This window comes from Aphis gossypii, unplaced genomic scaffold, assembly GCF_020184175.1.
Source record: "Aphis gossypii isolate Hap1 unplaced genomic scaffold, ASM2018417v2 Contig00341, whole genome shotgun sequence".
Taxonomy (NCBI): domain Eukaryota; kingdom Metazoa; phylum Arthropoda; class Insecta; order Hemiptera; family Aphididae; genus Aphis; species Aphis gossypii.
Window position 1 is genome coordinate 77,202 of NW_026083073.1, and position 72,089 is coordinate 149,290.

Here is a 72,089-nt window from a genome sequence, read left to right on the forward strand (position 1 = left end):
ACAATATATTATATACTGTTATAGCCATAAGGGCTTTGATTTATTATTTAGATTAAATTTTCAATTTTGTATACCTTGGTGTTGCTATGATTTTTATATATTTGTAAAAAATATTATTATTGATATTGTGTATTATACAGCAACTCATTTATTTAATTTTAATTTAATTATTGTATACACACCCACATGTATACACACATAACACACAGATAATACACATAATTACACTACACTAACACATTAAGTAGCTCAACAGTTTTTGCCCGGCGATCCCGACCACTGCTGTTTGAGCTATTACACCAAGCTAGTCCTCGCACATTCAAGACCTAGGTGTAAGTGGTGAGTTATTATTAGGTGTCCGGGGTGCGCGTATTATCGTCATAAGCTCCTGGCCCGTACAGATTCCATTAACTGAAAAGGAAGAAAAACAATATCAGAAAACAAAGGTCTGTGAAAAATGTTCCTTATCTTTTAAAAAAAAATAATTTATTAAAAGTTAGAGATCACTGTCATTTTACTGGTAAATATAGACAATGCCTTTGTGTTAAATGTAATTTTTTAATAACTAACTCATCATTTTTTCCAATTTTTTTTTCATAACTTATCATTTAAATTAGATTAAAATTTTAGATCAATTAAATTTAATGAAATCAACAACATATTTATTTACGTTTTTTTCTGCTATAAGTTTTAACTCATACACAAATTACAATGAAAATTATTCAGAAATTAAGATTAGAATAATGTGCAACAATCAACTTAATTATTAGGGATAACAATATCAAACTTAAATAATCGTTGAATAATTATTTTTAAAGTTACGGTCAAAAAACTGTAAATTGTGTGTTTTGCCATAAATTGGTCAATTTTAGACTTAGAAAGTTGGTTTGACTACCAAAATTCATTAAAAATTAGTAGAAAAATAATTGGTGGTTTAAATAGGTGGTTACCATTTAAGAAAAAAAAGTTGTACTGCGCATGCGCAAGCCTAATTAAGTTAAAAAAAATTCAAAGACCGGAAAAATGTGTATTTTTATGTTATAACAACCCACCAAAACACAGAATTTAAATCGCAATACTCTATGCAAATTTATTGAGTGTTCTCAGATAGCGTTTACACACTGTTATATCGATAGTTGGAGTAAATTAAATGAAACTCGTTTGCCATCAAAATCTGCATTTTATAATTCTTTAAAAGGTGAAGGAACTAATGATTATGATTATTTTCATGCTAAAAAAATATGCAAAGTATTTGAATTAAAATCTTTAGGCGAATGTATATAGTGACCTTTACTTGAAAACTAATGTTACTATATTAACGGATGTGTTTGACAATTTTAGAGATTTATGTTTATCTACTCTTAAACTGGATCCTGCTCATTATATGACTGCTCCAGGAAAAAAAAAATATGGTGAGGAAATTATAGTTCTTATACTATTAGTTCTTTATACTTGGATACAGATTCTATGATATATGCTATTCAATCACAACATTTTTTTGATGATATAAAATATAATTTATCACCCTTTTTTGATACATCAAATTATCCTAAAGATCATTATTGTTTTAGAGAAATTCATAAAAATCAGCCAGGTTATTTCAAAGATGAAATGGGACTATGGGAGGGGAAATTTTGAAAGAATTTGTTTAATTAAGACCGAAATTATACGCTTACAGAACTGTAGACGACGTTGAGGTAAAAAAAGTTAAAGGCATGAAAAAATATGTAATTAAAAAACATATACAATTTGATAATTATATAGAAATATTAAATGCATACATAAACCATATAAATGTTTATGATAATCAAACGCGTAGAGACATGAATTTTATTCAATCGAATAAACATGTCGTTCGTTCTAAGTGAATAAACTTGAGACAATATTAAAATATGTATTATTTGAGTTATTTAGTGATGATAAATAATAAATTTAAATTTTATTTATTTTCAAAATGTTTATTTAAAAATATCTGCTGATGATATCCATGAATTATGACTTGCATCGAAACCCATCCATTTAACAAGTATTTTGTCTTTACTTTTTTTTATAATACGCTCAATTAGAAAGGTCTTTGGAAAGACGGTTGATTTAATTTCTTGTTCTTAAAAACCACCTAGAATTATATTATTTGATTTATCCTTTAGTTGATAAGTTATCGTGTTTGCATGTAAAACTGTTGAAACTGTGAAAATTTCCGTTGTCCAATTACGTGTATATCCTTTACTAAATATATGTTTATATTTTGATATTCTTACCTTATCATTAGTTTTAAATTTTGGTTTATAAAATGTTTTATTATCTATTTGTTCATTTGATTTAATTTTACTTGTATTCATTCGAGCTTCGTAAGGTGTAAACCTAATTGTTCTATGTTTTGTATGATTATAATTATAAATAATTTTTGGTACCTATTGTATTATACTAATCCCATGTACCTGTTGCAGTAAAATGTTTATATATGTTATTTTTAAGCGTTCGTATAACACGTTCACCAATTGAACACTTGATAACGCTATACGTACTGTAATGTTTAATTTTATATTCCCTCATTAAATTTTGAAATTGATTATTATAAAATTCTGTTCCATTATCTATTTGTAACAATTTTGGATTAGCTTGTTTCAATATACTAAACATACCTTTTGTACATTCTTTATCTGTTTTATTTTTCAATGATTCTACCCATTCATATTTTTTGTATGTATCTATAACAACTAAAATATACTTACAACCAAGATTTTGTTTAGAATGAGATTGCATGTCCATTAAATCAGCTTGCCAAAGGTCGTCTTTAAATCGTGTTATTATACTACGTCTGGGGAATACTATTCATACAGGTCGATGTAGCTATGACATTAAACTATAATATTCCTTGTAGGCGCCCTCACTCGGGACTACCCGAAGGACCACTCGACATATCGAGAATAATATACAAATTGGGGGCATTAGCCATAACGTTTAAACGCCGTAAATGGCAATAGATAGGCAACCCTATGCCTTCGCCTGAATATTGGCAAGTCGGCAACCTAATGTCCACTGACCGAACGAACGGGAGAGAACGGGAGGGAATTTAGGAAAAGGGCAAGTTGATTATGGGGAGGGGGCTCGGTGGTCGGATCGATATGGTGCAATGATCACCGAGCTTACACAATTAGGGACAAGACTTAAATTACTGAAGTCTTGAGATGCTGACGAAGAGGTTGCTGATCTGGACGACCTGGGCGGCCTCCCACACACCACGGCGAGTGCTGGCGGTCTTACGCAGGAGATGAACAGCACGATGACCAGACGAAGGGATCGTAATCGACGAGTATGCGATGTATAGTGTACTAACCTTCAGTAGGAATCGAGGTAATGACATTCACACACGACAAATCGGTTGATGAAGAAGATCGCAACAAATAAAAAACTCCAATAATTTTACGCCTGAATGGCGAGACAAGTATAATGAAATTCGTGTCGCATTGACAACGAATGTAAATAATAAATACAACAATGTAATAGCAATAATTGCTGTTATGATTGCGCTTAATGCGACTTACAATACAAAAAAGCTCAGCAAAACTATGAGAGAAAAAAAACAATAGTAATAATAATAATAATTAGGGCGTTGGCCGCATAATAATAAAAACAATGATAAGAATAAATAATGATATAAAACAACAAATAATGATAATGGACAGCAACATCTGACCAATAACTTACATAGATAACATAATATACGACAACGATAATAAATGAACAAAACAATTATAATAATTCAACAAGTAACTATGGAGAGATGGATGAAAGAGAAGGGAAACGATTAAAAGGAAGAAGATAAGGAGACTGGTCGTCGTCGGGCATGGACACTTGGTTGCGCTAATTTATTGTTTGGCGCGAACACCTCTTCTAAAATAGAAATGATTTCATTATTTACACCAGTATTACCAGCAATTTGAGATGATGTTATAAGATTCAATCTAGTAACTAGTTGCGTTATGCACACCGAACTAGCAACACGTATGTTTCGCTTTCGCAGTTCGCGAAATAGTGCTGACTAAGTTATTACATATTTTTTGTTAATGTTTACAATGCAAACCACGGCCTGTCGGACGGATGGTAAGTTTTTTAAAAAACAAATATATTTTAAGTGGGTCACACTCAAACTGACCGAATTACACAATGCATGAAAATATGGACGTCGGTTCAAATACGCCGCAAAATATAATAGTTGATGCTAGTATTTGGACACAAATACAAAACGACAGCGTGACCTTGAAACATATAGTGACGGAATTGCGATTAAACAATGAGAAATTAAAACTTCAGATTTCTGAAATAAACGCTGGGAGCTCCAAAGAAATTTTAAGCCCGTCAAAAAAACCAATCAAAGTGACGAAAGAAGTAGCGAAAACTTCTGTAAAAATCCATGAACCGCCTCCAATAACAGTATGTGATGTAAATGATTTTAAACAATTAATGATTAATTTAAAACTCGAAGAAGCTGAAGGACACGAGCAACAAATGAAAACCTTGGCTAATGGTTAAATTAAGACACTAACAGGCGACGAACACCAGTTTCGACGAACTATAAAAGTATTAGAAGAGCAAAAAGTTGAGTATCACAGATACCAACCTAAAACAGAAAAAAAGTTTAGGGTGTTAATTCGTGGATGACATCCTGAAACTGACCCATGTGACATTAAAAGCAAATTATCCTATCCGAGCTAGGACATTTTGTACATAATGTTACAAACATTCAAATTAAAAAAAAAGTCGAACCTAACAAGTTTAATGATCGAACTATTGTGAGGATTCCATTATTCTTCGTAGATTTGGAGCCACAAGCAAACAACAAAGACATTTATGATATTAAAAATGTGTGCTATCATATAATAAAAGTGGAACCTCCAAGGAAAAATAAAGAAGTTCCACAATGCAAAAATTGCCAAACATTTGGTCACACTCAAAACTACTGTTTCAAAACATCAAAGTGTGTAAAATGTAGTGAAGGACACTCTTCACTAAATTGCTCTAAGTCTAAGAAATCAAAGGTGAATTGCGCAAACTGTGATGAAGGACATACTGCTATCTAGAAAGGATGCATCACTTATAAAAATGCAATAGAAAAAGCTCACCCTAAAAAAACTACAGCTATACAAAGAATACAACAAAAGCCTGCTAAACCAGTCACTCAAGAAGTTTCATTCACACAGATGCCTAGTTCTTCAAATGAAAATCAAAAGGTACCACTGATTCAAACCCTTACACAACAAAAAAAAAATGTACCATCGCTATCTGATGTTATGGCAGCATTAACAAAATTAAATGAGAGATTGGACAGTCTTGAAAATAGCCAGCCAAAAATCAAAACGTAAAAGAAAAAGAAATGAGTAGAACGCTTCGAATCATAACATGGAACGCTAACGGGCTTGTTCAACGAAAACAAGAACTCGAACATCTTATGAATGACGAAAAAATTGGCATACCTTTAATTTCAGAAACCCACTTCACAAGGTGGACCACTCTAAAATTACGTGGCTATCGAATATATACAACAGAACATCTAAGCAATCGCGCTGATGGAGAAACTGCAGTAATAATAAAAGAAACAATTAAACATTATGAACTAGATAAACATCCTCAAGAACATTTACAGGCAACTAGTGTCCATATAAATTACAGAAACTACGATCTAACTATCTTTGCTATTTATTGTCCACCAAGACATAAGGTAGATGATAAAAAGTTCTTCCAGACACTCGGTTGCAGATTCATTGCTGGAGGAGATTATTATGCAAAACACACCTTTTGGGGATCGAGATTGATTACCACCAAAGGGCTGGAATTGTTTAAAGCAGCGAATACAATTAAAGTACAATTAATTTCAACTAGAAAACCAACATACTGGCCGACTGACCCAAATAAATTACCTGATCTTATTGACTTTTACATAATGAAAGGAATTTCATCAAATTATACGGAAGTTGAAGGACTATTAGAACTTACATTAGATCACATACCTGTGCTTCTCTCACAAAATTCTGATGTGATAGCGAAACAAAAAAAAATGTCTGTAACAAACAAAAAACAAAATGAGACCTATTCAGAAATACCGTGAAGAAAACATAATGCTTTCAACTCAATTAAGAACAATAGCAGATATTAAAATTGCAGTAAAAAAAATAACCAACGACATTGTTAGTGCGGCGAAAATAGCAACTCCGATAGCTATTAATGGTAATTATAAGTTTACTTACCCACTAGAAATAAGAAAACTAGTCCACCGAAAACGTCGAGCGAGACGAACATGGCATAGTACACGAAACCCAACTGATAAAATGGAATGGATTCGAGTTAGCAAAATTCTTCATGACAAAATCAATGAAATGAAAAATGAAACGTTCAAATCATACTTGAGTGGTCTCACTGTGACGGATAATACCGATTATTCATTATGGAAAGCCACAAGACTAATGAAGAGGCCCCGTGTACAGATACCCCCCCTCTGTAAGGAAGACGGCACCTGAGCACGCAGTGAACAAGAAAAAGCCGAAATATACGCTTGGCATCTTGAACATGTATTTATGCCAAACACGATTGATTCTGAGCACAACATTTTTCAATGCCAACCACTTAATACAGAACGTGAAAAAATCAAATATTTCTCGCCGTTGGAAATTGCTAAAGAAATAGATAACAACTTAAACCCAAAAAAATCACCAGGCTATGATGAAATTAGTCCAAAAATACTGAAAGAACTTCCAAAGAAGGCTATCATTCATCTTACACACATATACAACGCCATTTTGAGTACGAAATACATTCCAGAACAATGGAAACGGGCACAAGTTATCATGTTGCTCAAACCAGGAAAACCACCTGAAAATGTCGCATCATACCGACCGATATCACTCCTTCAAAACTAATCTAAACTTTTAGAAAAACTTCTGCTTAAACGCCTAAAACCGATTATAGAGGGAAAAAATCGTATACCAGAACATCAGTTTGGATTTCGCAACAAACATTCAACAATCGATCAAATACATCGAGTTACTAATGTAATTAGTAAAGCTCTCGAAGAAAAAAAATACTGCTGTGGAGTATTCCTTGATGTGGCCCAGGCTTTTGACAAAGTCTGGAACAAAGGATTCTTTATCAAACTGCGTGAGCAGCTGCCACATACCCAGTGTGCACTTCTTGAATCATACTTGACCGATCATCAATTTCGAGTCATACACGAAGAAGCGATAACCGAATGGAAAGATATATCAGCTGGAGTACCACAAGGTAGTGTTTTAGAACCTATCCTGTACCTACTCTATACAACATGTAATAGTCTGCTCACTGCAACTGATGTCTTACAGAGGTCAATCGACAATATCTTTGCCTGGACAAGACGTTGGAAAATTAAGATCAATGGCGATAAATCGGTGCACGTTAGCTTTACGTTACACAAAACCGAAAATATCCAAATAGTACTGAATCAATCACCAATCCCACAAAAAGATTCAGCAAAATATCTTGGAATGAACCTTGACTCTCGTCTAAACTGGAAACACCACGTCCGTCAGAAAAAAATTCAGATTAAAAAAAAAATGCAAAAACTTTATTAATTAGTCGGACCTCACTCCGATTTAACCATCGAAAACAAACATCTACTGTATGTAGCAATTATAAAACCGATCTGGATGTATGGCATTCAATTGTAGGGTTGTGCCAGTAAGTCTAACATCGATGTAATACATCGCTGTCAAAACATTGCCCTTCAGACCATCACTGTAGCTTACCGGTTCGAAAGAAACAACGCAATTCACCGTGATATGATGGTGCCTACAGGTTTGCTCGCAAACACGAGACGAGGCTAGATCACCATGTCAATCCATTGACCATTCAACTATTAGATAACTCCAAGGATATCCGACGTTTTAAGTGTCTGAAACCATACGACTTAGATTAAGGCAGGAGGCACTTCATTGGAAGTGACTCCATCAACGTGTAATATATATATATATAATTTATATACCTATAGTATGTAAAATATGTATATTATAGTGTATATAGTGTATAAAATTTGGCGGGTGAGAAATTAAAAATATTTAACTTTCCTTACCCCCTATTATATAAGGGCCACCCTAGTGTATATATTGTATATATTTTATACATTGTATAATTGTCAAACATATTTATAAAGACCTTTGGGTCGTTTAAATAATAAAGCCCTAGGGCATTAATAATAATAATAAAAAAAAAATCTAGTAGGTAACTACTTCATTTGGATCATCATAATACACTTACTGTGTTTGAGGTATTACATCTTTATATAAACCTATTAATCTTAGTTGTTGGTGATAAACCAAATTTAAATAGCTCAGAAACTCAGAACTATTCATTGAAAAAGAAAAATCAAATGAATCATCAATAACGTTTCTTCGTTTAGCGCTTGAACTAGATAAAAAGTTATCAAATTGTTTTAAATTTAACTCGGAAGGAGTTTTAACTTTCGTACTATTAATTTTTAATATTTCTGCGTTTAATTGCTTTTCCTCAGCTTTTATTCGTTCATAAAGAGGTTTTACAATGTTCATCCATTTGAAATAACCTGAGGTTTTTAGTTTCCCATCTGCTTTTAAATAAACTTTAGTTACTTTTAATATATTATAATATGATGCAATATATTCCATAGTCATATTTTTTGGGACTTTTTCACATAATTAAGACCAAAGTCCTTTAGTGCAAGGATAGTAATTATCAAGCAAGTGTAAGTTACCATGATTGAAAGTAACAGGGATATTTGATATTTTAAGTTGATCGTTAACCACATCGTAATGCATGCCATAGGATTTATCATAAATTCATAACGTTGTGATTTAGGAGTTGAAATTAAAAAAATTGTTGAGCGATGAACTAAGTACACTATCGCTATCTTCATCACTAGTGTACAGTGGTACACGGTTTCTTTTTTATTAGTATTGTTGGAAATATGGGAAGTGTTTTTTTCTGACAGTGTACTCAATGGTTCGAGTAAAGGTTTAAATGTTTCTCGAAAATAGTTATCAGAATCTATATCACCGCGCTTCATATCCATTATTTTACGTTAGATATATTTTTTTTTTTTTGATGTCACCAAATTGTCTAACAAAACATTATCTTTATTCATTGTAAATAATAAACTTATTATAACTGTTTCGTTTGACTTTAAACAATACTATGTAGATGACATCAGTTCTACAACTGTATTTATATCATTATTTTATTTTAATGAATGTATGAAAACCACATCTATAACTACCTTCATTCATTTTACGTGTTTTATCGATAACCATAAATCCATAATCATTATGACTCCAACATAAATGAGAAATTGTCCGAATTTCTAAAAAATCCATATCTGCTGATGAATGGTCATTAAATAAATGACGTAAATTCTTATCATCTTGTTTCAAAATTATTAAAAAGTTTGAGTTATCTCTTATTAACTGTTTTGGTATTTAAGAATATATTTATGCTAAATAAAATACAGAACTAGCACCTGAATGTCTACAAATTGAGAATTATTCCCTGATTACAGATTGCGGATCACAAATCACGTCATCAAATATTATAATAGAATTTTTCTTAGTTAAGTTTGATTTTATAACTTGATCAGCACTTGTAAAAATGAATAAATTTGCACCTTTTACATCATCTATTATTTCTTTTAATAAAACATATTTTTCTTGATTTGAAGTCTTAGAGTATAAATATTTATTCTCAAATCTTAATCCATTTTTATGAATGATTAAGTTATACATTATATTTGTTTTACCTGAACCACTAAGACCAACTATAATTGCACGTATAGTATCAGGTAATAATGGACCGTGTCATGAAGGTTTTTTTATAATTTGAACATCTACGTTTAAAATATCTAATTTATCTTTCTGTTTAATAAAATCCATTTTCTTATACATACTCTAGAATTTTAAAATTGTTATCATTTATAGATGACGTGTACAACCTACAAGTGGAAATCAAATAAGACTGGTAAAGGTTTAGTGAACTTCCTTATAAATAGTCTTCCATTTGAAGCCCATGTTCCGAAATATCAATATTGAGCACCTGGTACGAAATTAAAGAGAGGTTAGATCAGAGAGGATAGACAAAAAGCTGATGAATTGTTAGAACTTCGTGCTTGGGAAAGATTTAAAGCAAAAGATACACCTAGAAAAGAGAAAATTGTTACGTACGCAGTAACAAACATAATGAAAGCTAAAAATAAAATAGGTACGGGTTGTAAAAGTAAACGAGAACGTATTCTAAAAAATGGGATACGAGCTGCGATAAAAAAAAAAAGGTTAAGAAAATGTATAGAGGTAAAAAACTGATTTTAACATAGGGTCAGTCAGGAGTTGCGATTCCCTTAATACTTATTTTGCATGATTATCGGCACTTGATAGTTTAATGTCAGGTAGAGTTAGTGTATATAATGCAATTCAAATTTCAAAAAGAAAGAAAGGTGGTGGATTAGATTTAAAAAAGTAGGCAAGTGAGTACCGCTCTGCTGTACATTAGGTGCCGTATGGATCATTATTATATATTATAGGAGTGTTAAATTTGAATCCAATGATAGTTATCATTGTATACGAAAAACGATTCTGAACGAAGATGATTTGTCAGCCTAGGATATAATTTCTAGTGGTTGGTAAAAAAGGTGGTTTAAAAAAACCAGCTTATATTAAAAAATATTTTGAAAATTAAATCACGTAAAGAAAACGCGAATCTTAATAACTGGTAAAATTTTCAAGTATCTACGACTTATACTTTTTGAATAATAACAAATATTTAAAATCGTTTGAGGATAAATCGTTATCGTTACGCTATTTCGTTAAAATTTAAAATTCAAACGCACTTAAAATTTTTCCTATAATGATGCTTCGAGTTTTCTCTATAGATACTTGAAGGTAAACTTATGGAAAACTTAGTGTTGTATTTTTAATCCTTAGTTATAAACACAAAAAATTTTATGATTTTTCAACTTCAAATATTTCGCAAATATTCATAATTTTGACGAATTTTCGTCAAAATTTGAACTTCAAATGCTAATAAAAAAAAATTGTGCCTATGTATTCTTATAATTCTTTAATCACTATAAGAATAACATATGAGGAACTTTGTATTAAATTTTCAAGTATTTTGATAGGGCCAAAAAAATTTTATCGACACTTCAAAAATATTTTTTCAGAAAAATTGAAAATTTCAGTTGTCTATAAATAGCTCAAAAAAAGTCAAAATATTTTGAAAATTAAATCACGTAAAGAAAACGCGAATCTTAATAACTGGTAAAATTTTCAAGTATCTACGACTTATACTTTTTGAATAATAACAAATATCAAAAATCGTTTGAGGCTAAACTGTTATTTAACGCGGTTTTTGTAAAAATTTAAATTTCAAACACTCATAAAAATTTTTTGTCTGAATCCGGTAGAGTTTTTTTTACAGATATTTGAAGAAAAATGTATGGAGAACCTTGTACCAAATTTTCAAAACTTAATTATAAAAGAAAAAAATTTTATGATTTTTCAACTTCAAAATTACTTGCAAATTTTCGCGTTTTCGACAGATTTCGTAAAAATTTGAACTAAAAACGCTTATAAAAAAAAATTGTGACTAACGATTTTTAATTTTTTTTAGCTACATTAAAAACAACTCATAAGGAACCTTGTATTAAATTTTCAAAACTTTTTGGTCATCCAAAAATTTTTTATCGACACTTTAAAAAAAATTTCTCAAAAAATTCGAAAATTTCAGTGGTCTATAAATAACTCAAAAAAAGTCAAAATTTTTTGAAAATTTAACTATATACGGATACCACTGACATTAACATTTGGTGAAAATTTCAAGTATTTTCAGTGATTAGTTTTTGAATTACAACCATAAAAAAAATCGATTTGGTCGAAAACTGGTTTTGCGTAAAAATTCCCGTTTTTCCGTCATTTTTTTTTGGTTTTTCTCGATTTTTTTGAAAACTGTTGGAAAATGTTAGCTTTTTACCTCTATAATGCACCAAGGATATTCACTTTTACATCGGAAACCACCCCCATTGTTTGAAATTGGAGCATTATTTCGACTAGTTATGCTGTACACAGACACAAAAAAAAAAAAAAAAAAAAAAAAAAAAAAACATACATCATTGTAAAATCAATACATTCTTCACTCCGTTCAGAATCTAAAATAAAGGATCAAGAAAAAAACTGATGAAAACGCAATCTAACATACCACTTACATCTAGAGACATTATAAAATACGTTGTAAAGTTTAATATCAGTCATTTCCGAGGAGTCTTTTCGCGTAACGACTTACCTAAAAAACCACCAACAATTGAATGTGGTATTTTAAACTTAGACGTATCTTCAGGTGACGGAAGTCATTGGGTAGCGTTTTATAAAATTAAAGATAAAGTTGTATAATTTGATAGCTCCGGTGATTTACCTCCGCCGATTGAATTATAAAAATATTTTAAGGCCCGGTTTTTCAATCACCAAACTATTCGTTAAATAACTATTCGTTGAATAAACCTATTCAGCAAATAAACTTCCAAATAAAACAAAAAAATTATGACAACTGTTTTTCAATTTAAATTTATTATCCGAATAGTTATTCGGAGAATAAAACTAATCAGTAGATAATAATGATAATATGTATTAGGAGTTGTGCATTGTGGAACAAGTTGAAGAGTTCTGATCCATTGTAATTGGTTGAAATATCTCATCAGTGATAAGACAATATTATCAAAGAAAAATCTGTATATTTTTATTATAAACAATAAACTCATTATGTCGTCAAATAAAAGAAATAGGGCAACTAACTTTTCCTTTGAGGAAAAAGAACTATTATTAAAATATGCAATTGAAAATAAATCTGTACTGGAAAATAAAGTGTCCAACTCTGTGTCCTGGAAGGACAAAAACCAGTGCTGGTTAAAAATTAGTGAAGCATACAATTCAACCACATCAGGCTGTGTAAGTTCTAAATAAAAATTTAATAATCTTCAATAAATATTAATTAGATATACATTTTTTTTATAAATAACAGCCCAGAGATGCTACAAGCTTGAGATTAAAATATGAAGGATTGAAAAGATTATTGAGAGGAAGTAAAAGTAATTTATTTAAGACTGGAGGTGGCCCTCATGAAAATGATTATACTTGCTCAAGTGAATTAGAAAAACAATTATACAACATAATACAATTGTCGGTTGAAGGGTTGCCTTCAAAATTCGATAGTGATGCTGGTCAGTCACTTTTTATTGCCAAAATATTTTTATAATATGTATTATATAATTTAATAATTATTAAATTGACTTTTAAGTAGTTAACATAAGTAATATTGATGAAGAACATGAAGTTGAAAATGAAATAATAGATGAATCTGCTGTTGATATGTTTGCTCAATATGATTTTGTTTTTGATAACAATAATGAAGATCTTTCAACTATTATAGTTGACCAGTCAGATAAAGGTATTTTAATTTCTTATAAAGTTAACTATATTAAATGTTAAACAATATTAAATGTTACTTATTAAAATCTCATCTGATTTGAGGTATGGAAAAAGAACCAACTGTTGAAAAGAATTGGGCTCCAATTGATTCTACAAAATTATTAAAATCAACTGGAAAGCATCAAAAACTTAATACGAGTAAATACTAAAGCTTTAAAATGAAAAAAAAAATTAGTTTTTAATATAGCATTATTAACCTATATTGTTGTAATGAATAATTTAAACTTTCAGCTGGTAATTTAAAAAGAAAAAACCATTCACAAGCTTCAGTGAGTGAAAAGTTTACATTGTTGGCAGAAAAAAAAATGGAATTAATTGAAATGCAAAAATCAATGTTGACAATAGAATTAGAATTTCTAAAAAACAAACATGCTCTTGAATTACAATTATTGGAATTGGACGTATCATTAAAAAAGCAAAAGTTGGATAATGACAGGAAATAATAGAAATAGTTTATTGTTGTTTATTTAAATTTAAATGTAAATATTGTTTAAAATCCTGATGAGATTACCAGGTAAAAGTGATAAATTTATTTTAAAACATAAAAGTTACTACTAATACTAAGTACCTATTAGTTGTAAGTTGTTATAAATATATGTTCTTCATTTATTATTTTGTTTTATTATATATGTTTATTTTAATTTTGTTTTAAATTTAAAAATTATAACACATATATTAAAGATAAAAATATTGTTAAGAACTATTAATTTTTAAATTATACATTGTTAATTTGGTTTTTACTGAATACAATTTTACACAGTGAAGTTACATTTTTAACAGTAACTACAAATGTGCAAAGTAATCAACCACTAATTGTTGTCTTGCATTTCCTTCTTCGATCACTTCTTCTATTATATTTATATTTTCATTTTCTGGTAAAAATAAATCTAACAATTCTGGTGGATCTAGATCATTGTTGTCACAAGCAATGTTGTGTAAAACACAGCAAGCAACAATAACTGCCTGAGTTGTTTCTAACTTTAACCGTAATCCTAAAGATAATACTGGAAATCTGCGTTTTAGAACTCCATATGACCTTTCTACAGGATTTCTAGTTCTTATAATTGATTCGTTGTACAGCTGTTCAATGCGATTTTGAGGATTAATGAAAGGTGTGACAATGTGACGAGAATTAGCATAACCACTGTCTGCTACAATCAAACCATTTCCCCATTTGCCACTGATTAATTGGGTATATACCTTTGATTTTTTAAATATTGTTTGATCATGGCAAGACCCGGGCCAACGAGCTACAATATCCATAATTTTTAAGTTAGGACAAGCAATAGTTTGGACATTTAATGAAAAATATCCTTTTCTATTTCTGAAGTATTCAGCATTATCTCCACCTATATAAACATTTCATTTTTATTTATTTATTATTTATATATTTTATATTTATTTATATACTTATTTTTAAATACCTATATACATTCAGTTCCACATTATTTTAAATTGCTTATTACTTATTAGGTAATAGAAGGGGAAAATATCAATTAATTTACAACACTCCCAAAACATATTATAAAAGATTGCCCTTATAATATACTAATATTTTATTACCTGGATTTTGTATTTTTACATGAGTGCAATCAATAGCACCAATAACTCTAGGGAATTTAGCGATATCATAAAAACGGTTCTGTAATGTATTTATTTCTAATTCTGTGTCTGGCATTTTTATGAACCGTGGCAGCAGTCTTGCTAATGCAACACTGACATCACGAACAATTAATGATGATGTAGTTTTGCTTACTCCCAAAAAATCTCCAGCAGTTATTAGAAAATTTCCAGTAGCATAAAATCGTAGAGTTAAAAGCAGTTTGTTTATGGATGTTACGGCATGATTTCTAAAATAATTTTAACATTTACAAATTACAGAATACAACATTTGATATACCAATTATTTTATTATTGTATAGATAATCACCTATATGATTGTGAAGATATTTGCTCATTTATATATCCTAAAACTTCAATAACTACTTCTTTGGAGATTCTAAATCTAACTTTAAAGTCTTGATCATCCCAAAACTCCATATGGTTAATTCGTACACGAATTGTGTACGTACGTCGTTGATAATTTAAAAACTCAACAATTTCAACATCGTCATCTTCGATAATGTCTAATACCGGCAATACCAATAATTCCATCATCGTAATTAGGTATAAAGAATTTTAACGAACACGGGACAAAAGAAAAGACACAACGAATTTAAATAATATTATTGAATACTCAAATATATTCTTTCTTGATATTAGATATCAATTTTTGGTAGTTATTAGTCAAATAAGTTCTTATTCGGTAGAAAAAGTACCAAATAAATTATTGGTGATTTATTCTCCAAATAAGACTTATTTCAATATTGAAAAACCGGAAAAATACAAATTTTTGTTATTCGGCAAATAACTTGAGTTATTCGACGAATAAATCAGATTGAAAAACCGGGCCTAAAGGAAACAAAATTATATATAACTATTCAAACTATCAAGATTTTAATTCATTTAATTGTGGTCATTTATGTCTTGATTTTTTACAATGTATGAATCAATCACATTAAGTTTAACTAGGAATGAGACCATATTATCTTAAAATTATTTCCCATCCGTAAACGTTTATGATGACTCTCAAATAGCTTTGTTATGTTTACAGACGTTCAATTCATTTCCAAATATAAATTCATCTAATAACAAATTTGCGATACAAGTAATAGATGATAATAATAATGAAGAAAATATATGTTTTATTACACTAAAAACGGGGTATTATGAAATTAAAGATATCAATCGTGAAGTTATGGAACAAGTAAAATCCTATAACGAAGAAAATGATACAAATTTAACATTTGATATTTCAGTTGATCCTAATGATTTTGGATCGTACATAAAATGTAATGGTAAAATTATGTTTAAGATTATTAATGGAATAGCGCCTTTATTAGGGTTTGAAATGTGGACCACAATTTTTTTTTAACCAACATAATATTATTTATTTTTATTATAAATTATAAGTTTATTATTACATATTATTAGCTATTTATAATAGTTAATAATATTTATTTATTTTTATAACAATAATTATCTTATCCGAGGCAAATTAAATAATTTCCCTATCTACATCATTAACATACCTTGTTATTATGAGTTCCTCTCATAATAATCCAATAAGTCCAAAGTATAAAAGCAACAATGAAAAGAAAACGGTATCCCCGTTAAAAATATCTATAAAATCTAAACCAAAATTAAATCAAACGAGTATTAACTCCCCAATCGAATCTTCAGACAATGAAAACGAATGGCAAATATCTTCTCATCCAAAACGTCCTTCTCAATCTCCTGGATTGTCACCCAACCCAAAAATATCAAATCAGCAAAATAATTCTCAAAATATATACGAACAACACGAAAACAAGATTAAACAATACTTCAAATGATAACAAAATGGCGGTCGATAACGACGTTATCAATATAAAAGCTCCGCCACCAATTTTTATTAAATCAATTATTAATAACTAACAAGCTTTTTGCGAAGAAATTAGTAACCTACAAGCTCCACCCTTGGAATTCTCGTGTAAAACTACATCAAACAGCTTAAAACTCAACACATCAAATCCCAACTCTTATAGAACGGTAATAAAGTACCTCAAACAAAAAAATGTAAATTTCTATACATTCCAACTTCATGATGATAAACCTTATCGTGTAGTTATAAGAAATCTCCACCCCACCACAGCAGTTGACTTTATCAAAGAAGATTTGAGGAACCATGGGTTCTTAACTCGGAATATAACAAATGTACTTCATTACCAATCCAAAGCTCTTTTACCACTATTTTTTGTCAACCTCGAACCAGCCATCAACAATAAAGATATTTTTGAATTACAATATATTTGTTACACAAAAATCAAAGTCGAAGCTCCTAAACCAAAAAAGCAAATACCTCAATGTATGAACTGCCAAGATTATGACCATACGCGTTCTTACTGTCACAGCACACCTAGATGCGTTCGTTGTGGTAATCATCACAGTTCAACCACTTGTACGAAAAGCAAGGACTTTCCAGCAAAATGCGCTCTTTGCTTCGGCGATCATCCAGCAAACTATCGGGGATTTCCAGCTCTCAAAAATATTCAAACCCATTGCAACTATCACTCCAAAGTAAACATTAATCACCGTCTCAACAACAACAACAAATTCTACGAAAATAACACTAATGTAAATACCCACCCCAGTCCAAACAGTGCCTCAGAAAATAAAAGCATCCCTATTACTACTAATTTATCCTATGCTCAGGCAACTCAAAATAAAAACCATTCTGCAAATAATAATCAACCGCAATAAGATCCTACTACCTCACTAACTGCCCAACTTACATCATTTATAAATTACATAAAAACATTAATCACCCCTCTCATAACACTTCTTACAAAAGTAATTGACACAGTATTAGAAAAAAAATGACTTCAAACTCAACAAATCATGCCTCTTCCTTATCAATTTTCCTATGGAACGTCAATGGATTATAACAACATTCCAATGAACTTTTTTACCTTCTTCACCATAAAAACATTGATATTGCCCTTATAACTGAGACCCACCTATCCACTACTTCCAATATTAGCTTCAATGGTTACTCAATTATTAGGGCTGATCACCCTGATAGAACTTCCCATGGTGGTGCTGCAATAATTATAACATCCTCACTTTTTTATAACGAAATGCCTAGCACAAATGAATCATACCTACAAGCTGCTAATATCAAAATTAAAATAAATAACTTCAATATCACAATATCTTCAGCCTACTTCCCTCCAAACCAACCCATTTCCGAACCTAAAATTCTTTCTTTTTTCCATAGCCTAGGTAACTTTCTTATAATAGGTGGTGATTTTAATGCCAAACATTCTCAATGGGGCAGTAGATACACTAATACAAGAGGCAGGCTATTCCATACATCAATTCTAAAACATAAATTATCATTCATCTCCCCTGATGAACCAACTTACTGGCCATCACATGCAAATAGATCCCCTGACATTCTTGACTTTTTTATCACACGGTTACCAAATAGTTTAAGCAAATTTATAACAAACCTCAACCACCTATCAAGCGATCATTCTCCTGTTTTATAAACTTTAGACGCCAAAATTGCCTCTACCACTACAAACCCGTTTCTCTCATCCGGCCCTGTAGACTGGAATCTTTTTCAAGTTAAATTAGACGAATCTTAATCTTCATCCCTAAACACTCCTTTAAAATGCCCTCTCGATATCGACCTAGCAATCTCCAAATTAACAAAAACTATCCATAATGCAGTTTCTCATTCTTCCTTGACCACCCAAAAAAAAAAACCAATCTAAATCCCACATCTCGCTCCCCTCATACTTAGTCAACCTTATTAAAGCCAAACGTCGTGCTCGATCCTTGTGGCAACGATCGAAATACCCAGAACACAAAACTGCCTACAATCATCTATCAAACGATCTTAAAACTCAATTAGCGAAATATAGATCTGAACAATTTAGTCAATACCTAAGCACTCTGTCTCCTAATAACGGCTCCCTCTAGAAAATAACAAAAAAGCTAATGAATCAAAGTGAAAATATTTCTCCTCTAGAACGTCCCGACAAATCATTAGCCATCACTGATTTAGAGGAAGAAAATCTCTTTGGAGCCCACTTATTTTCAACTTTCTCTCCTCATCCTGAAATAATCCCTAGCCCTGACCACACTGACCTAGTAAACTCATTCTTGTCTTCTCCCTTACCCATGTCCCTTCCTGCCAATCCGATTTCTCCATCCGAAATCGTAACAGTCATTCAAAAGCTTCGGCCTAACAAAGCTCCTGGTCATGACCAAATCACAAATAAAATAGCAAAGTATTTATCTAAAAAGTCAATTTTGTTCCTTACCCATATATATAATTCTATGCTACGCTTGTCGTACTTCCCCACAACCTGGAAGCACTCAGTTATTATCATGATCTCAAAACCAAACAAGCCTAAACACCTCACAAGTTCTTATCGCCCAATCAGCTTACTACCTACATTTGCCAAACTTTTCGAAAAACTAATTTTACATAGAATCTCGCCACTAATTGACCAACAAAATATTTTACCTAAATCTCAGTTTGGAGTTCGTCGTAAACATAATACAACTCAACAAATCCACAGAATCTTAGATAAAATTTCATCCTCTTTCGAGTCAAAAAAATTTTGCCCTGCGGTTTCCTCGAGATATCACAGGCCTTTGATCGCGTTTGGCATGATGGTCTCCTTTTCAAACTTAAGCACTTTCTCCCTTCACTTTACTTTCTTTTAATTTAATCCTATCTTGATAACCGATCCTTTTCAGTACGCCACAAAAGTAAACTTTCTACTATCCAAAAAATTAAGGCAGGTGTTCCTCAGGGTAGTGATCTCTCTCTTATACTTTATAATATCTACACCTCTGATATGCCCACTTCCAATCAAACCCCCCTCGCCACATTTGCTGACGACACAGCTATATTTGCTTCAAATAATGACTCAGACACCGCTTCACACAACTTACAATTGCACTTAAATTTAATTGAGTCTTGGGCTAATAACTGGAAAATTAAAATTAATGACAAAAAATCCGCTCAGGTAAATTTTTCCCTTAAGAAAAAAGAATGTCCCTCACTCAAATTTAATAACAAACAAATTCCTCTTCATCAATCAACTAAATACCTAGGTATCACTCTAGACAAAAGGCTAACCTGGGCAAATCATACAAAAAATAAACATTAACAACTTAACTCCCGCCTCCATTTACTCCGACCTCTTCTAAAATCAAAAATAAATCTCAAAAATAAAATATTAATTTACAAATCTATCATAAGACCAATTTGGACCTATGGTATTCAAATATGGGGCCCAGCGAAACCAACTAACATCCGTCCCATCCAAGCCTTTCAATCCATCTCATTAAGATTCTTAACCGGTGCTCCATGGTATATCACAAATTCAGCTCTCCATAACGACTTAAAACTTCCATCAGTTAATGAACTTGCTAAAAGCTACTATAAAAAATTTCATTCCAAATTAATTAACCATTCTAACCCCTTTATCAAAAACATGTCTTCCCTCACACTACCTCTTAATATTCCTCGAAGGTAAAAAAGAAATTGGGCTAGAGACCTTCTAATCTAAATATATAAAAAAAAAAAAAAAAGTAAAATAATAAAATAATTCAATGCCCGAACTCAAATTTTCTGAGGTTCTGTCACTGGACAGTCTCCTCTTCATGTGCTACATGTCTTTTTAAATCACTCATCATTGTTACTTATTGTTTTATGTGTAAACAGATTGTAATATATTTTAAATAAAAAAATAAAATGGTTAACTGCTATATTTCCTTTGATTTTTGGTACTGCAGAAACACGAGTAAGTTAATTTATTGATTTTATTATTTTAATATCGTCTACTGTTGTGTGTACCCGAGCTTTGCATTCATTTTTATTTCGGCAACGCCAAAAATGACGTTTCCATCACTACTTAATGCATAAAATAAATACATATAACCATTGTTCACTAAAACATCTCGTTCTTTCGTGGATTCAATTAATTTTGGCATTATAAATAAATATTAATTAATTAAATACATAATTTAATAAAACTCACTACTTGTATAAAAAAATTAAATATATATAAAAACTCACTATTTGTGTGAAATATGTATGCTGTCTATACGGCAGACAAGAAACGACAATGGGTATAAATCATTCAAAACGTCAACTGGTTAATTTTAACTTAAGTTAAAACCCATAGGGCACGAGAACAGCATACTAGCATAGTAATATAAACTTATCATTAAATTCCAACAATACGTATACAATAAATACTATTAAAAAATAAAAATATATTTATAATGGTAAATTAATTAATATAATAACCTGAGACATTTACACCAAAACGGCTTCACGCCAAAATGTTCCATTTCGGATCTAGGTCTATGAATTAAGATCTTATTTATAAAATACAATTAATAAGATCATATAATTATAATTATTCTAATAGTCGGACATAGGTAACATCTTCTTCGTCAAATTGAAGTTTGCTTAAAAGTATAATGCTGTTATTCCCAGTTAAGATTTTGTCAAATCTCCACATACCTACACTGTATATTCATGAACACAATAGCATAAATTCAATATTTCAATAAATAGTATTTTAAAACATAAAACTCAAAATAATTAGGCATTTAATGTAGTGGCTAGTGGAAATTGCATATGAATTAGTTACAGCAGCAATGTTTCTCAAATTTGAACATACACTATTATTTACATTTGTAATTAAAGTAAACAATGTTTTAAATTGCACGCTCAATTTTTAATTTATACTCTGTTCCATGAGAGATTGTACTCGTTTCGCGCAGCGCTGAACCCCAATTACTCCCACTCTTTACCGTCCGGCGGCGCACAACATCGGTTATACACATCAATAATATTAATCACATCGTATATACAGCGTACTGTTGTATTTATCATTACGCAAAAAGTTAAATTTTTTTGTTATAGTTATACAGATATTTTTTTTATATAAATTAATAATAAACAAATACCATCAAAACGAATTTACGTGTGTATTTTAAAGAAATAAATGCAATACAATATAATATTTAAAGAATCAATTATTATTTATGATATTGATTTTAATTCTTAAATATTAATTATTTTTAATTTCAATCTGAGGAATCAGTACTTGTTTCTCCTGTGATGGTTAGAACATGTTGAGATGTTGGAGCTAGTTCATCAAGCATTTCATCGGTAATGGACTCAATATCCCACATTTTATCCTCTTCGCTAATTGTATGTTTTGTAAAATTGGCCCACATTTCCGGAGTAACTCGTTGAACTCCATCGATCAGCAATTGACGTTTATCGTTTAATTTGAATGTAATATTATTCTGCTTCACATGATTTTTACCACCGACCATGCTAATTCAATAGGGTTCAACTCACAATGGTACGGTGGCAAACGCAGAACAATTTTATTACTTTCCATTGCTTTTTCGTCAATGACGTACTTTTCAGTGGTTCGAATCTCTTTGACCTTTTGCATTAATTCTAGTTTCACCATTTTCGTGTCAACTACAACATTTTTATCCTCCAACCATTGAATGATTTTATGTTTCTGCCAAGCCATTGTTGGCGCGGGATCCAGCTTGACCGAATGGTACGACGCATTATCCATTTCAATTATGGAATTATCGTCCAACAGAGGTAAAATTCCACAAAACCATTCATAAAAGGAATCGCCGTTCATTTCGTCGTAGTAGTTTGCTGTATTTTTTTTGATTCAAAACACAGTAGACCACCCTCGACGAAATCGTTTGATGAACCTATGTGTACCACAATCAATCGTTTCCCTTTACCTGTTGGATTTTTGGGTCCTGTAGTCAGTCCTTTCAAAAAAGCATCTCGACTCGATGTTACGGTTTTGTCGACCCACACTTTGTTTGCACACTCACCTGCATTGACCCACGTCTCATCGTGATAATAAATTGTTCAACCTTCTCTTCTATAGAGCCTTATATTTTTAATGAAATTCCTGCGCCACATTATAAGATCTCTTTATGTTAGTGCACTATTACGCTGTCTTTTAGTGAATTCAAAATTTAAATTTCCCAACAGCCGATATAGTTACAGTTACAGTTATAGTTACAGATCAGTTACAGTTCAGCCTTTAAACTATAAACACGTTACTTCTTCATCACCGTTTTGCTTATCAATGTGTTTGTTGCGTTTATTGTATTAGATTCAATCGTTGTTAATTTAATTTTCTTTATAAAAATTCTTATTTTTTCTCTAAAATGCAAAATGAAGAAGTTTCCGTAAAGCTTGATTCAATATTAAAATCAATTAACGATATGAAAATTACTCAAAATAAATTAATTAACTCCGTGAACTTAATCCGCGATCAAAAAAAAAAAAACAAGACAAGCAGTTCGGAGATATTGAGTGTAAGTTGGATAGTTTATCTAAGAAATTTGAAGACTTTTTCAATGAAAATAAATTATTGGTAAATAAAATTAATAATATTGAGTCTCTATCTTAGAAGCAAGATCCTCCAATATTGCTTCTGAAGAAACTTATTCTGAAATTAGTGATCGACAAGCTCGAAGTCGAAATGTAATCTGTTTTAATGTACCTGAAAATCTTTCTCACTCTGTTTCCAATGAAACGCAGTCTATTCTTGAAATATTTCAGCAAATTGGTATTCATGAAATTATTCCATCAAATATATTTCGACTTGGAAAGGTCTCAAATCAGTGTCGTCCTATTAGAATTACATTACAAAACCAGCATGATGTTTTTACTGTATTAAAAAACAAAAATAAATTAAGTCACTGTGACATTTAACCCTTTATTGACCAACCATAAAAAAAATATGAATTTTCAAATTTTTTTTACCAAATATCTTTTTTTATACTTACTTAAGAGAGAAAAAAATTTTTTTTTTTTTTTTTTTCAAAACCCAAATTTGACTTACGATGGTGGTACTACTGAGTACCGTCGGTCAAATTCACAATTTTAACATGGTACTTATAAGTACCGTTGGGCCCTATCTATAGTACATTTTATGTATTGTTCTTACCTGAGGTTATATTTTGAGTTTAAAAATACATTTCTAAACATTTTAATAAATTTAAAAACAGGTCTATCGTTATAATAATTACATTTATTGACATTTTTAAAAGCATACGTCATGGAAAAAAAATTATTCATTACAGTTTATGTCATGGTATTCAGCAAAACAAATTTTCTTGTCATTACAACATAAGAAAACGTTACACGTTAAACATTTTGAGAACGGTCTTGATTGTAGTTGATATTTAAATGAAAATAATTCACATCGACCACGACTTTTAGTGAATTTTGGCCAATGAATTCCTCGATTATGCAACCTGACGTCTTTAGAAACTGATAGCTGTTTTCCTCTTCTTTTTTTCGGTACTTCAGTGTTGTTTGTATTCTTACGTTTTTGAAATAAATGTGCTCGAGACGGAGTAATAACTTCTTTTTCAGATAAAAGGCCTTGTACAACTTGACGCCGAAATACCAAAAGTGGTATTTTTCCATGCCGTTCCTTATAAATTACGAATGCGTTTATAAACATTATATCTAGAATACCCCAAAATAATCTGTGCCACCATTTTTTCGACTTCCGATCTACTCCGTACGACATGCGCAATTGATCTGCGTGATCTACGCCACCCATAAAACGATTATAGTCTTTTACAACTTGCGGACATATGATATTATTTTTTTCCCCAGTTTTGTTTTTACGTAAAACTGTTGTTACCTCAGATCCATGATAATTTGATGCAAAATGAACAGTTTTTGTGTCTTTCCACTTAAAAACGCTAATACCTAAATCAGATATGCGGTAGTCATAAGTTCCTCTTTTAGATTTTGTATCATCAGCCAATTTTGGTAAACCTTTACGATTTGGTCGAATAGTGCCATAAGCTAAACAACCTTCGACTTTAAGTTTTTCTAAAAGAGGAATAGACGTAAAATAATTGTCAAAAATGAAGCACCTATTTTTATTCCACTCACTTTTAGACAGTTGAAGTACGATTCTTTCTCCAAGCCCAAAATGTTTGAATTCGTCAGACACTTGTTCATCTTTACCTTGGTATATTTTAAATTTTTTTATATAACCATTCTGATCAGACATACACCATATTTTATATCCACGCTTTATCTGCTTCATAGGGTTGTATTGTTTCATACTACTTCTTCCCTTAAAAACTATCATAGACTCGTCTATTGATAGTTCCCTCGTGCCATAATATGATTTTGAAAATTTTTCAGTACAATAATCAATCAATGGATTAAGTTTAAAAAGTTTGTCTGTATTATTCGGAGGAATTAAAGTGTTGTCCTGGACATGTAAATTTGATAATATTAGATCAAACCTATTTCGTGGCATTGTATTAGAAATTAAATTGACACCAAGATCTGGACAAGTTGACCAATAGTCTTTCCAGCTAGGTAATTTATGGTAACCCATAAAAAAATTTATTCCAATAAAATTCAACATTTCGTGTCGTTTTACGTTCAGTATTTTACCTCTTTGAGTACCATATAAATTTGTTTGAAAAACAAGATGATCAAGAAAGCCGTCTAAAAGTTCAAGAAAAACCTATGTAGCCGTTTCACCATGAAAAAGTTCATCTACTGGTCCAGTTGGAAGGCAATAATTTGGTATATCAGTTGTTTTATTTTTTTTAGACCATTTTCGATTAGGTTCATAATATGATTCTTCAGTTTCGTCAACATTTGTAGTTATCGAGGAAGTTATAGAGTCCGAACTTGTATTTTTATTTTTTTTATTTTTCTGTAATAAGTTCTTTTTAATTTTTTTTACCGGGGGCAAAGAGTTAGTAGACGGGCCTGGAATCGGAGTCGCAGGTACATTTATAACGACTGGCTCTTGAGTTTCTACCGTGGGTAAATATGATTGTACGTCTGTATCCAAAACTACTAAATAGTCGTCGAAGGAATTATTTTCCATTGATTCGGCAACTTCATCAACATAGGGTAAACTAAAATCATTACCTGATTCGCAATCAATATTTTCGTCATCTGAGATCTCTTCATCTGTTAGCATGTTATTATCCAATGGAAATTCTTCATTCAGCCAGTTATGTATATTTTCTACTTCATTAATATTAGTCATATTTGTATGACAATATTAATGATCAAATTATAAAATAATAATATATCAAAACGACAAACACACGACGCACGCGAGTACGCGACAACAAACGCTACAGACACGAAAAAGTCGAAAACACGACGCGTCAGACGCGACGACACTTGCTGACCGACGGTACGCACAAGTCCAATTGATTATAATCGCATTATAAACATGAAATCTATATAAAAACATTTTAACCAAGTAATATAATTAATCTACACACACATGCTAACATAATTGCCGTTTTATAATTTCAGTACAACGACTATTGATGTATATAAACGATAATATTGTACGAGCAATCTGCCGATATCGATTTCAAGAAAACCCCATCCAAAAATAGTTGTTACGTAGTTATTAAATAGAATTATATCTTACTTTTTTTTTTCGATAGATATGGTGGTACTGTAGAGTACCGATGGGAAATAACGTACAAATTGTTTCATATTGATTTTAAATATATTTTAAAAGTGATGGTACTTATATGTACCGTCGGTCGACAAAGGGTTAAACAGATAAAATTTTCCACTGATCGAACTTTACTTCAGCGTAACTATTTCAAATCAATATTGGATGAATTGAATAATGGAAAATCTACTGGTGAAACTGATTTATTCATTAAATATGTTAATAATATGCCTACCGTGTCAAAAAATGGCAGGAATCGTGTGCAAATTCCAATAAGTTAACGTTCTATTATCAAAATATTCGCGGTATTAACACCAAACTGGCTGTTTTTACTCGTAATGTTAAATTGTACGATTATGATGTTATTATCTTAACGGAAACTTGGCTACACAAAGAAACTAATGATAACGAACTCGGTCTATTACCATACTATTCAATTTATCGTTGTGATAGAGGAAGTCTCATCGGCAATAATGTAAATGTTTCAGTCAGAGGAGGTGGTGTTCTAATTACGATCAAAAGTCATCTGCATTCCAGTCGTGTCCTAATTAAAAATAATAATATCGAACAATTATATGTAAAATTATCAATAGACTCATTAATATTATTAATTGGCGCTGTATATATACCACCTAAATCAGATATTAATGTTTATAATTCACATACAGATATTGTTAATAATTTATTAAGTCAATATTGTAATTCTAAAATTATTTTATTAGGAGATTATAATCTTCCTGGTCTACAATGGTCGGTTGTTAAGAACAATATTGTCCCTTACTCACTTAAATATACAAATTTAGAAACAAACGTATTAGGAAATTTTTCATATCTTAATCTTCAACAATTCAATACAATAAAAAATCGTAAGAATTCTATACTTGATTTAATTTTATCAAATTCAACCGATATTTTAGTTTCGTGTGAGACGGATACGTTATTACCAATCGATTATATGTATCACTCAGCTCTACTTATTACCTTCCCTATTGGTGTAAACCTTATTCCCCTACAATGTAATGAGTTTATATATAATTTTTTTCTATGTAATTTTAATGTTATTAAGTCACAGATAGTAACCATTTATTGGCCAGTAGTTTTTAAGGACCAATGTTTAAACACTGCTGTCTCTAGTTTCTATAATATCATTTTTGAAATTCTTGATAAAAATTGTACAAAAAAACAAGTATATATAAGTAAGTACCCAGTTTGGTTTAGCTCTATATTGAGGGATTTAATTTTTAAAAAAAAAATTGCTCACAAATTATATAAACAATCTCCTACTCAAATTAATTATAACATTTTTTCTAATCTTCGAGCTCAATGTAAATTTCAGTCCAAGGCGGATAATAGTATATATATAATAGATACACAAAACTCTTTATTATCAAATCCTAAACAATTTTGGAAATTTATTAGTAATAAACGTTCTAACAATTCACTACCAACTTCGATGACTTATGAAAACCAGTCTATATGTAGTAGTGAGGAAATAGTTCGTAGTTTTGCTCATTATTTTGCTAATGTCTAGGTCAGTTTAGGTATAATCACAACTATTCCAGATCCTTCTATATTTTCGTCGGCTTTTACCTCTGATTTAAACTTATTTTCTGTAGTCTTAAATATTACAGATGTTTTAAACGAACTTGATACAATTACTTATAAATCTAACCCGGGCCCAGATATGATTCCCAGTATTTTTTTTTTCAAACTGTAAATTCGTATTAACTATTTCGCTGTTGTATTTATATAATCTATCTCTGTCTACTGGTACTTTTCCAGCCGTCTGGAAAACAAGTTATATTACACCATTATGTGATGATATATCTAGTATAACAAATTATCGTCCAATCAGTCTAATTTCAATAATTCCAAAAATCTTTGAGTCAATTATATCAAAAAAAATTACTCCTTTGTTATCTCAATTAGTATGTGAAGACCAACATGGTTTTATAAGTGGTAAATCAACAACTACTAATCATTTAATCTTCTAATTGCTTCTAGATCCCTAGTCGACGTAATTTATACAGACTTTTCTAAAGCATTCTATAAGGTAAACCATTCTACACTTATATTTAAACTGTATAACATGGGTATTCAGGACCTATTTCTTTCGTGGATTTCATCCTATATATCAGACAGGAAACAAATTATAAAGTATAAAAGTTTCAAATCTAATCCTTTTATTGTATCATCCGGTGTTCCGCAGGGCTCTCATTTAGCTCCTTTATTATTCGTATTATTTATTAATGATTTAAATTCTTTACATTCAAGAAAACTACTTTTTGCCGATGACTTGAAACTATTTCGTCAAATAAATTCCCATAATGATGCAATTTTATTACAAAATGACTTGAATATACTGTTGGATTGGTGTGCTATTAATAAACTACCGTTGAATATGTAAAATATAATAAATAATGTAAAATTATATCTTTTACTAGATCTAGGGATCCACTTATAGCATCTTATAATATTAGTTTGTCTCAATTGTCACGTGTTCATGATATTAGTGATTTAGGTGTGATATTTGATTCTGTACTCACATATAATAAACACTTACTACATACGGTTAGGAAAGCCTTAATGATTATAGGGTTTATTACAAGAAATTGTAAGGATTTCACTAATCCTGCTGTTTTCAAAACATTATACACTACCTTACTCCGATCAAAATTGGAATACAACACTGTCGTTTGGTGTCTTATTTAAACTATCAAATTCAATGTTTAGATAATATCCAAAACCGTTTCCTTCGATTTATGGCATTCAAATGCAATTTAACCCGTATTCCTCATTCTGCTTATGAACCTCTATAACATTATTTTGATATTGGTAGTTTATCCGAACGAAGAAAAATATATGATATGAAATTTTAAGTTTTCTCAATTTGTATGTCTTTCAGTGTAGAACTAGATCCACCACAATGTTTTATGTTTTTATTCATAAAACTAATTATGGTTCTGCTTCTTCTATGAATAGGATAATGTCAATAGCAAATGATTTAAAAATTGATTTATTTAATTTTAATTCCTTTGAATTATTTAATAATTATGTAAAACACATTTTTCGTATTTAAATATGTTTTATAGTTTTATTATTATTGTATTATTACTGTGCTATTATTGTATTCTAACGTTTCAGTTATGAACTATATTATTCTAAATTATTGTAATTGGATTAATTGATCCGTTGAAAATAAATAAATAAATAAATAAAAATAGACCAGTAAGAGACAGATTTGGAAGACTCGAATTTTCGTTAATGGCAACCAACACTTTATTCAACGTAGGTATTTCATGCCTGTACCAGAACCCATGTATTTTTTGACAAATAACATTCTTATTGAAATCTTCAATTTACTCGATGATGGTAGATCTTGCTTTTTTTTTTTGTTTGGCGAACAAACTACTCCTTTTTGTCTGTAATCCCGAATTGTATTTTTTATAGTGGTTAAACCAATCCCTGTATCATTTGACAACGACATCATTATATCAATGTATTTCATTTTTGGCTGTTGAAGAAGATACTAAAAAAAGATAAAAAAGTATGTCATGACCGCTGATCCAGCTGATACAGCTGATATAGCTGATACACCGCCGCCGCCACCGCCATATCCACTACGTAACCGACAACAATTTTATGTTATCAGAAATCACTGTTATCATTTTCTTATCAAATGTTATCATATAATATTTTAATAACGTAAAGAAAATAATGTACAAAAAATCTGGTTTTAGAGTTACACCGTATACCCCGAAGACGCGTCTACTCTAACGCCATTTTTTTTTTTTTTTTTTCGTATGGCGTATTAAAGTCCGGGAGTAGGCCCGAAGGCCTAGTTCGGACGCCTATTTGGCAGAATTTCTAATGGGGCACCCGTAGGTTTCTGCCATGCCCCGGGGTGGGGGATGGCGGCACTTATTCTTCGGACACCGTGACTTGCCCGAAGAAAAATGCCACCCGGTGACCGCGGATCGATCCAGCGACCGGCTGCGCCGCAACCGACGCCTTAGATCGCACGGCCACCTCGTCCCCCTGTAACGCCATTGATAATTGTAATCAAAACTGTTGCACTTAAGAATAAAATATAATTTAATAATTATTGGGAACATTAGCATAAACATTAATACATCCGATCAAATGTCTTTAAGTTGTCGTATTATAATAGTGATACTTAATAGGGTCATAAATCATAAAGAATATCGACTTAAATTTTGTTACCCTCGTTTATGCTTACATAGCGTGACGGTGTTATTATATGAAAAACAATATTGAACTTGTCTTCCGAATCAAATCCAACCAGTGGCGCACAGTAAATTTTTCACAAGGGTGTCGAAAATATATATTTCGAGGTACCCACTGTCGTATACGCCGATTACTCGGACGTATACCAAAATAAAGTTAAACACAAAATAACGCAAAGTACTTTATTTGAAGTTTGAACACGACGTCCGGTGGTGATCGAGTCACACGATCACCACCACTGACCCCCTTTGCTGTCTTAGCTATCTATCTTATATATTACACTTACAATCGAATTACTATCGATTGTTTTACATTTTTCTATTACTACGTTAAATTTACAGTTTATAGACACTATGATTATTATGTAATTGTTATTTTAACCCGATTAATAAATTATTAAACAAATTTATTTACATTTCTTATTATTATATCTTGCTTACTATGCTAACTGTAATATAAAATTTACTGACACTGAATTGCACAATTGTTATTTTAACCTATTTGTGTGAATAATTAAGTATTGCTTAACTTATTGAATTTTGCTGTTTTACTTATTATCTATAGTTTTTCTTAACTTATTTCTTACGTACTAACATCTCTTATAAAATATTCATACATATAATACAACACCACCCACCGCCACTATAGTACGCGAGGCGAAAAGTGAGCCTCGATCGTCGAGCTCCAAGCGGTCATTTTTTCTGGTTTCAGGGGTTCTACGTTTGTGTGCAATGGAAACAGCTGCCGCGCATTTTAAAAACGGCAGGTGGTAATTTATTGTATAATTCATTGTATTTTGGAAACCAATTTATTTTCCTTTAGCAGTAGGCGCCAGTAGCTGCTGTTGCATACCACAATATTTTGTTAACGTTTGGTTAGTCATTCGGACATTCGAGATACGAGTTTACACGTGTTTTTATTCGCTTATTATCTACGTTTGTAATCATATTTCCCGCGTTCTTACGTGGTTGGTTTTTAAAGTGCGCGCTTTTAAAGTTTGAATGTTTGTAATATTTTAATTATTTCTTTAATAATTACTCGTATACAAAAATAGTTTTAAAATGGCATATCAAGACACACATTCTCAAACGAAGAAAGTTATTTTTCATGTTTATAATTATTTCAAAACATTGGCTGGTGACAAAGGTAAGCCAGAAATTAGTAATTTTTTTCGTCAAACTCGTGAAATGACTGCTGAAGCGTGTGGCGTAAGTCTTGCTTGTGTTAAACGAGTTTGTGCTGAAGGGAAAAAATTATCTGTGGGTGAAAATCAACTAGCAGCCGAACCTTCTTCATTTAAGTCTCCAAGGAAAACTTATAAACGTGCCAAACATATGACCAACTTGGACGATTTTGACAATGAAGTTGTCAGAAGAACAGTTCATAGTTTTTATGATGATGGTCAGTATCCAACTAGTGCAAAAATATTGGGAGCGTTGCATGAAAAAAATAATTATTCGGGTTCACAATGGTCCATGCGACATATTTTGCGTAGTTTGAATTTCAAATACAAAAAATGTAATGATGGGCGTAAATTTCTAATGGAAAGAAATGGTATTGTTTGTTCTCGGGTTAAGTTTTTGAGAAAAATGAACGAGTTTAGACGTAATAACGATACAAGGCCAATAGTTTACTTAGACGAAATATGGGTAAACCAAAATCATACGCTAGGACACATATGGCAAAACTCCGACAACACCGAAGGATTAAAAGTACCTATTGGTAAGGGCGGTCGGCTTATTGTGTGTCATGCTGGTTCACCTTCATTTGGTTTTGTCAAAAATTCAAAACTGGTTTTTCGTTGCAAGTCGGGATCGCAGGCTGGCTATCATTCTCAAATGAACGCCACCGTTTTTCAAAAATGGTTTATAGATATGTTGGGCAATTTAGAAGAACCTTGTATAATTGTAATGGATAATGCCACATACCATTCTACCTTAACAGAAGAATATCCTAAGGCAAATACTCAAAAGGCAGATGTACAAAAATGGTTACAAGACAAATCTGTAGACTTTTCTCCAGTAGAGACATTAAGCGAACTACGGGAAAAAGTCAAATTGACGATGCTAAAAGAAAAAAAATATAAATTGGACGAAATTGCACTTCAAATGGGCCATGAAGTGGTAAGACTTCCTCCTTACCACTGCCAATATAACCCAATCGAATTAATCTGGGCGCAAGTTAAGGGTAAAGTCGCGGAAAAAAATAACACCTTCAAAATGGCAGATATAGAAGTGTTAGTAAATAGTGCTTTAGATGCAGTCACAACAGAAGATTGGGCAAAATGTGGCGATCACTGCGATAAAATTCAAGAAGACGATTTGGTAAAAGAAGGATTAAGAGATGAAATTTTGGAGCCTATTATAATGACAATTAATCCCGACGACAGTTCTACTGACGAAGACGATGATGAAGACGATATGATTAATTAAAAAAAATGTATTATATGTATTACTTGTGTTATTTGTATTTTATTATGTTTTTTTTTATTATAATTTATTAAAAACATCTACATTACGTCGTTTGAAATAACTTTATAGGCGGGAAAACAGTAGGAATAGGTGGAGTAACCCTGACGAAAAACAGCCGCTTGGCGCGCGACGATCGCGGCTCACTTTTCGCCTTGCGTACTATAGTAAAATCTGAGTTTAGGCATGGCCTAACTCTTAATTCTTATTTTTAGGTGTTTTTGGTTTTTCTTACTAACAAAGATACTAAAAATAAAATTTAAAAAAAAAAGTCGGAAAGTGCGAGACCGCTCTGCTGTACATTAGGAGATGGGTGGACCTTGGACTAGGGAAGGTTACATTTGAATGCAATGATAGGTATCATTGTATACGAAAAACGATTCTGAACGGAGATGATTTGTCAGTCTAGGATAGATTATATTTTATTATTGCCATGTATTCTAATTTGAAACAAATATATTATTTTTCAATTAGGACGCATTTGCAAAAGGCATGGTTAATCAATTTTTCTAAAAACATTGCATGTAGTTATCATAATTCATAATACCTTATATTATCATACATAATATGTTTGAGGATAAATCGTTATCGTTACACGATTTCATAAAAATTTAAAACTCAAACGCTCAAAACATTTTTCCTATAATAACGCTTCAAATTTTCTCTATAGCTTTTTGAAGCAAAACTTAGTGTTGAATTTTTTAACGTTAGATATAAATACAAACAATTTTATGAATTTTGAACTACAAAATAATTTTAAATAGCTGAAAAATTGGCAGATAAAAGTATTTTTTAAAACAACTTACATAAAATAGGTTTTGTTAAATAGGATTAATTTATTATGAAAAAATTTGAATAACACATTTATTATTTAAATAATAATTAAATAAGCACCTACATCTTTAAATATATATATAACAGTTATTGTTTAGTAGAGCAAAGCTTTTTCCAGATGCACACTTAACTTGGCGAATTCATCAATAATATTATTTTTGTTAATAGGAATGTCAGCTTCACAGGACAATATCATTAAATTATCTAATCTTTCTTGGCACATAGTGCTTCGTAATTTATTTTTTATGATTGTGAGTTTGGAAAAAGTCCTTCAGGAGTAGTACTTGCTACCGGTAGTGTTAAGGCTATTTTTAAAGCAACATTAAGTGTTGGAAAGGTTGTATCTAAACCACTGATTCTAAGGACATTTAAAACAATACTTAGACTACATCCATTATTAGGAAGTTCATTAAATGGATGTTCAGTTTCTAAATTTGAATTATCAGAGTTCAAAGATGATGAAGTGTCTTCATGAATTTCATCGTTATTACTGTTATGTAATTTTGTTGGTATATACTTAATTTTTTCAAAACCAAAATAACATTTACAGAAATGTAAGTACTCTCTCCTAAGGTCTTCAACATTAATATATTTTTTATAAACATCTGCAAACACAGAAAATGCATCTCTAGGAAATGTTTGTAAGTCTTTTGATATTTCTTCAATACGTCGACGAGAAAATAGTGATATATCTTTGAATATACCAGAAGTTTGTTCAGTAAATCTAGATTCAATTTGAGTAATTGTTGTGTCATACGCTACAAAAAATGTATTTATTTTAAAATTGTCTAGTGGATTTTCAATTATTTCATCAGAAGCTAACTCTCCTGGTAATTGTGGAATTCGTTTAGTTCGCTTCTGAGGTAAAGGTTTAAAATTTTCATAAGACAATGTTGAAGATTTTTTGAAATTTTCGACTCATTAACAAAGTTATGAAATTTAAAATTACTTCGATAATTTTTTAATTCACTAATTTTTTTTTGAACCTCAGTAACAACACCTATCATATCAATATCTTTAGTTTGTAATAATTTACTTAGCAGCTTGGTGGAGACGTTTACGATCATTTGAATTATTTTCTGTTTGCAATACATCTAATGTTTCATAAAGTGCATCGAAAATGTCTATGACAGTATTAAGTGCATAGTCATGTGACCACCACATAGTGGTCTCCACTCTTTTCAATCGTTTTATACGTCGTTCATTTTTATATTTTTGTTTCTGACATTCTTCAAATAATGAAACTCGATTTTTACTGGAAGAAATGAAGTCATTAACTGATTCTAATATACCAAACATATTAATTGCATTTGTTGAACACTTCACTGCATCAATCACAACAAGGTTCAAACGGTGAGCATAACACCATATATAAACTGCTGAAGAGTTTTCATTTTTTATTAAAGCTTGAAGGCCTGAGTAAGTTCCACGCATATTACTAGCCCCATCATAAGACTGTCCAATTAGATTTTCTGTCCACTGTAAACTATTCTTGTCACATATACTTTTAAATACTAAAAACATATTCTGAGCAGATGTATTTGCACATTCTTGCATACATATTAGCCTTTCATTAATTACACCAGTTTCACTACTTATGTATCGAAGAACAAAAGAAAGCTGCTCTCTTTTAGAGTTATCAAACAATGTGTCCATCGTAACACTAAAAAATTTAGAATGCTTAACTTGACTTAAAATAAAGTTGCGAATATAGCTGGCAATACAATCTAAGAGTTGATTCTGTCTTCTCCATGAAATAAAGTCAAATTTGTTTTTGTTCTATTTATGTTGTTCAATATATGCTCCAAGAGGAGGATAGTACTTTCCCATTAAACACAGAAGGTCCTTGAAATTTCCTTTTATATAGTTAGTCCAATTTTCTTTATGACCTCTTAGAGCTAATGAGTGTTGTGCAAGATATAATAAACAATCAATTATAGACTCAACTACTAAACGATTAGCAGCCACTTGCTCATTTTTAGCTTTTATTAATGAAGGTAGTAGAGGTATGGATTGTTCTTCAATTTTAATTTTGATGCAAGCATCAATATGGTCTATTGATATCTCATGAGCCAAAATTCTTTATGATGCTTTATTCCAAGTTCTAAATCCTTCAATGACCCAGCATGGATTGGAATTTTTACCGACTAAAATACAATAGAGACAGACAATTTTATCTTTAATTTTAGAATAAGACATCCATTCTCTTATAGAAGAACTGCCATCTGGGAATATTTTGGTAAACCAAGACACTTGAAAACTTCTACCATTACGAACAGGAAACTTTCTTTCAGGCATATCTTCTTTCAGTGGTTGATGTGGACCCATACGCAAAATACACTTCCGTTTTTCATAAGAAAAAGGTGCTAACTTAATTAAATTCACTGGATCATTATCTGCATTTTTCAAATTCATTAAAAAAAATTAATAAACGTTAAATATTTTTTAGTATAAAAAATGTTATAATACTAGTTAAAAACTATATGTTAGTGCTAAGGTAATACTAAATAATTTAATTTACTAAACAGATAAAACAAAAAGGAATATAATTCCAAAATAAGACACTGACAATGAGTAATATAAATACTTTAACTCACTTTAATCCATGCAAAAACAATACTATTCATAAAAAACAAATACCTACTGAATTAATTAGCTAGCAGAATCCATTATTAATTTAAAATGTTAATATTACTTACCTATTACACAAACTGAATAAATAAGATAGCAGGATGATAAATAAGAAAAAATTGTAAAAAATAAAAACAACATATAATTACAAAAAATTAATACATAATACAAAAACACAAATATTAAACAAAAATAATCTATGTTAAACACAATGAACTTCATGATTTAAAATTATTTTATTAAGTACACATAAAATTGATCCACTACGTCAATGATTTTACCTGCTGGAACTAAATCAGTATTTAAGACCATATCAACATTTGTCAGCTCACTTTCTTTACCTAAAATCAAAACAATTTTATTCTTGATTCTTAGATTGTAAATTAAAAGAAATACAATTAATCAAAAAATCAAATTAAAACACCAATATTGAAACAGTAATATTGTTGCACAGTATTGTTGTATTATATGTATGAATATTTTATAAGAGATGTTAGTACGTAAGAAATAAGTTAAGAAAACTATAGATAATAAGTAAAACAGTAAAATTCAATAAGTTAAGCAATAGTTAATTATTCACAGAAATAGGTTAAAATAACAATTGTGCAATTCGGTGCCAGTAAACTTTATATTACAGTTAGCATAGTAAGCAAGATATAATAATAAGGAATGTAAATAAATTTGTTTAATAATTTACTAATCGGGTTAAAATAACAATTACACAATAATCATAGTATCTATAATTGTAAATTTAACGTAGTAATAGAAAAATGTAGAACAATCGATAGTAATTCGATTGTAAGTGTAATATATAAGTGAGATGGCTAAGACAGCAAAGGAGGTCAGTGGTGGTGATCGTGTGACTCGAGCACCACCGGACGTCGTGTTTAAATAAAGTTCTTCATTTGCGTTATTTTGTGTTTAACTTTATTTTGGTATACGTTCGAGTAATCGGCGTATACGACAAAGTGGCGCCCAACTCGTGGCTCGTTAATCTACGGCTTTCTTTTGTGTGTGTGTGTGTGTGTGTGTGTGTTTTGATTATACACGATTTTTCGAGAGATCAGTGTGTGTGTTGAGTATTAAGTACACGCGATATTTTTTTTCAGTTGTGTGTGTGTATGTTATAGATACACAATTTTTCGAGAGATCAGTGTGTGTGTTGAGTATTAAGTACACGCGAAATTTTTTAGATTTCTACAGTTGTGTGCGTTGAGTACACGCGAATTTTTTCAGTTGTGTGTGTGTGTGTGTGTTATAGATACACAATTTTTCGAGAGACCGAGAGTGTGTGTATGTGTGTAGTAAGTACACGCGAATTTTTTTTTTTGGGGATTTCTCCAATTGTGCGTATGCGATATAATATACGAAACCGATTTCCTTTTCTTTCTCTCAATCCAGCATTTGTGTGTGGAGTGATTATACACAATTTCGTCTGGATCTACAGTACATGTTTTCAGACAACGCAGCAAGGTTAGTACATATTATATATATATATTATTTTCATACCTTTAGATGAATGATTTAAAAACACCAAATCCGATCTTTCAATTACAATTAATATAGCAACAGAAATATATACAAAAAAGAAACCATTTCTAATACAATATTGTATCAATAAAATTAAAGTCAACTGGTAACACTAATGAATTGAGAGCTAGGCTTAGTAGATATTTAAAAGGCACTATAACATTGAACGACATAGATAATACCTTAAGTGAAGAGGAACGTAATTTAATTTTAATTGAGGCAAGGGCTAATAAAATCGATTTTAAGCAATTAGAAAGAGCAGCAGAAATATCCGAATCTAGCGATTCAAGCCCTGACATAATAAGTAAAGACAATAAATCAATTCCAGGCAGTTTTTCGGATATAACAAAAGATAACTTAAGATTATATGATAACCTAAATACCAGTACAAGTTCATTTTTAAATAAAACTGAAAGTATATTAGAAAACGCAAATACAACTTATCAAAATTTACAAAAAGAAAAACCTGAGACTTATCAAAATATATTTAAAGATCTTAACACCGATAATACTTCTAATAATATATATGAAAAATTAATTTTCAATCAAACAGAAAATAGTGAAAATAAGGAGGGACAGCTAATAAATTTAAATAAATCTACAAACAATTTTAATTCTAATGAAACAACAATATTCGATGACAAGAGTACAATAATAATAACAAATAAACAAACAAACAATAACTTAAATTCCGATATTCATTCTATTTCATTGAATAAAACAACACAAAAAATGAACGATAAAATCCTAATGATCAGACCAGACCATTTCTCGGGTAATGAGGATGTGAGAAAATATTTTAAGCAATATGAAAAAGCAGCAGATGTAAATGGTTGGAAGGACGAGGATAAAGTAAGATTTTTATCAGCCTTCGTAAAAGGTACAGCTAGTACATTTTTGGAGAATTTGGAGGACAAACATAATAATTGGACATGGAATAATTTGAAACAGGAGTTTCTCGACGATTTTCAACCAATTGGGTACGATACAATTTTAAAAGCTAGATTAGAAACTAGACGACAAGGAGATACAGAGTCTATAATGAGTTTTGTAACCGAAATAGAAAATATATGTAGACAATTAAATAAAAATATGAATGAAGACGAAATTTGCACATATATTTTAAAAGGATTAAAAGAAACAGTCTTACATGCGATTTCATTACATGACAATAGTAATTTAAAAGCATTAAAAAAAAATCTAAAGAAATTTGAACTGATGCAATTTCGAATCAATAATCGAGGAACAGAATTAAGTGATTATACTGAAATTCTTAATGAACATGTATCTCAACTAAATCAAAAAACAAGAGAAAAGGGAAAAGAAATTGATGAACTAAAAAGACAGTTAATAGAGAGAGATAGAGAATACAAGAGAGAGATAAACCAGCTAAGGGAAAATATTCAACAAATCAACATTACAGGAAGGAAAAATAAATCGGTAAATTTCGACGATGAAGAAATAAATAATCGATATAATAATAACAATTATAATTATAATGAAGACAGGGGAAGAAGTTATAGAACAGAAACAAACTATCGGGGACAACGACGTGAATACAGAGATAAGAGTCCATACCCAGAAAGAGTTAACTACAGAAGTAGAGAATCCAGCAGAAATAGACAATATGGTAGAGACAGATCACTTTCTAGAGAGAGACACTACTATAATAATATACAAAATGAGACTAACACAAATCAAGATTATGAAAGGAAACCAAGTTATAGATACGTTCAAAAAAATTATGAACACAGAGATAATTCACGTGATAGAGATCCTAACATAAATACAAACAACGGTAGAGGTTACAGAAACAGATCACATTCCAGAGATCGAGACAATTCTAGAGAGTACAATTACAGCAACAGACATCAATACAGCAGAGAACATAGTCGAGAAAAAACACCAGAACGATACAGGGGAGATCGCTATAGTAAGGAAGCTGAAAGAATTATATGTTATAGATGTGACGAAAAAGGTCACTATGCAGATAAGTGCACAAATACAAAAAACTAAAACTACCGGGTTGGATGAAAATTTCGGAAAATTAACTCGGGAAGAAAAAAAAACAATTAATAAAGAAAATAATACATATCTACACTTCGTAAAAAATTGGTACGAAAATAAAGCTATAAAATTTGAGTCAAATAAACAAGAAGAAACAATTAGGAAAAATAGAGTTTTATCAATAAAAGCACAATTTGAAAATAAAATAGAACATGCAATACTAGACACAGGTTCAAACATTTCATGTATAGAATATTCCTTAATAAAAAACAAAGAAGAAATTGTTCCAGAGAAGCAAACAATTATCACTAGTGCAAACGATTCTGAGTTAAAAAACATGGGAACGATATTATTAAAAATAAATATTCAAGGTACTGAATATGAAATAAAGGCATACGTACTTAAAGGCTTAACATGCAGGTTGTTATTAGGAAATAATTTTTGTCTAAAATACGGTCTAGTAATACATTTCAAAAAAAAAGAAATAAGTTTTTATACAGGAGATAATATAAATAATATAAAAATGGACAAGATTTGGGCCGAACACAATGGACCACCTACGATACTGTATAAAACAGAGAACGTAGATAAAATGACAAATGAACATATTATACAGAAAATAATAGTAACGGAAGACACCTTAATGCCACCCAAAATATTAACAAACATAAAAATTGAAACAAATATAGGTGCACTTGATGAACAGTCAGTTATTCACCCGGTGGACCGTTTAAGTCAGAAACACTACCTAAAACTGGAAACGAATAAAGTAGGGGAAAAAACCACAGAAATTCAACTATACAATTTTTCAAATTTATATACAAAGGTATACAAAGGTACCGTAATAGGAACAACAGAATATTATACAAAAAAAGACAATTTACTCACAATTAATAAAACAAATAACGATGTATGTGATAACCAAGGTACAATTATTAAAATTTCTTAAGACCTAACAAATGAACAGGCCGAAAAAGCAAAGGTTCTAATAAGGAAATTCCAACATTTATTTACTTCGGAACAATTGGATCTAAACTGTGCCAGAGTAGAGGAATGTGAAGTTAAATTAAGCTCGAAAGATCCGGTTTTTCAAGCGCCATACAGAGTATCTCCAAAGCAAAGAGAAAAGTTAAAAAAAATAATAAATGAAATGATTAATGCAGAATGCAGATATTATTGAACCAAGCAAAAGTAGCTACGCAGCACCCGTTTTTCTCATACCAAAAAAACAAAAAGGGGAATACCGGTTCCTAGTAGATTTTAGGAAACTCAATGAACAAACAATAAATGACAGGCACCCTATTCCACGAGCACAAGATATATTCAGAGCTCTAGAAGGGGCAAAATATTTTTCAACAGTTGACATGGCACATGGTTATTTTCAGGTCCCAGTAAGACAAGAAGATAGAGAAAAATTAGCATTTACAACGGATTTTGGATTATTTCAATTTAAACGAATACCACAGGGTTGGAAAAATTCAGCACCAATTTTTCAAAGAACAATTAACCAAATTTTTAGCGAATACCTATACAGATCAATAGTAGCTTATCTGGACGATATTTGTTGTTTCGCAGACGAATTCGAAAAAGCATTATATAATTTAGAGAAAATGTTCATCAGGTTAGACGAGACAGGACTAAAACTTAAAACGAATAAATGTTTTTTTTTTTCAATCTGAAATTGAGTTATTAGGGCACAAAATTTCTAAGCACGGATTAAAACCATTAGAAAGAAACATTGAAGCAGTAAAAAAATTTCCCAAACCAACTAAAATCAAGGATGTTAGGGCATTTATTGGATTATGTTCATACTATCGAAAATATATCAAAAATTTTTCAAAAATAGCAAATCCTTTAATAGACATAACAAAAAAAGATATTGGGTTCAAATGGGAAAAAGAACAAAAAACGCCTTTGAGGTACTAAAACATGCAATAATATCAGCCCCAGTATTGGCACATTTTAAAGAAGGAAGACCAATTTATATAACAACTGACGCATCATTGGAAGGACTAGGAGGAATACTGGAACAAGAGGACGAACAAGGAAAAAAAACACCCCATAGGTTACACTTCTAGAAAATTAAAAGGGGGGGGAATTTTTTCCACTACAGAGCTAGAAATGGCAGCAGTTTTTTTTGTAATTAACTATTTTCGGGAATACCTATTAGGAAGAGAGTTCATTGTATACAGTGATCATTCTAGTTTACAATATTTCAAAACAATGAAAAATCCTTCATCAAGAATAACGAAAAGCATTTTTAAATTAATCGAATATGACTTCACAATTAAACATAAAGCAGGATCAGCAAATTTAGCAGCAGACAGCCTCTCCAGGTTTCCTATAAATTTAACAGAGATAGAAAAACTAAATACGAATGTAGAAATCAGTATGGAGGATATTGAACTAGCACAAGCAGAAGATGAATTTTGCTCAAATATTTAAAAACACTAAAAGGGGAAGGAGAAGAAAATTTAAAAGAAAATCACGAAGATACTGTGAAAAAAAAAATATACTATATTACAAACAATGGAATAAAAATAATAATATACAGCTAAACCTACTAGTAATTCCAAGAAAATTAGTCAACATTGTACTAAAATCATATCATGAATCAATTTTTAGTGGGCATTCGGAATAACCAAGACAATTGCAAAATTAAAACAAAAATATCATTGGAATACAATGATAAAAGACACCACAGATTTTATTAAGTCTTGTATTTCTTGTCAACTATTAAAAACACCGGTCGGTAAAACATCAGGATTGCTACAACCAATACCTATAGATTCAGGAAAACCGTTACAAAGATTAACGTTCGATTATTTAGGACCACTACCACCATCCCACGGAAAGAAATACTTAATTGTGGCAACATGCAATGCAACAAAAATGGCTTTTGCAAAGGCAGTAGCAAATGCAACGGGAGCAGAAACAATAAATTTTCTTATGGATTTAATAACATCATACGGGGTCCCAAAATATTTTTGTAGCGACAGAGGCACACATTTTAAAAATAAAGAAGTAGAGGAAGCATGTAAAAGTTTAGGTATTGTTCAAATATTTTCTAGTGCATATCACCCACAGACGAACGGAATGACAGAACTAATGAACAAAATAATATGCAATAGTTTAACTCACTATGTTAATAAAAATCAAAAAGACTGGGTGTTGTATTATAAATTAGTGGTTTTTGCATACAATACATGCCCGAGCTCAAGGCTAAAAGTAAGCCCTTTCTTTCTATTGCATGGCATTGAGGCCAACCAACCGTTAGATAATAAGATTATACCCGACATTGACAATTTTAATCTAGCAAGCAAATCATTAGAAACATTGCAAGAAATTAGGAAAGAAATACCAAATATAATACAAAAAGAACAACAAACACAAAAATTAAATTACGATAAAACGCATAAAACTGTTAGCTACCTACCCGGTCAGAAAGTATTGATAAAATTCCAATTTCAGGAAGCAAACAAATCAAAAAAATTAGCATATAGGTATAGAGGACCTTTTAAAATAATTAAAAAGATATCTGACTAAATAAATAAGATAGAACTAATATAAAATGGAAAAACAACCACGGACGTCATACACGTACAAAGAATAAAACCTTTTACAGACAGAAAAAAACACATGTTAATATATATTAAAAAGTAAAACTATAAAAACTAATAATAATCAAATGATATAATTACATGTTTGTTTTAGAAATATGTTTCAGTTCATGATATTAATAATAGCAAGCGCCATCGCAGAGGAAGAAATAAGCATAACAATATCCTCAGGAGCTTTCTTCAATGAAGTACCAGAAGTAATAGTATATGAAAAAAGTATACCTCTTATATATACACAAAAACAATAATAGAAGAGGAAAATAACGTAGATAACTTATTAGAAGTAGAAAATTACTGCGAAAAAAAGAAAAATAGCTACTGCTACATTGTACAACAATCCCTAATCTTATTAAAAACCCTTAACATAAATATTAATGAAAACAAGAATCTGGAGAAATTAGCAGAAATAGTAGGAGATAGTAAAAAAAAAAAACAAGAAAAGAGGCATACAATTCATAGGAGATTTTTACAATTTTTGCTGTGATATAGCAACCGAAAAACAAATAAAAATTTTTATACAAACGAAGACAAACTAAAACAACAAGCTGACAAACTAAGGGACGTATTCGTATCAGATCACAAAGATCTAAACCAGATCACATCACAATTAAATAACTACACAGCTGCAACTAGTAACAAACTAGAAAATTTAAAAAATATCTTTAAAACATACCTTACCGAAGAAAAAAAAATGAATTAATGGAAAATACTAAAACTGATAAAGAGATAAAAGGGATGCAGGAAATAATCTTTAATACACTAGCAATAGTTATGAAAATTATAAATTATGAAAGAGACACAAGTACACAAATACATTGTAAAATTGGGAAAATACCACCAGGACTAATCACTATAGACACCCTACACGCCGATTTACAGAAACTTTCGGAAATATTAAGGAAAGATGGATTTGAACTAGCAATAAAAATAGATAACCTCTCATTATACTACAATATACCAATAACTGAATGTCAGTTCTCAAAAACACAAGTTTTAATAAAATTAAAAATTCCAATTCGTGAATATAAGTCAGACTGGAAATTATTTCAATATGTGCCAGCCCATTTCAAATATAAAAATGCAACATGCATAATACACTCTGAGAAAACATACATGGCAGTAAATACAATCAATAACGAACATAGGATAATAGCTGGGATAGGACTTCAACATTGTGACCCTCCTTTAACAGACCTATGTTACACACCCAGGTTCCCCTCAGACTTAACACTAACACCGAGATGCGTAGAATCAATTTTCAAAAATTTGCCTCTGGAAGAAATAAACAAATATTGTTACTTTCAATGCGTAACGCAAATAAACAATGAAGAAACAATTATTAAACAAATCGGGGTTAACACATACGCAATAACTAACCCACAACCAACATTATTTATTAGGAAAGAAGTAGGGAACACCACAACGTCACAACAAATTTACATAAACTATGAACACCCCGGACTCATTAAAATAAAATTGCCATGCAATCACGAATTATTTAGAAATGAACAGATACTTATTCCCAAAATGTACCCTTGTGAACTAAGCAACAATAATAAATTAACTATACAGAGAGTGCTACCCATATCATGGACAAACATCAAATCACTAAAAATAATACATGAAGAACAAAAAGAAAACATTTATTTTACTAACCTAACAGAAATATTAAACACAGACTGGACAAAAGATATACCAAATTTCCACATTAAAAACAAATTAAAAATTATGACCAATATTTCAAAGACATTACATTAGACGGGATGCCGAACAGATTAATAGATGACTTTTTAGGAGACATTATTTATATAACTTGGCTAACCATTCTAACTATAAGCATAATTTTTATTTGCTATAAGATATACCCAGTGGTCATAACAGTAAAATTGCTTATGACAGCACATACATTACCCCCACCTATACCTCCAAAACAATAAATCTAACACTTAAAATAAACTAAAAATAACTTAATTAATTAATTTTCGCTGCATGTGAAGACGTTCCACAGGATATCCATAAGTAAGTAGACGAAAAGTGATCTGCGAAACAAAGACGAACAACACAGATACGCAAGTCCATAATTCTCGACCTAAATAAAAAAAAAACGACACAGTATATATATATATATTTTTTTTTTTGTTTAAACAACGTACCTTGTACCATAGTTCGGTAATAAGTTAAGCTAAAATTGTAATACCAATGATACGGATAGAGGTGTAAAAGTATCAAACTTTGTTTAAACCTTAAAAACCATAATATAAGTAAAACTTGTAATTCCCCTTTTCGACACAACATTTTTAACACTTGTATAATATAATAATATAATGTAAGTAAAACTTGTAATTATCCCTTTTAACAATATTTAAATAAAAAAAAAAAAAACAAAAAGCAAAAACCCATAATTTACACTTGTATGATATTCTCGCCAACAATCAGCACCGACATGTTCGCCGGAATAAAAAACGGAAAATGGAGCTGACGTACCTAATGTGGAAATTTTATTATTGAATTTAGATCTATAGAAAGATTTATTTACACATGTATGGAACAGATCGGGATTCATACTCAAAACAACAGAAGACCCCAGACCCATAGGTTACCAAAGAATATGTTACTAAATTACTAAACAAGTCATTTTTAAAGAAAAAGGAAAATTTTATTTGAAAGAAAAACAAGAAAAAAAAATATTTTTTTCGCTGGTTTCACTCCTCTTCCTCATCCGCCTCCAGGGCAGCCACGACCACGTCATACGGCGGCGGCTCGACACCGATCGGCCATTCTATGGTGATCCTTATAGGAATAAGGCCAGCTAATAAAATATACAGAATAAAAAAAAAAGAAAAACAATAAAATACAACATACCAAACAACACATAATCAATGCTTGTATTTTCTCCAATTGCTGGCATGATGCGGGAGGTAGAAACAATGGGGATCGGAGACACACTATGACGGGGTTATGGAGTGACTTGAAATAAGTCAAAACAGCTACTAAACCATCAAAAAACACATCAGCAAACACAAAAACAATAAACGAAGAACAAGCATTTTCTACGTCAACATATTTCAGACAACACAACTACATAATTCCATAGTCAGTAGTCAGTAGTCATCAATAACTAAACAGCGTGACCAACAGACATAAATGCGGCTATTCATTTAAACTTTTCCATATACGGGGCACAGGTGTAAAATATGAGGTCATATTTTTTGTAATTTCGGGGACTGTTGTATTATATGTATGAATATTTTATAAGAGATGTTAGTACGTAAGAAATAAGTTAAGAAAAACTATAGATAATAAGTAAAACAGTAAAATTCAATAAGTTAAGCAATAGTTAATTATTCACAGAAATAGGTTAAAATAACAATTGTGCAATTCGGTGCCAGTAAACTTTATATTACAGTTAGCATAGTAAGCAAGATATAATAATAAGGAATGTAAATAAATTTGTTTAATAATTTACTAATCGGGTTAAAATAACAATTACACAATAATCATAGTATCTATAATTGTAAATTTAACGTAGTAATAGAAAAATGTAGAACAATCGATAAGTAATTCGATTGTAAGTGTAATATATAAGTGAGATGGCTAAGACAGCAAGGTAGTCAGTGGTGGTGATCGTGTGACTCGATCACCACCGGACGTCGTGTTTAAATAAAGTTCTTCATTTGCGTTATTTTGTGTTTAACTTTATTTTGGTATACGTCCGAGTAATCGGCGTATACGACAAAGTGGCGCCCAACTCGTGGCTCGTTAATCTACGGCTTTCTTTTGTGTGTGTGTGTGTGTGTGTGTGTTTTGATTATACACGATTTTTCGAGAGATCAGTGTGTGTATTGAGTATTAAGTACACGCGAAATTTTTTTTGGATTTCTACAGTTGTGTGCGTTGAGTACACGCGATATTTTTTTCAGTTGTGTGTGTGTGTGTGTGTTTTGATTATACACGATTTTTCGAGAATCATTGTGTGTGAGTATTAAGTACACGCGAAATTTTTTGGATTTCTACAGTTGTGTGCGTTGAGTACACGCGAAATTTTTTTTCAGTGTGTGTGTGTTGATTATACACGATTTTTTCGAGGTCCACAGTAAGTGTGTATTTGTGTGTGTGTGTTATACACGATTTTTTGAAAAAACAGAGAATTGTATGTGTGCGTTGAGTACACGCGAATTTTTTTCAGTTGTGTGTGTTGATTATACACGATTTTTTCGAGGTACCACAGTAAGTGTGTATTTGTGTGTGTGTGTGTTATACACGATTTTTTGAGAGAACAGGGAATGTGTATGTGTGTGTTGAGTACACGCGAATTTTATTTTTGGATTTTTCCAGTTATGTGTGTGTGTGCAGATTACACGCAAATTACTGCTGGATTTCTCCAGTTGTGTGTATGCGATATACACGAAGCGGATTTTTCAACTCAGAATTTGTGTATGTATTGATTATACACGATTTTTTCGAGAGACCACAGTGTGTGTGTATGTGTGTTATACACGATTTTTCGAGATAACAAAAATGTGTATGTGTGTGTTGAGTACACTCGAATTTTATTTTTGGATTTCTCCAGTTATGTGTGAGTGTGCGGATTACACGCAAATTATTACTGGATTTCTCCAGTTGTGTGTATGCGATATACACGAAGCGGATTTTTCAACCCAGCATTTGTGTGTGTGTTGATCATACGCGATTTCGTCTAGATTCTACAGTGTGTGTTTTCAGACAGCGCAGCAAGATTAGTAATTATATACGTCATATATGAATATATACCTTTTTTTTTATTATGTTTTTATTATTATATTTTCTTATTAGTATAGTTATTTATGTATTTATTTTTTTTTTATTATTACTACTATTTAAAAAAAAAAAAAAAAAAATTTTGGGATATGAACAGAATTAAATTAAAATTAATTTTATCGTGATTAACATATATTTACCTAAAGAAAAACAAAACTTATAGGTGTGTAAAAGTATCCAGCCTTGTTTAAATTTTAAAGCTATAATATAAGAAAAACTTGTAATTCCCCCTCTGACCAAAAAGACCTTTTTTTTTACACTTGTATAATATTTTTGTCCACAATAACACAACCAACAACCATTGTCGGCATGTTCCTCGAAATCAAAATGTACACCTACCAAAAACATATTACTCGAAAACTATGTTCACTGCTCTTCCTGTTCGCCTCCAGGGCAGAAACAACCACATGGTACGGCGGTCGCTCAAAACCAGCCGGCCACTCCATGCATGGCAATACTCAGTTGTACAGTGCCAACTAATAAATATACATAATAAAGAAAAACAAAAATAAGAAGAAGAAAAACAACAAAACAAACACAACATACCATAAAACTCGTATTATATCGCCACAGTTATAATTTCCGGGCGATTTGGAAGATCGCAAAACAGCTACTAAACCATCAAAAACACATCAGCAAATACAAAAACAATAAACAAAGAACAAGCATTTTCTACGTCAAAATATTTCAGACAACACAACTACATAATTCCATAGTCAGTAGTCAGTAGTCATCAATAATTAAACAGCGTGACCAACAGACATAAATGCGGCTATTCAATTTAAACTTTTCCATATACGGGGCACAGGTGTAAAATATGAGGTCATATTTTTTGTAATTTCGGGGACTGTTGTATTATATGTATGAATATTTTATAAGAGATGTTAGTACGTAAGAAATAAGTTAAGAAAAACTATAGATAATAAGTAAAACAGTAAAATTCAATAAGTTAAGCAATAGTTAATTATTCACAGAAATAGGTAAAATAACAATTGTGCAATTCGGTGCCAGTAAACTTTATATTACAGTTAGCATAGTAAGCAAGATATAATAATAAGGAATGTAAATAAATTTGTTTAATAATTTACTAATCGGGTTAAAATAACAATTACACAATAATCATAGTATCTATAATTGTAAATTTAACGTAGTAATAGAAAAATGTAGAACAATCGATAAGTAATTCGATTGTAAGTGTAACATATAAGTGAGATGGCTAAGACAGCAAGGTAGTCAGTGGTGGTGATCGTGTGACTCGATCACCACCGGACGTCGTGTTTAAATAAAGTTCTTCATTTGCGTTATTTTGTGTTTAACTTTATTTTGGTATACGTCCGAGTAATCGGCGTATACGACAACACTCAATATTAATTGTTGTTCTATTTATGTTTATCGGTAAGGGAAAACAAAATGTTCTATAGATTTCCCCGATAAAACTTCCACTTCTTTGTTTAATTCAAATAAAGCTTCATCAAATATAATTTGGTCAAAACTAATATCATTTGATGACAATTCCTGTCGTTTTCGATGCAGTATATCGTCTGCCATACTTTCACGATAATTTTGCCAAAGCTTCAAAGGATCAGTAATTCGACAAAAAGTTAGCATGATAGCAAATAAACATCTTAGTGATTTAGGTGTACAACATATATTTAGGTGTACAACCGGTTCTGATAGCGTGTTTTCCCAATGAGACTCGTCATCCAATAAACCCAACGCTTTGCATGCACCTTGAAAAGTGTCATAAATGACATTTTTCACTGTGCGAAGACTTTGAAAAGAAGTTGAACCTTTAACTATATGGAGCAGCATCCTCAAGTGAAAACACTCGGTATTGTTAGGATGGATTGTATATACTCTGCCCAGAGCATCGGTTTTTTGACGCCAGGGTGCCCTTCCACCACAGTTCCTTGTTTACGCCGATTAAACTTTTTACCAACCTGATTCCATGTATAGTAACTTGGAATTTTATCATTAGTCAACATTTTAGCAAATTCATCTTCTGTGCATAATTTAAAAAACGCTGTTCTGTTAGTGTCGTATCTCGCGGAGTATCAACAACATCACTTACATTACTTTCTGAAAAATACACCCTTTGACCATTTTCTAAGTGAACTGCGAGATGGATAACAGTTAGTGCTCTCTCGTGTATACTAAATGATAAAATCCGCCAAATTGCTTCTGAGCTACAAATGTAGCGACCAGACTGATATTGGTCCACTTCATCTGTCGACTGCACGCTAAACGTAGCTTGGTCGCTGCCTTTATTAATATATTTAGTTACATATTTTATCGACTTTTTAGAACTACATAATTCTACATTAATATGACAATCAAATACTTTAAGCAAAAGTTTGTTGTAGGGTACAATCCATCTATTGTCAATTTCATGATTTGGAATAGTACATATTTTTCCACCTTCTTCGGGTGATAATCTTCTATACTTTGGATAGCCATCGTCACCAGAAGAGGTATTTCTCTGAAATTGTTTTGGGAATTTCTTAGAACATTTCCCCTCAACCATGCATGGTGAGTTATGGTTAAAAGCCCCACATGGTCCATGAATCATGTGCTTTACAACAATATCATACAGTTCTTGATCTTCTTCTTTATTTGGTATTTCAGCTGTAATTACACTGTCAATTTGGTCCGGTTGGATTTTGTTTGTAAGCCAAAGAAGAAGGTGTATATGTGGTAACCCACGCTTTTGCCATTCAACCGTATACATATAACACCGTGAAGGGCCAAATATATTATGTTTATTAATGAGAGTTAACAGCTTTTGCACCTTTAAATGAAAAAATCGATTTACTATGTCGTATCTATCTTGAGGTTTTGAATTAGTATGGATATTATTTAAGATCTCGGGCCAGTGTGGATTACATGTCATCGTGATGAATAAATCTGGTTTACCATAATTTTTTACGTAAGTCATTGCATCCTGTGTTTTTTCATGAAGATACCTCGGTCCCCCCGTAAAACTTGATGGCAATATAACTAATTGTCCAATGTTATTGCTTTGTTCATTTGAGCGCAATGCGTCCTGTAGATGAATATAACTTTCTGCACGTAATGTCTTTTGATTGTGTCTTATAAACGCCAAACGCTCAGATTCGATTTTGGCATACTGATCAACTATATATTGGTTAAATAACATGCCATATCTAAGTAAATGATTTGAATTGTTCTAGCGTCCCATTATGCGGTAGCAATAATAGTTCATACATGAAATTTTTTTTTGTGTAGGAACTCTAGTAACAGGATCGACTTGAGGGATATCTATCGAGTATCCATCTTCACCGTAGGGGAACATTAATGGATATTGAAGACTGTCGTAGGATCGGTGCAATTCAGAAATTATTTGAAGATTGTCATCACGACATCGCAGTACAATGTCTCTTTGGTCGAATTGTTGTCCTGTAATTATAACGGCTACTTCGCTCGTTGCGGAGCATTGTAACGACCGCGATGTTCACCGATTGGAACTTTGTTAGAGTGAATTACCAATTTATAGTCTGTAACATTAGAAGGAACGCTTTCAATGGCTGTTTTAAAAGACTTAACATGTCTATTATGAGTGTTTAACATGTCTTGTAGGGATCTTATTAATATGCTGTCGAGGATCTCTCTGTTACATCGTTTTGATACTTGTGTATCAGGATCGGAAATAAAATAAATCTGCAAAAATTTATGGTCATCAGGATGATGTGGAAAAAGACTGCCGGCAACGTGGTAAACCTGACCCTGTACTTTAAAGGTAGGCATAAACCCTTTATGAACTACCTGCTTGCTTCTGAATGAAGTCATTTGGAAAGCATTGTTGTAAGAACGAATTTCGCGTGTGAATTGTTTATGTTTTGTGTGACTTCCATTAAGAAGGGAATTCAATGGTTCTGGTGGTATAATTATATCATCTAATTTTACTTTGCCATTAGAGCAACATAAGGTTTTGCATTCGTCTTTCCATCTCAGAGCAGAACAAAACTGGCAAACTATTGTAGGATTTCCTATAAAAACTGATGGGTCATTTTTGTAATCCACCGTTAACACATAGTTCATAGCAGAATAATCTTTTCTCGACCATGAACCTCTGTCATTAACAACATCATCATTATTTGTTTGTCGTTCTCTACGTACTACACGCTTTCTTTTGGCATCATTCTGAGATCGACCAATGTTTAACTTTCGTCGAGGCATTTTAAAAATGAAAGTAGTACAATCAATTAAATAAATAGTAAATAATTTAATAAATAGTACAATCAATTACGGCTTTAAATGATTAACTTCTATTAACAATTGAAAAAGTACATAGGTAACATAAAACGATTAAGTTTCAAAACAAAATGAATTATGTGCCAACTATTATATTTGTTTACTCTAAAGTTCTCAGTATCTATAATAAAAAATGTATATCAACCAGAATATAAAAATATATTTTTTTTCGATTTTTATCGATATTCATCGATTTCAAGCCCTGCTATTATCGATATTTGTATTATTATTTATATTATACTAGCTGACCCGACACGGCGTTGCCCGTGTGTTACTTTCTTTTTTTTGCATTTTCGTATGCCGTGTGTTAATTTTTAATTTAATCTTATTGATAGTGCTAATATTACGTCGAATTCACAATTTAATTGTTTGTGTGTGTGTGTGTTAATTGTTATAGCACTATTAGATTCAAATAAAAACAATTTAATAACTTTATTAATTATTTAGTTTATTTTATTTATAGGATTACATATAGGAGACCGCCCCGATTCACTCATCAACGCCCAGACCAAACCGCTGGATATAGGGACTTCAAATTTTGTACAGAGGTTCCTTAAGCAACGTATAGGCGCACTAAGAAAGGATTTTTCAAAATTCGCATTTTAAAGGGTTGCTAAAACGGGGATTTTGAGATTTACGATGGAAATTTTGTTTTTAATTTTTGTTTATAAATGGTTGCTATAACAACTTGATTTATGTGTTAACACATTTATCACTTTATTATTACAGCTAATTAAAATTTTGTACAGAGGTTCCTTTTTTGTTTTTTGTTTATAAATAGTTGCTATAACAACCTGATTTATGTGTTGATACATTTACATTTAGTTATTTTTTTAAAGTTTGTATACATTTTATATAGCTATATATATATGTATTTTTTTCAAATTGTTAATCGCTGTTCAGTGTATTGATACACTGTAAAGTGTATACACAGTGTAATTAATCTATATACATATAGCAAAGTTATCGGCGACTCGCGATTGCAACACACAATAAGTACGGGCGGTAGACAGTCAAAGTACAAAGATAACGCGAAATGGTAAATACGTGCTGCCTACAACTCCGTCGGCCTTACTCACCCCCCACCATTGACCGATCAGCCACCGTTGTCATCGAGTTTTTAAACGTGAATGGGGAAATGGTATCTCACATCGTTGTACCTATTACAGGAGATGGTGCCTGTTTATTTAATTCGCTCTCCTATCTTATGTACGGAACTGAGCAAATGGCCAGAGAAATACGCAAGCTTATTGTGAGCGACGTAACAAAAAATTGGACGGAGTTTTCTGTCATGTCTCACGACAACAATGGGAACAACTATATGAGTTCCGCTGAGTATTTTGCTGACATGTCTCAATTATATACTTATGGTGGTTTATGTGAATTGGTGGCCGCTGGGCAATTGTTCAACTACGTTTTTGAAGTTTACCGCAATTATCAGCTCTATGAGCGTTTTGGTATTGAAGGTTACCCTGTGTTGAGGATGCGTTTTACGCAAAATCTCTCTAGGGGCCATTTTGATGTATACCTGCCTAATGAGTCAGAAATATTGATCCCTCAGAGAGATTCCATATTACAGCAATCACCTTTCTCTTTATCCTTGAAGAAGGGTAGAAAACGCCGTGCCAGATACACTAGCAATATAAGAAAAAAACAATATAAAAACGCGGCAAAGACATATGCAATTCGTAATCCTTTAGTAAACAGATCTGCAGTTGCCAGGTACCAGCTAGATAATCCTGAGGTAGGCAGAGCTGCTAAGTCTCGATATGAGCATACTAATCCCCGCCGGAAAGTTGAAAGACTGACACTTCCATGGAAAATAATGGTCAACTCAGGAGTGACGTACAATCCTGACCTGGCTTATGAAGCAGAAAAAAATATAGCTCTTGGTTCTATGAACCACAAGTGCGATTACTGCAATGCTCTAAAATGGAAAGAAGAAACCCCCGGAATGTGCTGCAATAATGGCAAAGAGCAGCTTCCATCTTTTGAACATTTGCCGGAATCTCTCAACAGCCTGCTTATGGACAGACACCCCAATCATAATCATTTTATGGACCTTATACGAAAATACAATGGGTGTTTTCAAATGACATCATTTGGGGCTAAAAAAATTGTAACAGAAGGATTTATGCCTACTTTCAAAGTTCAAGGACAGGTGTATCATTTGATAGGGAGTCTCATGCATAAACCTGATCAGAATGCCCAATTTTTACAAATATATTTTGTAGGAGAGGATGAGAGGGAAGTTCGCTCTAGGTGCGCCAATTTTACAGATGTCAAACCAGGGTTAGTCAAACAATTGCAAAGCATACTCCATGAAAAAAAAAACAGTTATTTCAAACAATTTAAGACCACGATTGATGCGGTGCAAAATAACTGTAAAGAATTTAAAGTGGTCATCCGTGAAAACAGAAAACCAAATAATTCTCATGTTGGTCGCTTTAACACACCAACACAAAATGAAATAGCTCTGATAATTGGAAGTCAGCAATTTGAAAATAGAGACATCGTACTTCAAAGTCACGATAATAAACTACAGCGTATCAGTGAAATTCATCGAGCATACGACGCTCTGCAGTATCCACTTATGTTTTGCAATGGCGAGGACGGATACTCTATTGACATACCATTGCGTAATCCCACTACGAAATTGCCTCTTGAAAAAAAAGTTTCTGCGGCATCCTTTTATGCTTACCGAATTATGATTAGGCAAGATGAAGTTAACCATATTGTATACTTCCGCTCCCTCTTCAGTCAATTTTTGGTCGATATATACGCAAAAATTGAAACTGAAAGGTTGAATTTTATTAGGAATCATCAGAAACAGCTAAGAGCTGAGAACTATATTCATCTCAAAGATGATGTGGGGAGTAATGATGTTAATGCAACTGATCTAGGTCAAATCGTAGTACTTCCTTCATCATTTACGGGCGGACCTAGGTATATGCATGAACGAACTCAAGATGCCATGACATATGTCCGCGTACATGGTCCCCCTGATCTATTCATCACATTTACATGTAACCCTACTTGGAAAGACATCATAGATGCACTGTTTTCTGGACAAAACTGGACGATCGTCATGACATTATAGCGAGAGTATTTCATATTAAAGTAAAGAAATTAATGGCACTCTTGACTAAAGGAAAATTATTTGGTGACGTACGGTGCTATATGTATTCTGTGGAGTGGCAAAAGCGAGGATTGCCTCACGTTCACATCTTACTATGACTACAGAATCGAATTTCATCAAACATAATTCATAATGTCATCAGTGCCGAAATACCAGACTCCGAGCAAGATCCTCTTTTATATGACATCGTCAAAAGTGACATGATTCATGGTCCCTGCGGCAGCTTAAATCCTAATGCTCCTTGCATGAAAGAAAATACATGCAGTAAAAGATACCCTAGAAAACTTTGCCGAGAAACACAGACAGGAGACGATGGATACCCAGAGTACAAGAGGAGATCTACAAATAACGGTGGTTTTACTGTAAGAATTAAAGGACTTGATTTAGACAACCATTGGGTTGTGCCTTACAACCCAGTCTTATTACGTACTTTCAATTGTCACATCAATGTAGAGATGTGTCATTCTGTTAAGTGTATTAAGTACATCTGTAAGTATGTAAACAAGGGCAGTGACCAAGCAGCGTTTACGATAGAAAACCAGAAGGATGAGATTACAATGTACGAAAGTGGTAGGTATATGAGCAGTGCCGAAGCAGTATGGAGAATATTATCATTGTCCATTCATGAACGATATCCTACGGTTTTTCATCTAGCCGTCCACCTTGAGAATGGTCAGCGAGTATACTTCACCCCTAATAACTTGGCAGAGAAGCTCAATAATCCTACTAAGACTACGCTTTTAGCATTTTTTGAGTTATGCAAAACTGACGTTTTCGCAAAAACCCTCCTTTATTCGGAAGTGCCTTCTTACTTTGTATTTAAGAATAATAAGTTTCAAAGAAGGAAGCAGGGAAGGAATGTAGATGGCTGGCCAACCGTAAAGAAGGACGATGCATTAGGAAGAGTGTATACTATCCATCCACACAATACTGAATGCTACTATCTTCGTATGCTTCTTCATGAAATTAGAGGACCAACATCTTTTTCAGACCTAAAGACTGTTCATGGTAATTGGTATTCCAATCTGCCTGTAATGTGTTAGGTTTGCTTGAAGATGATAATCACTGGAACAATACGCTAAATGAAGCTTTTTTGAGTGATTCTCCTTCCAAGCTGCGGGAACTATTTACAGTAATGTTAGTATTTTGTCAACTATCGGATCCCTTAACTCTTTGGGATACACATAAAAACAATCTTTCAGAGGATATTATCAGACAAATGGATGCTGACCAAGAAGATGAGGCTCACAACAAATGTTTGATACAAATTGAAGATGCAGTGCTTGCTGTAGGAGGTCAGAGTATATCAAATTATGGGCTACCTCAACCAACAAGGACAGAAAATAACTTTAAAAACATAGTCTATCATAGAGAGATAAACTACGACCTGAATACCTTAACAAAGGTAGTAGTGAGCAACGAGGCCTTACTGACGAATGAGCAATACAATGTCTATAGTCGGATAATGCACAGCATTAAATATGATACTGGAAAAATTTTTTTCTTAAGTGCTCCTGCAGGAACAGGAAAAACTTTTCTTATAAACTTGATTTTTGACAAAAGTAAGGAGCAATCGTAGTATTGCTTTGGCTGTTACATCTTCTGGCATTGCTGCTACGCTTTTGGAGGGTGGGAGGACGGCCCACTCAGCATTCAAACTTCCTATCGATCTCATTAACATAGAAACGCCAATGTGTAATATACCAAAACAAAGTAATATAACCAAAGTGCTTCGCGATTGTAAGTTTATTGTTTGGGATGAAAGCACTATGGCGCATAAAAGATGTTTTGAGGCACTTGATAGATCTCTTAAAGATACAAGAAATAAAAATGAAGTGATGGGAGGAGCAACTGTTTTTTTAACTGGAGACTTTAGGCAAACTCTACCAGTTATACCAAGAGGAAGTCGAGCAGATGAAGTTAAGGCTTGCATAAAAGCTTCTTATTTATGGCCGTTAATAGAACAACTTTCTCTCAAAAAGAATATGAGGGTCCACCTGGGAGGTGATGTCACAGCTGGAAAATTCTCTGAACTTCTACTCAAAATAGGAAATGGAGATTTTCCCGAGTTAGATGGGAAGTTGGTTATCACTAAGGATTTAGGTTTAGTAGTGACAACACTACAAGAACTTATAGTTCAAATTATCCTGATATTGCCGATATAAAAAACAAATCGATGGATTGGTTATGTGAGCGCGCTATTTTGACCCCTAAAAATGACAGGGCAGCTGTGATTAATGAAATTATTCTTAATTCATTAAAGGGAACAGAAATGGAGTATAAGTCTATAGACATGGTACTGAAGACAGATGACGCAGTTCACTATCCTGTGGAGTTCCTCAACGCACTTAACCCCCTGGCTTTCCAGCACATGAGTTAGTCCTTAAAGTAGGAGCTCCAATTATGCTGTTGCGAAATCTCCACCCACCCAAACTCTGCAATGGTACTCGACTGTGCGTGAAAGTACTCCAAAACAATGTAATTGAGGCAACAATAATTACAGGTTGTGCTCAAGGAGAATCAACGTTTATACCACGTATACCACTTTTATCATCAAACTATCCATTCGAATTTAAAAGACTGCAGTTTCCTATCAAGGTATCTTTTGCAATGACTATAAATAAGTCGCAAGGGCAGTCGTTGAAAATAGCAGGGATTGACTTGAGTGATGACTGCTTTACACATGGGCAATTTTATGTGGCATGCTCCTGAGTTAGTTCCCCTACAGGCTTAGTCATTCTTGCCCCAAACAGAAGAACAACCAATGTAGTTTATAAGGAAGTATTATAATAATAATAAAAAAATAATAACAATATTCAAATCCTATAAATAAAATAAACTAAATAATTAATAAATTATTAAATTGTTTTTATTTGAATCTAATAGTGCTATAACAATTTAACACACCCACACACACACACACACACACACACACACACACACACCCACCCACACACACACACACACACACACACACACACACACACACACACACACACATACACACACACACACACACACACACACACACACACACACACACACACACACACACACAAACAAACAATTAAATTGTGAATTCGACGTACTCTTAGCACTATCAATAAGATTAAATTAAAAATTAACACACGGCATACGAAAATGCAAAAAAAGAAAGTAACACACGGGCAACGCCGTGTCGGGTCAGCTAGTATAGAACATATAATGAATCCATAAAAGATTTGAAATGATTTGTAGCTTTAATATCTTTAACTGCATCATTAACTGCCACTTCTAATTTTTGATTCATACAGTATAAACTGAATATTAATGAATATCTATCTTTTAAACGCTTTGCTACACCATTTTTTCCCCAACAACACACTTGCTTCATCACTTATAAATGATATCCAGTTATGTATTGAATAATCCTTATAAAAACCAGACTTTTTTAAACAATCAATTAGTTGATTCACAATGTTATCTGCTGTCTGACTAACAAGCTCCACGAGGTCTAAAAAAATAAAAACAGAATCATCGTAAGATATAGAAGCTTTAATGTAAACAACCATACCACAAACTGCACTGATGGTAGTAGATTCATCAATAAAAACTGATAACTTGGCTTTAGTCTTCACAATATTGGAAACAATTTTTTGTTTCATTTTTAAAGGTATATGGTCAACAATATTAGCACAAGAAAATCTAGAATGTAGAGTTGTGCCATTTTTATACCATTGAGTTTTTGTAATTTTAAAAGATTAAAGTGATCATTAAATGGGCGGTTATATTTTGCTATAAAGTATGCTGTACGAAAAACTAAAGTGGTTGATTCATTTTTTATAAATGCTGATTTTTCCAGTTGTTTGCATAAAACATTTTCTTTTTTATCAGTTATAAACAAAAATGCTGTCTTGTGGGCTTAAGATTAACTATGTTTTCTTATTTTATTACGAAGAATAGCAAGTCTAGTTACCTTATTTATACTTGTACCTCCACTAATTTGACACGATGACCACTCTTTAGAAATTCCAAATTCTCGACTTTTAAATGTGTTTAAACAACTAACTTCAAAACAAGTTATACATCTCAATAATCCGTTAAGACAAAAAAGCCATGTATGTTTTTCTTTTTTTTGTGTTCATTGTTCAGCAGACCAATCTAAAGGCCATAACACACAAACAACTTCTGAATTCTCAGACATATTTTTTTCTACGCTTGTCTGTAAAAAAAAAAAAAATGTATTTATAATGTACTAGCTGACCCGACACGGCGTTGCCCGTGTGTTACTTTCTTTTTTTGCATTTTCGTATGCCGTGTGAGTTTTTAATTTAATCGTATTGATAGTGCTAATATTACGTCGAATTCACAATGTAGTAAACCCAATGCACCTGCATGGTGTTATACTATATTAGATTACATTATATTTAATTGGGATAGATTATTAAGTTATGGGAAATATGTATTAATACACCTGCATTATAAGCAATAGGCCAGAGATCAGAAAAACTTAGTTTTTCTGTCGATTAAGTAATAATTATATAATTATAGGATATTATTATGATGATATCATTATATAATGGTTATATAATTATTTAATGATGATTATGTAAATCATCATATCACTCTAAAATAGAATACTAGTCCCCTGTACGTCATTGAGAACTCATATAAATACGAGTAGAGTATTTAGAAGTAATTAGAAAGGTAGTACTATTCAAGAAGGTAGTTAACTCCAATGTAAGACTATTGCTCGTCGTGGACTTTGTCACAGCCACATCGTCGCGAGTTTACGGTCATTCCCAGTACTTGTAATTTTTACATAGCAGCAAGCTATTTTACTTTTGTTTTATATTATTATTTAATGTTTCATGTTGTTTAACTTAATAAAACATTTACTTTATTTCAATTAAAACAACAAGTGTTTTAATTTTCAACACCTACCTTTCTCACAACAACTCAAGCTCAACCACAGAACGTGCGACGTCGTTTAAATAATTAATTTGTACGAAGTCGCAGTGTCCTGCACAGCGATCACTACAGTGTGAAAAATTTTGAAACATATATCTAATGCTTTTACAATATTAGAAAATTTGTAGAAAGTATCAAAATAATAAACAAAATACTCTTTTGCTATCTCATCACCACTTGTACTTACAACACAAATCAACGGCTGCAAAGATAGATTATTTTAGTAGCCATCATCAATATGAACTTGAATTTGCATATGAAGATCATTCATTGATGGCACTTGGAGTAAAAACGCTTTGCGGCCATCAGCAATTGATGTCTTAACAATTCTCTTTTTATTTGTGGTTTTGTCTTTTACACTTGTTCTACATGTGGGAACCAACAATGAGTTCATCAAATCTAATATTAATAGATTCTTTTTATCTGTGAGAATTGATTGTAATAATTATAAATAATATTAACTTTTCAATCTCAAATATTTATTTACCTAGATTAGTATCACAACAATTTTCAACTTGGTTTAACAAATCTCTGCTGTTGGCCTCCTTAATTGTACTCTTCATCAATGGTACAATTTTTTTAATAAAACTGTCCCATTTATCAAAGAGCAATCCACCTTTTCCAGGATGTAAAACATCAAAATCAATATCAATCTGAAATAAGAACATTAAAACAATTTATATGACATATTATTTAAATGTAAAATATTTAATTCATTCAAATTATTATATTTAAAATAACTCATTTACCAACTGATGCCCAAATGCTTGTTTGTACATTGGCCAATTTTCAATGATGTCAGCAATATTAGTAGTGTTCAAATGAAGAAATTGCTTAAGATGTTTCGAAGTTTCTTTCCACTTAATTAAAATGTCATCTAATGGTTCCACATTAAATTGAAGCCATTTTTTAGTGCTTATAATCGTATTTGAACCTATATTTAATGATAAATATTAGGTATCTATAGTATATGTACATTTATATTTGCCTTGGATGTATAACTTTATGTCTAAGTATAACTTTAGTGTTAGAAAACCAGAAGCAACTTCTATTGGTCGGCTTATGGCGTTCAATAAAATAAATGTTGGCGCATTTTTTGACAAACTAAAAGAAATCAAACTTGAAAAACATTTTAATGCCAGCCAGATATTCAATGTGGACGAATCTGGTATCTCTAGCGTGCCAACTAAACTACCAAAAGTTATTTCTCCAACTGGTGCACGAAGAGTTGCAAAAATTGTGTCTGCAGAACGTGGAAAAAATATCACTGTCGTTTTAGGAATAAGTGCTACAGGTGTATACGTGCCACCATTTCTAATATTTGCAAGAAAACGTATGGATAACAAATTAATAGAAGGAGCACCTCCTGGTTCAGTGGCTATAGGTAATGATAATGGTTGGATGACTTCTGACAGTTTCTTACTTTACCTTGAGCATTTTTGTAAGCATGTAAAAGCAACTCCTGAAAATCCTATATTATTAATTCTGGATAACCACGTTTCGCATGTTTCTCTACAAGCCATTCGTTTTTGTCGTGAACATAATATTACAATGCTTGGATTTCCTCCCCATACCACACATAAGTTACAACCACTAGACGTTGCAATTTTCGGGCCTCTGAAGACGTATTATAGTCAAGCTTGTGATACATTTATGGTAAATAACCCGGGACGTGCAATAAATGATCATGATATTGGAAAACTATTTGGTGAATCATATAATAGAGCTGCTACTGTTGGAAATGCCATAAAAGGTTTCAGTGCTTGTGGTATAGAACCCTTTAATCCAAATATTTTTTCGGATTATGATTTTGCTTCTGCGGAAGTTACAGAAAGACCATTGACTATTGAAGAGCAGCCTATACCTGAAACAATAAATAAAGATTATTTTTTTAACCCTTTAAAAAAAAAATTAAGTCTAACTTTTAATTTTAGAACATTCTTCAAAAGTTCCTCTATCTATGTGTGTAAAATTTACAAATATATATAAGGCAGTATATTTTAAAAATACATCAAACCTTAGATTCGTCAACTTACCCAGGTCTCCCCTACTATTTAAAAAAAAAAAAAAAAAAATTTTGGGATATGAACAGAAATTAAATTAAAATTAAATTTTATCGTGATTAACATATATTTACCTAAAGAAAAACAAAACTTATAGGTGTGTAAAAGTATCCAGCCTTGTTTAAATTTTAAAGCTATAATTTAAGAAAAACTTGTAATTCCCCCTCTGACCAAAAACACCTTTTTTTTTTACACTTGTATAATATTTTTGTCCACAATAACACTACCAACAACCATTGCCGGCATGTTCCTCGAAATCAAAATGTACACCTACCAAAAACATATTACTCAAAAACTATGTTCACTGCTCTTCCTGTTCGCCTCCAGGGCAGAAACAACCACATGGTACGGCGGTCGCTCAAAACCAGCCGGCCACTCCACGGCAATACTCAGTTGTACAGTGCCAACTAATAAATATACATAATAAAGAAAAACAACAAAACAAACACAACATACCATAAAACTCGTATTATATCGCCACAGTTATAATTTCCGGGCGATTTGAAAGAACGCAAAACAGCTACTAAACCATCAAAAACACATCAGCAAATACAAAAACAATAAACAAAGAACAAGCATTTTCTACGTCAACATATTTCAGACAACACAACTACATAATTCCATAGTCAGTAGTCAGTAGTCATCAATAATTAAACAGCGTGACCAACAGACATAAATGCGGCTATTCAATTTAAACTTTTCCATATACGGGGCACAGGTGTAAAATATGAGGTCATATTTTTTGTAATTTCGGGGACTGTTGTATTATATGTATGAATATTTTATAAGAGATGTTAGTACGTAAGAAATAAGTTAAGAAAACTATAGATAATAAGTAAAACAGTAAAATTCAATAAGTTAAGCAATAGTTAATTATTCACAGAAATAGGTTAAAATAACAATTGTGCAATTCGGTGCCAGTAAACTTTATATTACAGTTAGCATAGTAAGCAAGATATAATAATAAGGAATGTAAATAAATTTGTTTAATAATTTACTAATCGGGTTAAAATAACAATTACACAATAATCATAGTATCTATAATTGTAAATTTAACGTAGTAATAGAAAAATGTAGAACAATCGATAGTAATTCGATTGTAAGTGTAATATATAAGTGAGATGGCTAAGACAGCAAAGGGAGTCAGTGGTGGTGATCGTGTGACTCGATCACCACCGGACGTCGTGTTCAAACTTCAAATAAAGTATTTTGCGTTATTTTGTGTTTAACTTTATTTTGGTATACGTCCGAGTAATCGGCGTATACGACACATGCTTGAGTCAAGTGAAATCGACAACCAACTACATTCATCCCAGGCTAAACTTCATAAACTGCATTTAGTATAGCTTTTTCAAAATCACTAGTTATATTAATTGGTAAAAAAAGACGACCCATATTATCACACAATTCCTATATTTTTTGTAACATATAAATGTAAGTCTCTGTTTTTTTGTCAGGCAGCAAACAAAATACAAGTGGTACATAATGCCCATTTTTGTACCCATGAATTGTAAACATTTGAGTAAAAAATCTAGCACTGTATTGAAAAGTGACATCCATGTATATAGTTTGGACATCGCATAAAAAATTTAAATTTTTTGCACATGAAAAAATCAAAACATTTTTAGAATCGTCGTTTAACAACAAAAACGGTTCACCTTGCATTGTTAAAATGTTTATATTTCGTAAAGAGTCGTGTACAGATTGTATAGAAGTTGGATTAGCCGGAAGAATTTTTCGTCGGCTTTCATACATATTTTTTCGTACACGATCTACGTCTTTAACGGAAATAGTAGTACATGAGCTTTGTCCAATTTCCCGTAAAATAATTTTTTTGGGCCTCATACTTACATCTTCTACTGCCTTACGCTTACAAGCTGAATTGATAATTTGTCTATCAATAAGACATCTATCGATAGCATTATGATCTGCTGCATGACTTCCTTCAACCCTCACTAGTACGTAATTTGTTTTTGTAAAAATTTTAGCAGTACATTTTTTCTCATAGCACCTCCACCGAGTAATGCTGTCTTTAGATGTATACGCATGTATAAATTTAAAATTTTTGTATATAAGCATAATATTACCACGGTTACTGGTTATCACTTCAATATTCTCCGACATTATAGAAACTTTTTAAATTTTATGTTAACGTTTTAATAGAACGTGGTTTCAACTGTCAAGTTCAGACTGATAGGGAACAATAATCAGTCAATTATCCGCGGATATCGCTATAATCATAACTATAATAATAGAGCGTACCTACATTGTAATCATTACTATTTGATGGATTCAGTTCAGGGGTTCTCAAAAAAAAATGGATTAATTTTTTTGGCGTAAATCGGAATATAACCTTTGGCGGAAAACGGCCATGGTGATAACGGGCGAGGGTCATTTTGGTGGAAAACGGAAACCCCCAAAATTATGGCGGTGGCCGGTGGGTTTCTTCGCAAGCTGCCGCGTTCATTCTATATTTACAAAAATACTATGTGAATATTTCTTATATTATCAAGTATCAACGACAAATGTCTTTGATTTTAAGAAATATTATTTTTATTTTATTGAATGTATGATGAGAAACAATAACATAATGAAATTATTTATTATTTTAATGTAACTGCACAAAACATAGTCTTCAATATAAAGAATGTTAGCATTAACTCTATAAACTACTATTAACAATAAATTAATGAAATAATATCATTAAAATAAAAACTATTATTATAAGATTAAGTAAAATTGGCGTGCATAATAAGAAATAAAATGCATTAAATTAAATACATATAATTCATTATTTGTAAGATGTTGACATACAATTAAGAAGCCACATTTATTGAAATTGAATTTATATTAAAGATATTATTTTTGATTTAAGTATATTTGACATTGACTTAGAGTTTTTAGTAAATCATTAAATTAATGATGCATTGTTATAAGAACGAAGAACGTTATTTTTCTGAGTGCGGATCGCGGACGGTGTGTGAATAGTAGGTTTATAATACCAATATAGTATAATATGAACAATCTCATACCGTGTCCCGTCGCATGCCTGGTTCTTTTTTTTATATTATAAAATTTATTTAGTGAAAATGGTAATTGAATGTCTATAGCTATCAGTCATCATAATATGATGTAAATCGATGTCCGGAAGTTAAATCCATAATTTTCATATCTCCTAATGTCAAAGTTCAGATGTTGTTTTTGATATGTAAGTGTAAGAAACTATAAAAAATATATTATTTTTTTAAATATTAAGTAAATATTTTAATTTATAAAACATATCAATTCAAAATGTACTCCCTAAACGCGTTGTAGTACTACACGTCTACACTTTATATGTATATATACTTATAATAATCGTAATAATATGGTATTAAAAAAAATCGTAGACGTATATATTTATCGTATAAGAGAAAGCAATAACTTTAATTTTCAAAATTCTAATTAAAAAATCAAAAACTAACTCTAAAAAAAATGCAAAAAATCGTAGGATACCGGCGGCCACGTTAATTAGAGCGCCGACTTAAAAATGCGCCAAAGGTACAGCCAGAGAGAGAATCGAACCCGCTACCTTCTATCACCTTCCACGGGGAACCAACGCCTTTTCCTATCGACTAATCGACTACAGTTTGAGCTGGATACTGGTGCCGAATCTCGAGCACTTATACCGTTTCTGTGCTGCGACGAATTTTTCGTTCAGCTCAGTTTTAATTTGTATAATTCGTGTGCAATAAAGCTTAATTATCTATTTAATGTATATCTGTAACACTACCTACTTAAATACGTTAATCATACATCTATTAATAAATCTACAAAATAAGCCGTTAACGTTTCTCAAAGCAACGTACAGTTGAAATACTCTTACGTATAGGTATTTTTATAACATATAACCATGTACATGAACATTGTATTGTTTGGTGAAATGTCGTCTAAAAACACACAGCAAAAAAAACAACGAACGGTTGAATATAATTTTGTATTATAATATACAAATTATCAGACAGATCGGAAAAAACAGTCGAATAAAAAAAAAAAATCGAAGGAAAACATCGTCGTACTCGGAAGACTCCAAAACACATGGAACGGAACGGAAAACGTTCGGAAAAGTATGAAAATCGTAAAAAAAAGCGAAAATTTTTCGAAAAACCGCATAATAATCGAACGGAAATCGAAAACGCGTTTTATATATATATATATAATACTATAACAAAAGTGTCATAAACATTTCCTATAGAAACTCTTAGGTATGATTAAGAATATTTGCAATACAACTTTGACTTACTTAACTATACCTGTACCTAACTCTATCAGAGGCTTTTATTAATGAAACATATCAATTTTATATGTATGTGTGTGTGTGTGTGTGAATAAATATTATATTAAAAAATGAAGAGTATGCCATCATATATACCTGTATAGTTCCGTATAATTCGTGTGTAATAAAGCTTATATTAATTGTCTATTTAATATAACGTTTCCCAAAGCAACGTACACTTGAAAGTTGAAACCCTCATACCTATAGGTATTTACGTAAAACGGGTTGAAAATACAACAACATATTATAATATAACAAACAGCCGATAAAAAAAAAAAAAAAAAAAAAAAAAAAAAAAAAGTCGAAAAAATAATAAAATCGTCGAAAACCCGCGTAATAATAGAACCTAACCTAAGAAAAACGCGTTATCGAGACGGCGGCGTTGGAGAACCGTCCGTTTTCGATAACGACGGCGGCGGGCCATGGTAGAAAAAAACGGTGACCGAGGCGCACTCTTTTTATAGTGAAACCAACCTCTTCACGCTTTATTATATAAGAAGATGATCGTATTTATTTTTTTATATATTTTTAAAAAAATAATAAGTTATGTGTCTATAAAATATTTATATTATTGATTATAAATAAATATGTTTTAATAATTTACAAAATCTCAGTGAAATAAAAATCAGATGAATAATGAAATATTTAATATCAAATAAATTCATATTATGCAAAAATAAAAAAAATAAATCATTACCTAAAATATAAAGTACATTCAATAATCTAAATTTTATATAAAATAATAAATGATGAAATCAGTATTTTATTTTTATTAAAATATATTTTAGTAACATAGATAAAAATAATACTATGATACTATTAATTGTAATTACAGGCAAAAACCAAAAAATAAAATAATTATAATTGATTTTGAATTCAGCAACTATCAACGTACAGATTTAATACTTATTTCTGCAGCTATATCACAGACTCACGTAAAATCTGAAATTATTCGTCTACGAGGTCGACCTTCAATAATATCACCTGATGGAAGAATAAGATTAATGAATAATTATTCATATATAGAAACTAGAGATTTGTTACTAAAAATTTTTGAAAAAAAACCAGATCAGCTTCAAGTTATATTAAACGAATTACATTTAGCTATGAAATCAAAAACGTCGAACCTAACTACAAGCTTTTTAAAAAACTATCTTGATTTTAATAATCAAAATGCAATTATTTTACTATGGAATGGTAATTTAGATACAAATATTTTACAAAGATTAGGTTTTAATACAAATATAATGTTGAATATGACTGCATACGATACTGATAATAACAGAGTATTTTATTTAAAATTAATAAATTTTAAAAGTAATAAAATTATATTAAACCATAAATTAGGTTATATAATTAAAAATGGTAGATGTTGTGTACAATGCCTAGGTTGAGTGGACTGTATCCCCTAGTAGTTGCCGGGGGTTCGCTCTTGTTAGCTTGGCTATGTTATTGCCTACGGTCCGACTGCGCAAGTCTGCCCTTGGTGGGTCTTACTGCAGTCGTCACGTAGGCAATGGTCCCTTAGCTGCGCAAGTCTGCCCGGGTGGGTCTTGCTACAGTCAGGTCTTGGCTATGTTATTGCCTACGGTCCGACTGCGCAAGTCTGCCCTTGGTGGGTCTTACTGCAGTCGTCGCGTAGGCAATGGTCCCTTAGCTGCGCAAGTCTGCCCGGGTGGGTCTTGCTACAGCCCAGGTGCCGTGTGCGTTCAGAGTTCCCAAAACCGCGCAAGTCTGCCTGGGTAGGTCTTGCTACGGTTGAGGTAGTCTGAATATTGAATGATTTTGTGCTTCGCACTGGTATTTATAGACGGCGGCGCGGTGTAATCGCCGAAGCTGCCCGAGCTTGTCTTCGATTGTGGTCGTAACTACGCCCTCCGTGGCCTGTGATTCGTTGACGTCTGAAGATACGCAATCCCTGGCCTGTGATTGGCTAAAGCGCGTGAGATACGCGTACTCTGGCCTGTGATTGGCTAAAGCGCGCGAGATACGCGTACTCTGGCTTGTGATTGGCTAAAGCGCGTGGGCGCGTCCCCGTTTTATCATAGAACGCGGGACCGGCCGTTTTGTAACGTGTGGCACCGTAGCCAGCGTGCAGACCCGGGCTCCTCCGGCGCAGAGCGCGCGGGTCGCCGAACGCTTTGTCCTTGCTCGCCCATGAGCCCTTATGCCATTACTGGTGTAATAAAAATTTATGACACAATACATAGATTCGGCCCTTTACAGTCGGCGGGAGGTTAGTAGCTCACCTGTACGCCTCCCGACGTCAAACGTGCCCGTTGCAGCGTTTTATTCGCGACGATCGACCAGACAGAGTGCCGACCGACTGTATTCCGATTCTCATGCTGTTGTGCAACGTATTTTGGCCGACGGCCCGTAAGAATGATACACATATATTTGAATTAGAGAATATAACTATATTTATGAATAAAAAACATAATAATCACACTTATTGGAGAATATGCGGCGCGAACAGTAGATTTTTATCGTTGAAGGAAACTCATGATTCAATTTGTAATCAAAACCATGATATAACTTATATACACGACGCAGTTAGTGATGTAAAATTAACGAAATGTATTTTCAACTATTTATGTATAAAAAACAATTATCAGTTTATATTAAGTAAAATAATAAAATAATATAAGTTCTTACAAAATACTAATAATTCGCAATTAGTAACACGGTAATATTGAAAAATTAACCTCATTCGTTAAAAATAATTACAATCGATTTTGATTTTAACAAATATTAACATGACGATTTAATACTTAATTTCTACAGCTATATCGCAGACTTACGTTAAATCTAAAATTAAACGACATTGAGAACGACCTTTCATAATATCACTTAAGGGGACGTAATAGTAAAAGTAAAACGTATACAACGCTCCAGAGATGGCGTTGTGTACCGTATCGCCGCCGTCTCGGCAGGCCGTAACCACGCCCAGTCTACGCGATACAACGCAACGCCGCGACGGAGTCACGCATTGTAGATCGTTAGATTGTGAGATCCTAAATACCTAATCATTATCTTACGGACTCTGGTCGTGTTGACATTTCGCATATATGTATAAATATAGTTGACCATAAAGTATTTGATACATTTTTGACATTTTTCGCTCAAATATTTCTATTATTGATTGAACATGATGTTTACCTAAATAATATATGTATTATCATACACAAAAAAAGTGCATAATAATAATATTGTGAAACATAAAACAACATAATGTGATTTATATTTATCAGGTTATTATTTCATAAATAATATAAAAACAAATATATATGGTTTTATATTTAGTTTAAATTTGTTTGTATTACACATTTACAAGTTTTAATTAGAATTCAGATTGTTTTATGATCATAGTATATTATTATATTTCAAATATTACCTATACAATATTATAATAAATATATATTATGTATATTATATATAGGTATATTTATATCAATTCACAATTCTTGATTAGTACTTAGTAGGTAGGTATATCTTGATTATAGCTTTTTAGGTTATTATTTTATATTTTTATCTTTTAGTTGCCTAAACAAAAAAAAAAAAAAAATATTTCTTTTTTTTATGTTTGTTATGTTCAAAATATAAAAATTAATTTTACCTGTTCTGTTCAATTTTTTTTTCTTGTGCATCTTATATTTTTTGTGGATTTCTTATCGGCATTGACCTTAAAAATCGACTGTCCGCTAATTCTGGCAATATACAGTTGAGATAAAAATATTTTAATTTTTCTACCATACAACTCTTCCACAAACCTTCATCGCGTTCAATTTTTTCTATTTTAATACCTTTAGGAGACCAAACTGCAAATTGACAAAATATTTTTTGACACACATTTAGTTGGCCTTGCACTTGGTAATACCAATTATGTTTTTTATTAATTCCACCAATTTCTCCAGATTTGTTTAATGTCCAAAATGTTATTTTTTTTTGTTTTATACCTTCTTCTGGCGTTAAATACTCTGCCGATGAAGGACATTTGACTTCAACTATACCATCACCACCAATTAGACCATCTGGAGTAGCTCCCAAGTATGGATTTTCACTGTCCACGAAAATACCACATTTTATAATATTTATATTTAAAACTTTTTCTATTGCTCTCAGTGCTATTTCTTCATTTGATTTGCCATACTCCATGGCAGTTGTAGTCACTCCACCAAACAAATGATTTTGAACAAAACTCTGACAGCTGGTGGTTTGTCTCATTTTAATAATTTTTCCAAAATTAGAAGCTGTGAGCATTTTCCTTCTTCGTTCTATCCATTTGTTTGAAAGATTTTGATCCACAGTTTCGCGTTCTAAAGCTGCCCTCTCTTCTTCGTTTAAAATTAAGGAAGAAAGTATTTTTTCCTTTTCAACTTCAAAATCATCCTCTGCCATATCGGGTTTTTCAGCATTATCTCCGTAAGAAGGATCTGACCGCACTATAGTTCAATAGTTGTTTTATTTGCTGGAAATAACTGTCTACGTACTATACCACGTCTTCTTGAAGTAGTTGCTCGTGCTGCTAACATTATCCTTTCTTCTTTTTT

At 31.7% G+C, this 72,089-nt stretch overlaps 10 protein-coding genes and 1 pseudogene across 10 annotated transcripts in view; 3 read left to right on the forward strand and 8 right to left on the reverse strand.

Annotated features, from left to right (window-relative positions):
• The first annotated feature begins 12,800 nt into the window (after positions 1-12,800).
• On the forward strand, positions 12,801-13,969 carry LOC126553841 (uncharacterized). The gene is made up of 5 exons (XM_050208953.1): positions 12,801-12,986; positions 13,060-13,258; positions 13,336-13,485; positions 13,569-13,664; positions 13,824-13,969. Exons 1-5 carry the CDS (start codon positions 12,801-12,803, stop codon positions 13,967-13,969), a joined length of 777 nt encoding a protein of 258 aa, XP_050064910.1.
• Positions 13,970-14,309: 340 nt separating this feature from the next.
• LOC126553842 (putative nuclease HARBI1) lies at positions 14,310-15,683 on the reverse strand. Its single transcript, XM_050208954.1, has 3 exons — positions 15,457-15,683; positions 15,090-15,376; positions 14,310-14,875 (listed from the first exon to the last, which is right to left on the reverse strand). Exons 1-3 carry the CDS (start codon positions 15,681-15,683, stop codon positions 14,310-14,312), a joined length of 1,080 nt encoding a protein of 359 aa, XP_050064911.1.
• A 6,546-nt stretch (positions 15,684-22,229) lies between these two features.
• Positions 22,230-22,813, reverse strand: LOC126553843 (uncharacterized). Its single transcript, XM_050208955.1, has 2 exons — positions 22,575-22,813; positions 22,230-22,485 (listed from the first exon to the last, which is right to left on the reverse strand). The coding sequence occupies exons 1-2, from the start codon at positions 22,811-22,813 to the stop codon at positions 22,230-22,232; spliced, it is 495 nt and encodes a 164-aa protein (XP_050064912.1).
• Positions 22,814-23,417: 604 nt separating this feature from the next.
• Positions 23,418-26,946, forward strand: LOC126553844 (uncharacterized; annotated as a pseudogene).
• Positions 26,947-31,974: 5,028 nt separating this feature from the next.
• LOC126553845 (uncharacterized) lies at positions 31,975-33,345 on the forward strand. The gene has a single exon (XM_050208956.1). The coding sequence runs from the start codon at positions 31,975-31,977 to the stop codon at positions 33,343-33,345; it is 1,371 nt and encodes a 456-aa protein (XP_050064913.1).
• Positions 33,346-34,458: 1,113 nt separating this feature from the next.
• Positions 34,459-35,871, reverse strand: LOC126553847 (zinc finger MYM-type protein 1-like). Its single transcript, XM_050208957.1, has 2 exons — positions 35,252-35,871; positions 34,459-34,939 (listed from the first exon to the last, which is right to left on the reverse strand). The coding sequence occupies exons 1-2, from the start codon at positions 35,869-35,871 to the stop codon at positions 34,459-34,461; spliced, it is 1,101 nt and encodes a 366-aa protein (XP_050064914.1).
• Positions 35,872-35,994: 123 nt separating this feature from the next.
• On the reverse strand, positions 35,995-37,158 carry LOC126553848 (uncharacterized). The gene is made up of 3 exons (XM_050208958.1): positions 37,128-37,158; positions 36,360-36,611; positions 35,995-36,269 (listed from the first exon to the last, which is right to left on the reverse strand). Exons 1-3 carry the CDS (start codon positions 37,156-37,158, stop codon positions 35,995-35,997), a joined length of 558 nt encoding a protein of 185 aa, XP_050064915.1.
• A 12,642-nt stretch (positions 37,159-49,800) lies between these two features.
• On the reverse strand, positions 49,801-51,976 carry LOC126553833 (uncharacterized). The gene is made up of 2 exons (XM_050208946.1): positions 51,142-51,976; positions 49,801-51,062 (listed from the first exon to the last, which is right to left on the reverse strand). The coding sequence occupies exons 1-2, from the start codon at positions 51,955-51,957 to the stop codon at positions 50,934-50,936; spliced, it is 945 nt and encodes a 314-aa protein (XP_050064903.1). The 5' UTR covers positions 51,958-51,976; the 3' UTR covers positions 49,801-50,933.
• On the reverse strand, positions 50,190-50,612 carry LOC126553849 (uncharacterized). The gene has a single exon (XM_050208959.1). It carries the CDS (start codon positions 50,610-50,612, stop codon positions 50,190-50,192), a length of 423 nt encoding a protein of 140 aa, XP_050064916.1.
• Positions 51,977-61,237: 9,261 nt separating the features above from the next.
• On the reverse strand, positions 61,238-62,598 carry LOC126553850 (uncharacterized). Its single transcript, XM_050208961.1, has 5 exons — positions 62,585-62,598; positions 62,282-62,475; positions 61,911-62,095; positions 61,649-61,814; positions 61,238-61,584 (listed from the first exon to the last, which is right to left on the reverse strand). The coding sequence occupies exons 1-5, from the start codon at positions 62,596-62,598 to the stop codon at positions 61,382-61,384; spliced, it is 762 nt and encodes a 253-aa protein (XP_050064918.1). The 3' UTR covers positions 61,238-61,381.
• An 8,395-nt stretch (positions 62,599-70,993) lies between these two features.
• LOC126553828 (uncharacterized) overlaps positions 70,994-72,089 on the reverse strand; it is a 1,494-nt gene continuing 398 nt past the window's right edge. The window contains exon 1 of the mRNA XM_050208942.1: positions 70,994-72,089. This exon is cut by the window's right edge and continues 398 nt beyond it. Coding sequence (XP_050064899.1) covers positions 71,188-71,937 — 750 coding nt within the window. The 5' untranslated portion in view covers positions 71,938-72,089 and the 3' untranslated portion in view covers positions 70,994-71,187.

Coding starts and splice junctions, on each gene's coding strand:
- LOC126553841 (XM_050208953.1), top strand. CDS start 12,801: ATGTCGTCAAATAAAAGAAATAGGGCAACTAACTTTTCCTTTGAGGAA. Junction 12,987..13,059: donor ATTCAACCACATCAGGCTGT/GTAAGTTCTAAA, acceptor TATAAATAACAG/CCCAGAGATGCTACAAGCTT. Junction 13,486..13,568: donor AGTTGACCAGTCAGATAAAG/GTATTTTAATTT, acceptor ATCTGATTTGAG/GTATGGAAAAAGAACCAACT.
- LOC126553842 (XM_050208954.1), bottom strand. CDS start 15,683: ATGATGGAATTATTGGTATTGCCGGTATTAGACATTATCGAAGATGAC. Junction 15,377..15,456: donor ATATCTTCACAATCATATAG/GTGATTATCTAT, acceptor AAATTATTTTAG/AAATCATGCCGTAACATCCA. Junction 14,876..15,089: donor TGTAAAAATACAAAATCCAG/GTAATAAAATAT, acceptor ATGTTTATATAG/GTGGAGATAATGCTGAATAC.
- LOC126553843 (XM_050208955.1), bottom strand. CDS start 22,813: ATGAACGGCGATTCCTTTTATGAATGGTTTTGTGGAATTTTACCTCTG. Junction 22,486..22,574: donor GAGATTCGAACCACTGAAAA/GTACGTCATTGA, acceptor CTATTGAATTAG/CATGGTCGGTGGTAAAAATC.
- LOC126553845 (XM_050208956.1), top strand. CDS start 31,975: ATGGCATATCAAGACACACATTCTCAAACGAAGAAAGTTATTTTTCAT.
- LOC126553847 (XM_050208957.1), bottom strand. CDS start 35,871: ATGGACACATTGTTTGATAACTCTAAAAGAGAGCAGCTTTCTTTTGTT. Junction 34,940..35,251: donor CGTCTCCACCAAGCTGCTAA/GTAAATTATTAC, acceptor AATTGAATCTAG/ATTTACTGAACAAACTTCTG.
- LOC126553848 (XM_050208958.1), bottom strand. CDS start 37,158: ATGGTCTTAAATACTGATTTAGTTCCAGCAG. Junction 36,612..37,127: donor TACTGATTTAGTTCCAGCAG/GTAAAATCATTG, acceptor TGAAAAATGCAG/ATAATGATCCAGTGAATTTA. Junction 36,270..36,359: donor TCTCTATTGTATTTTAGTCG/GTAAAAATTCCA, acceptor AGATATCAATAG/ACCATATTGATGCTTGCATC.
- LOC126553849 (XM_050208959.1), bottom strand. CDS start 50,612: ATGCTGCTCCATATAGTTAAAGGTTCAACTTCTTTTCAAAGTCTTCGC.
- LOC126553833 (XM_050208946.1), bottom strand. CDS start 51,957: ATGTTATTTAACCAATATATAGTTGATCAGTATGCCAAAATCGAATCT. Junction 51,063..51,141: donor ACAACAAACTTTTGCTTAAA/GTATTTGATTGT, acceptor ATATTAATAAAG/GCAGCGACCAAGCTACGTTT.
- LOC126553850 (XM_050208961.1), bottom strand. Junction 62,096..62,281: donor GGCATTAAAATGTTTTTCAA/GTTTGATTTCTT, acceptor CATTAAATATAG/GTTCAAATACGATTATAAGC. Junction 61,585..61,648: donor TTGTTGTGATACTAATCTAG/GTAAATAAATAT, acceptor CAATTCTCACAG/ATAAAAAGAATCTATTAATA.